This window comes from Brassica napus, chromosome A9 (genome assembly GCF_020379485.1).
Source record: "Brassica napus cultivar Da-Ae chromosome A9, Da-Ae, whole genome shotgun sequence".
Taxonomy (NCBI): Eukaryota; Viridiplantae; Streptophyta; class Magnoliopsida; order Brassicales; family Brassicaceae; genus Brassica; species Brassica napus.
Window position 1 is genome coordinate 2589760 of NC_063442.1, and position 53172 is coordinate 2642931.

Here is a 53172-nt window from a genome sequence, read left to right on the forward strand (position 1 = left end):
TTTTTTTCCAAAAACTCTGAATGTTTTATTTAAATTTGAATATTATCTACTATGTTTTATTTTATGTTTTATTCAATTTTAATTTTAAATTTTAAAAATTTTAATTTTTTTCCAAAAAAAAATAATTTTTAAAAAAAATAAATTTTTTTCAAAATTCCGAGGGAATGGAGGTCCTCGGATAATTCCGAGGAACTTTTATCCCTCGGTAAATTCCGACGAACATTAAGTTCCTCGGAATTGTCTGAGGGAAAGGATTCCTCGGAATTTTCCGAGAAACTCAATTCCCTCGGAAAATTCCGAGGGAAGAAAGTTCCTCGGAAATTTCCGAGGAACAAATGTTCCTCGGAATTTTCCGAGGAACAAATGTTCCTCGGAATTTTCCGAGGAACTTTCTTCCCTCGGAATTTTCCGATAAATATTCCGAGAAATATTTCGTCGAAACTTCCGAGGATTGGACCATCGGAATTCCTTCGGTATTTTCCGAGGAACCTTCCGACGAACATTGTGTCCTCGGAGTTTCCTCGGAATTTTGTTTCCTCGGAATTCCGTCGGAAAATTCCGACGGAATTCCGAGGAATTATGAATTTCCGAGGAGTTATTTCCGAGGACTTTTTTCGTCGGTATGTCCTCGGAATAACGTTATTCCGACGACATACCGACGATTTTTTCCCTCAGTATCCCGATGTTTTCTTGTAGTGAAATCATTTAGTCTTGAATAACAGTGTACGGTATATGGGAAAAGGAGCCCTACCACTCTCATCAACATGAAGTTCTGAACGAGCACATATATCGACTAAATCCAGTCTTGACTTCAAATTATCCTTTGTTTTACCTTGAACATTAAGGATCGTGTTCATCAGGTTGTCAAAAAAGTTCTTCTCGATATGCATGACATCTAAATTATGCCTTAGTAGATGATCCTCCCAGTATGGCAGATCCCAAAAAATACTTTTTTTGTGCCAGTTATGTAGGTTTCCAACACCATCTACCGGAAAATGCTCATGTCCACCGACGTCTGGCGTTCTTTCTGCACCAAAATCTCTAAGTTGTGTCTTCAAATCTTTCCCACGAATTTCCGGAGGTGGACTGTCAAACACCCTCTTGTTCTTCGTAAACAAATTCCTACTTCTACGATATGGATGATCTGGTGGTAGAAATCTCCTGTGACAGTCAAACCAACACGTTTTCCTTCCGTGTTTTAGTTGGAAAGCATCAGTGTTATCTTGACAATATGGACATGATAGCCTTCCATGCGTTGTCCATCCAGATAACATACCATATGCTGGAAAATCACTTATTGTCCACATTAGTACTGCCCGCATTTGAAAGTTTTCTTTATACGAAACATCGTATGTTTCAGCACCTTGAGTCCATAGTTGTTGCAACTCATATATTAGTGGCTGAAGAAACACATCAAGTGATCTCTTAGGATGCTCTGGTCCGGGAACGAGAATCGAGAGGAACAAAAACTCTCGTCGCAAGCACAAGTTTGGGGGTAGGTTGTATGGTGTAAGAATGACTGGCCATAGAGAATACTGTCTTCCACTCTTGCCAAACGGGCTGAAACCATCAGTACATAATCCAAGGTAGACATTTCTTCTCTCATACGCAAAGTCGGGATACTTTGATTGGAAATGCTTCCACGCTTTTGCATCTGAAGGATGTCTGATCTCACCATCTGTTGAGTGCTCCGCATGCCATCTCATTGGTTGCGCTGTGCGTTCAGACAGATACAGCCTCTGCAACCTTTCCGTCAAAGGCAAATACCACATCCTTTTATATGGTACTGGAATTCTTCCACTCGTATCTTTATAACGAGGCTTCCCACAAAATTTGCATGAAACCCGCTGTTCATCCGCCCTCCAATAAATCATGCAGTTGTCTCTGCATACATCTATTACCTGATACGATAAACCAAGACCAGCTACGAGTTTCTGAACCTCGTAGTATGAGCCAGGAGCTACATTATCTTCAGGTAGAATACCTTTTACATAATCAGCAATCGCATCCACACAGTCTTCAGCCAAATTATAATCCGTCTTAATGCCCATCAATCTTGTAGCAGATGATAAAGCTGAATGACCATCTCTGCAACCTTCGTACAATGGTTGCTTTCCAGCATCCAACATATCATAAAATCTCCTAGCTTCGGCATTGGGTAAATCTTCCCCTCTAAAATGATCATTTACCATCTGCTCAGTACCTACACCGTAATCTACATCCGTTCTAATTGGATCTTCTAATCTAACCGGTGGCTGAGGTTCGCTAGTACTACCAAGTTCATAATCAGTTTCTCCATGATGATACCAAATTTTGTAACTTCGTGTAAACCCACTCAAATATAAATGAGTCCAAACATCCCATTCTTTAATAACTTTTTATTTTTACAATTAGAGCAAGGACATCTTAACATACCTGTTTTTGCTTCCGGTTGTCGGTGAACTAACCCCATGAATTCGGTTATACCTTGTTGGTATTCTTCCGTAAGCAATCTCGTGTTCGGATCCAAATGAGGTCGATCGATCCAAGAACGAAAATAATTGGAAGAAGACATGTTTTTTATGAATCAAATTCGTGTGTAAAGAAAGTGAGAGGGAGGATGAAGATATGGTGTTAATGAAGAGGAAGAGGGGTGCTTGTATTTATAGGTGAAATCCTGCCGACGGTCCGAGGAAATTCCGACGGAATTCCGATGCAAACGGCTAGTTCGTCGGAATTTCCTCGGAATTTTTAAAATCCCCCAACGGCTCTCCAACGGCTCTCTAACGTCTATAATATTTCCTCGGAATTCATCGGTTTTTTCCGAGGAATACTAGTTTCCTCGGTATTCCGTCGGAATATTCCGACGAAATGTGTTTTCCTCGGAATTCCGTCGGAATATTCCGACGGAATTCCGAGGAAGCAAAATTTTGTATTTCCTCGGAATTGCCTCGGAAATGCCTCGGTATATTCCGAGGAATTCATTTTCCGTCGGATCGTCCGTCAGAATACCGCTGTTTTCTTGTAGTGTGTATTTTCTGAAATCTTATTGGCTAACAAAATTGTTTAGATATGATTTATAACTTAAAAAATCCAATAACATTAAAGTATGATTTAAAATCATTAATTGGATAATATTGGATCAAACTTAAATTCTATTATTCTATAATTGAAATAATCCTACATTATCATTTACCAGCCAATAACAGGTTGTTTACTTGTAAGTTCTCAAAAAAAAAAAAACAGGTTGTTTACTTGTTTACTTCAAACGAAGGGAGGCAAAACCTAAAGCTCAAGTGACATAAAGAAGTAAGAATGATTCATTTTGGTATGTAAATAATACATGGACAACCCCACTAATAAAGAGTTTGGCACATGCAATAAAGCAAAACCATTCTGATCTAATTTCTCCACACAACTTTTTTTTGTCAGAAAACTCATTCTCTCCTCTACACTGAAAGAAAGAGAAAGACATTGGAGAAGGGTTAAAACGGGAAAGAGTGAAAGTAAAGTCACGTCGGTCCGTTTTGGTCTTGAGAGAGACAGTAAGTGAAGGAGTGAAGCCTAAGGGAAGATAAAGAGAATAAGGTTGTTGTCGTTGCAGTTAAGCTCTCTCCTCTCGCCAAATCTTTTCTATATTCCATTTCTACCCCTCGTCTCTTTCTCTCCAAAACACACATCATCTAACCAACACTTGTCTGCTGCAAACTCTCAAACCTTTCTGCTTCTTCACTCTCTCTTCTTTCTTGATTTCAAGATCACTCCCTTCTTCCTTTCTTTCATCAATGGAGTCTGATGATTGCTCTGTTAAGGTTGCTGTTCACATCAGACCGCTCATCGGCGATGAACGGCTTCAAGGTTGTAAAGATTGTGTCACTGTCGTTTCTGGTAAACCACAGGTACTGTTCCTTTTTCTTTGGCTTCAGACAATGTCACACAGTTCCCTGTTTGTGTTCTTGATCTTGACTTAAAAAGATTCTTTCCTTTATAGAATTATTTCGAAACTGATTAGCTTCTTTATCTGAATCATCTACGCCTCCCTGAGATCTAGATCTTGCGACGTTTAGGACCAGTGGTGTTTCTTTATTTATCTTATGCATGGTTGACTTAGTCAGTTCTGTTTTTTTTCTTTTTAGGACAGAACTATAATTATTGCATCTTAACTTAATTCCTTAGTTAAGTTTGGTTCAGAAAGATCAATCTTCTTGTTACTAATTCTCAAGATTAAATCTTTTAAGTTGGGTTTTTGAAATATTGTCAGAAAGTACATGACTTGAATGTAATTGATAATTTTTTTATTTTTGTGAATTATGATTGTTGCAGGTACAAATTGGATCACATTCTTTTACTTTTGATCATGTATATGGAAGCACTGGTACTCCATCTACTGAAATGTATCAAGAATGTGCTGCACCGCTAGTTGATGGTTTATTCCAAGGCTACAACGCTACGGTTCTTGCCTATGGACAGACTGGTTCAGGTAAAACATACACAATGGGTACTGGCTGTGGAGACACCAGCCAAACAGGAATCGTACCTCAAGTTATGAACGCTCTCTTCACCAAGATTGAGACTCTCAAGGATCAGATCGAGTTTCAAATCCATGTTTCTTTCATCGAGGTTGGTTTTAGACAAGCGTGGCCGTTTCTTTGTTTGAGTGTTTTGTAATGATTGTTTTATGTTTGGTAGATTCATAAAGAAGAGGTGCAAGATTTGTTGGATCCTTCTACTGTTAACAAATCGGATACTAATGGTAATGGCAAGGTAGCACATGTCCCTGGGAAGCCACCAATACAGATCAGAGAATCATCAAATGGTGTCATCACATTAGCAGGATCCACGGAAGTAAGTGTCAGTACTCTCAAAGAGATGGCTGCTTGCCTTGACCAAGGCTCAGTCAGCAGAGCAACCGGTAGTACCAACATGAACAATCAGTCCAGGTGACCTTATAATCTTGCATCGTTATTATTTACTCCCTCCGTTTCATATTAGTGTCCGTATAGAGTAAAATTTTCGTTACAAAAAAATAAGTGTCGTTTTTCAATTTCAATACAATTTATGTAACCAATTAATCTCTTTTACCCCTACATAGATTAAGAAATAAATAAATGCAATAGAATTTTAGTTAAATAAGAGCAAAACTGAACATTTAACCGTTGGCTTGAAAAAATCTAGAACATCATATAATTTGAAACTGAGGGAGTATATGTCTACTAATTAAAATCCAAAATGGACATTACAATCAAGTCTGTTTTTTTCTTGTAGTCGTTCACATGCCATTTTCACTATCACTGTGGAGCAAATGCGCAAGATTACCACAGATTCTCCAGAAAATGGCACTTGCAATGGGAGCTTGAAAGAAGAGTATCTATGTGCCAAGCTGCACTTAGTAGACCTTGCTGGTTCAGAACGAGCCAAAAGAACTGGCTCTGACGGTATGAGATTTAAAGAAGGTACGTGTTCTTCTCTTTCATTTTTAAAGACCAGAAACAAAGCCTTATTGATCACTGTTCTGTAATGGAAGTTTGATTCTTTTTCTTTTTTTTACCAGGAGTTCACATAAACAAAGGCCTCCTTGCGCTAGGCAATGTAATCAGTGCGCTTGGAGATGAGAAAAAGCGTAAAGACGGTGCTCATGTTCCTTACAGAGACAGTAAACTTACACGGCTTTTGCAGGTATTATTTGTTTTCAAATCTCTTGAAATATCATATTGCTCAGTGTTTGCTCCTTTCTCATTAGTTTTGCATTTTAAATTTTAGGATTCTCTTGGTGGCAACAGCAGAACTGTGATGATAGGTAACAAGTGTTCTGCTTCTAATCCCTTTACAGTTCTTGTTTCAAATCTCTAATGCTTGCTGTTTGGGTTCCAGCTTGCATCAGTCCTGCAGATATAAATGCTGAGGAAACACTTAACACACTCAAATATGCAAACCGTGCTCGGAACATCCGGAACAAACCTATTGTAAGCTATACATATATGTCATGCCAATAGAAGAGACTACTTATTGAGTGACACTAGATTAATTTTCTTTTTTCTATTAATTTGATAAAACAGGTTAATAGAGATCCTGTGTCAAGTGAGATGATAAAGATGCGCCAACAGCTAGAATACTTACAGGCAGAGCTCTCCTTACGAAATGGAGGGACCTCATGTGCAGAACTCCAGGTATGTTCTTACTCAAGAATTCAAGAAAACATTGGAGTATAAAGGTTAAGAGTGTGAGTGTGATGATGCAGGCTCTCAAGGAAAGGATTGCTAGTCTTGAAACTACTAATGAAGACCTTTGCCGTGAACTCCATCAGTACAGAAGCAGATATGCTGGTGTAGAGCATTCTGAAAAAGACTTTAAAGACATACAAGCTGTAATGATCAAACTGATACCTTCTTTTTATAATATGTGTATATATTCGTTATTGAATTGTTTGGTGGCAGGATGAAATCGTCGGTTCTGTAAGACCTGATGGGCTGAAAAGGAGCTTGCACAGTATAGAGTCATCTAACTATCCCATGGTTGAAGCCACAATAGGTAAAAAGAAAAGCTATCAAAAAGAGTTTTGAAACTAGAAGAAAGCAATGTTATTCAAGAAGAGAACTCTTCATTATATGCAGGTGATTCAAGGGAAATAGATGAAGAGGCAAAGGAGTGGGAGCACAAACTCTTGCAGAACAGTATGGACAAAGAGTTGCATGAACTGAACCGTCGTCTGGAGGAAAAAGAGGTCTTTTTTCACTTGTTTTTTTATTTATGAAACTAAAGCTTACTCTTGTGACCTTGTCTATAACTACATGATTCATGTATGGAAACAGTCTGAGATGAAGCTGTTTGACGGCTATGATCCGGCTGCGCTAAAGCAACATTTTGGGAAGAAAATTGCAGAGGTGGAGGATGAAAAGAGAGCTGTTCAGGTTGCATTTTAGTTCTTGGAAGTTTCATTAAAAAAAAAAACATGTTATAAGTTGTTGAATGAACTGATTGGTTGTTTCTTTCTTACAGGAAGAGAGAAACCGTTTGTTGGCTGAGATTGAGAACCTTGCTTCTGATGGTCAAGCGCAGAAGCTGCAAGATGTGCATGCTCAGAATCTGAAATCACTAGAAGCACAGATTCAAGACCTTAAAAAAAAGCAAGAGAGCCAAGTTCAGCTGCTGAAGCAGAAACAAAAGAGTGATGATGCAGCTAGGAGATTACAGGAAGAGATTCAATCCATCAAGGCACAAAAGGTATAAACCTGATTCATGTTTCAGTCATGCATATGTTCTCTTTGAAAATGCATATGTTTGATTCTCTTCCTTGAATTTATAGGTGCAGCTGCAGCACAGAATGAAACAAGAAGCAGAACAGTTTAGACAGTGGAAAGCCTCCAGGGAGAAGGAACTTTTGCAGGTACTACCTTTGCCTTTTTTCTCTCAAATAATCTTAGATATTAACTGTACCTTTATATTTAATACTTTCACTGGCCAACACAGTTGCGGAAAGAAGGCAGAAAGAGCGAGTATGAAAGGCATAAGCTACAAGCTTTGAATCAGCGCCAGAAAATGGTAAGCACAAGATCATTACCATGTAGTTTTGAAAGTTTGAAGACTAATGTTCAATGGTCTCTGAAAGATAAAAAAAAAAACAAGATTCAATTGTAGAAATTAAGGAACATTTGCACTCTCAGGTTCTTCAGAGGAAGACAGAAGAGGCTGCAATGGCTACCAAGAGGTTAAAAGAGTTGTTAGAAGCTCGAAAATGTTCTCCTCGTGAACACTCAGGTATTATAGATGGTGACCTCTGGGACGAGACTAATATTACATGCTGTAGTTCAGACCTGGGAGATTACGGGCTTCGGCTCTGAACCTCCTGGTATTCAAAAAAAGAAAGTAAAAAATATAAAAAAAATTGATGGTGTTCTTTGTGCAGGTGGTACTAATGGCTTTGGAACAAATGGTCAGGTGAGAATTGACACCATAGTCCTTTTTTTTTGTTTATATCATTGTGATTCTTTAGAAAATCTAATTCAGTTCATACTCTTTTACACCAATGAGAAGGCGTTGCAGCGATGGCTAGACCATGAGCTAGAAGTCATGGTGAATGTCCATGAAGTGCGTCATGAGTACGAGAAACAAAGCCATGTGTATGCGCCCCCCCCCCCCCCCCCCCCCCAATCTTTTTAATAATAAGTTCATCATCACAAAGACTGTGTTCACTTATTGTTTATGTGATGGATATATAATTTCAGACGAGCTGCTCTGGCGGAAGAGTTGTCTGTGTTAAGACAAGTAGATGAGTTTGCAGCGAAAGGCTTAAGTCCTCCGAGAGGAAAGAATGGCGGCTTCGCTAGGGCATCATCGTTGTCACCTACTGCAAGGATGGCTCGTATATCTTCACTAGAGAACATGCTGGGGATATCTTCTAACTCTCTAGTGGCGATGGCCTCGCAGCTTTCTGAGGCAGAAGAAAGGGAGCGTGCTTTCACAAGCCGTGGCCGGTGGAACCAGCTGAGATCAATGGGAGAGGCGAAGAACTTGCTTCAGTACATGTTCAACTCTCTTGCGGAAACAAGGTGATGCCAGTTTCCAAAGTGACACACCCTCCAACATCTTCAATTAGTATTCTCATGACTTTTGTTTATGCTCCATGCAGGTGCCAAGTGTGGGAGAAGGATGTTGAAATAAAAGAAATGAAAGATCAGTTCAAAGAGATTGTTGGTCTTCTGAGGCAGAGTGAGCTGAGAAGGAAAGAAGCAGAAAAGGAGCTTAAGTTAAGAGAGCAAGAACTTGCAACTTCTTTAGCTTCATCTCCACTTGTAAGATTATGCCACCTTTCATATTTTATCCACCATTTGAAGTTTGTTTTGCCAAGAAATCGCTAGGCAGTGGTTAGGTGCCTTATAGAGGACTAATGTTTAGGTGGGCATCTAGACCATTCTTTTGAACGCCTAGACCGATTTAAAAAAAAAAAAAAATCGTTTCGCTCAGACCCAATTTGCCAACTAGGCGGCGCCTAGACCGATTTTTAGAACAATGGTTTTGCGTAGGGAAATAACGCATGAAACATAAAACTTGGTGTAGGGAACCCCACCGAGTTCAGTGAAACATTTAGCTGAAGGGATGAACAACACACCTTCTCCAATGACTGTACCAGCACAGAAGCAGCTCAAGTTTACACCAGGGATTGCTAACGGGAAAGTGAGAGACTCGGCTGCATTTATCAATGCAAACAAGAAGGTTAGATTCATTTTATTTTAGTTCCTTACCATTGGTAGCTAAGAGTTCCTTTGTACTTTTGTTTGATGCAGATGGTACCAATAGGACAAGTATCAATGAGGAAACTATCAGCAGTTGGACAACAGAGTGGGAAGCTTTGGAGGTGGAAGAGAAGTCATCACCAGTGGATCGTTCAGTTCAAATGGAAGTGGCAAAAGCCATGGAGGCTCTCTGAGTGGATTAGGCACAGCGACGAAACACTTCTCAAAGCAAAACCAAGACACAAGGCTCTCCCTAATAAGATCACTAATAAGATCATGTGATCAAGTAACAACTCTATCTACTACCTATGAGTATTGAGACTTTTTATGGAAAGGTTCATACGACTGGGTGCAGGTAAATCAAATCCTTCCTAACGTTATATACGCAACTTAGAGAGGTTGTCTTTTTCTAATGAAAATCAAATTCATGCAAGAGCAGAGACTGGACTTGGCGTGTGTGTGAAGAAAACTCTTTAACGTTGTGTGTGATATTGCGTGTGTGTACCGTATTAAGGAAAAGCACCAGGACAAGAGGGTGGGTGTGTTAGGTAACAGATAGAAGACGGCTTTTTTTAGGAGTTTTTATTTCATGTTCATAGAATTGACATCTTATACATCATTAAAAAAAAGCTCATTGAGGAAATAAAACCTCATATCTTCAAGTTTGCAGATATTATTTGTATGAAGAAGACTTTTGCCAGTTTATTTGTTCTTTTGGTTTTGTTGTAAATGATAAAAATATATTGTTCACTTCAGTGTTTGTTCTTGTTCACCATATATATATTAAGATTGAGACCTAAAACGAGACCACCAAGCAAAACAAAAAAATTGAGAGAGACATGATGCTTGGGTTTTCATTGCCATCACTACATGTTCAGAACAAGATAGACACCAACTCAAGAAAGGGTAGATATTAAAAGCATGATTAACAGGGGAGACTCATTCGAAATTCTTAGAACATGATTTTGACATTTTTCTGTTAAGAAACGTCTTTTAACAGAAAAGTATTTAGGAGACGTTTTTAGTGTTTCTTAGTGTTTCTTAGTTAAAAGTTAAGAAACTTATCTTATATTACTAAGAATCTCACTTTAAAAATCTGCATTGTTCGTTGTCTAACAAAGAAATGTCAACGAAGACCATTTACTTAAAGTAAACTGTGTTGCCATTGCACGTTTTTCTCATCTTCTAAAACAAAGTAGCTTCCAACAACAAAACCATAAAACACATGGAACGCCTAAACCGCAACTCATAAATCAAATCTAATTTTGGCTCGGTTTTATAAGAACTTACAACTGCCGATCGGTTTCAGCTCCGGTTCAGATTAATTCCCTTGTTAAATATCTTGGTTTGTAATCGTTTTTCTGGTTCGGTTTAGATTGAGATTTGGTTTTTAGTTCCGGTTTGATTATTATTTCTCGGTTCGATTTAGATTTGATTTGATTTTGTTTGTGTGCGTGTGTGGTGATTCCTCTTGAAAGTTGAACCACCACCACCACAAGCCTCGTTCGTTGAGCGAGGGAGAGAGCGAGAGAGAGATGGCGTGCTGTGTGAACTATATCTCTCCGCCACGTGCCTCTCTATCTCCACCACCTTCACGCTCCTCCTTCTCCGGCGATGCCTTGCACTCTCTCCTCCGTGAACCAACCTTACTCGTCCGACGTCATTCGAGATCTCCGTCGATCGTCGCTCCCAGATTCCAGGTACACTTGTTTTGAGCTCCAATCTTGAATGCGAGCTGTTGATTTCGGATCTCTTCTTCAGGTTGTGGCGGCCGAGAAAGCAGAGCCGCCTCTGAAGATTATGATATCAGGAGCTCCCGCTTCGGGTAAAGGTACTCAATGCGAGCTCATCACTCAGAAAGTAAGCTTCTTTCCCTCTTGTAATCACATTTCACGATGAGTTGTTTGAGTATAGTCTGATCGATTTAGTGAAATGAAATTAGTCTTTGACTGGCTGTAACATTGGCAAAAAAGGGGTTTGTAATGCGTTACGTTTTAGTTGAGACTTTGGAAGCTATTGCCTAATGTATGGTCTCGATTCTATTTAGGATCGGTTTTGTATAATCAGAATCTTTGAGTTTCTTGTATACATTCTTACTCAACGAGAATAAATGAATTTCACATTTTTTAATTCTTTTAGAAGCTTAGACCATGATTAACCCGGGCTCTTAGGATGCTTAGTTTTTAACTAAGAAAAGCTAAGAACCTTCTTTTAAATAAGACATATAAAAGCCAGTTCTTAGCCGAAAAATGTAAAAAAACAAAAAAATGTCAAATCATGAGTTAAAACCCCAAATTAAGAACCATGGTTAATCATGCTCTTAGGTTGTTGAATAGGTAAGGAAAAAAACACTTTCTTGATGTGTTTCTTGTTTTTTCTTCATCAATAAGAATAGTAGAGTTTAACAATCTTATCTTCGGTTTTAGTTATGTTAGAAGCTTAGGTTGTTGAATAGGTTAAAGAAAGTCCTCCTCTTTTTTGGTGGAAGACGTCATGCTTAAATACTATATGGTCTAGATTCAATTTAGGATTAGTTTTGTATAATCAGAACCGTTGAGTTTCTTGTATACTTTCTCCTTCCTCAATGAGAATGAAATGAATTTCATTATTTTGTTTCTTTTAAGAAGCTTAGGTTGTTGAATAGAGTAAGGAAAATCACTCTCTCTTAATAGAGTTTCACAATCATATCTTCTATTTTAGTTCTGTTAGAAGCTTAGGTAAAGAAAGTCCTCCTCTTTGTTAGGTTCTGTTTCAGTGGGAAGACTTCATGCTTGTTTCGTAATTAACTTCTTTGCAGTATGGTTTGGTGCATATCTCTGCTGGAGACTTGCTGAGAGCTGAGATCGCTTCCGGTAGTGAAAACGGAAAGCTGGCGAAAGAGTACATGGAGAAAGGACAGCTGGTCCCTGATGAAATAGTTGTAATGATGGTCAAAGACCGTTTATCACAAACTGATTCACAGCAGAAAGGTTGGCTTTTAGATGGTTATCCGAGAAGCTCATCGCAGGCAACAGCTCTTAAAGGGTTTGGATTCCAGCCTGATCTGTTCATTGTCCTCGAAGTAAGCACTTTTGCTTATCATTAATGTTCCCTTCTCTTCCATCAAATGGTATTTGATTTACGCCTGCTCTGCTTTTTGGGACAGGTTCCTGAAGATATTCTAATCGAAAGAGTTGTGGGGCGTAGATTAGATCCTGTTACGGGAAAGATCTACCACTTGAAGTATTCTCCTCCAGAGACAGAAGAGATCTCTGCTAGGCTCACCCAACGTTTTGATGATACCGAAGAGAAGGCAAGTCCATATGAAACTCTCTCTTACTCCATTTATGTCTCTTTAATCTTTTTTTTGTTTCATTTGCTGTAGGCAAAGCTGCGGCTGAAGACACATAACCAAAACGTGAGCGATGTGCTTTCCATGTACGACGATATCACTATTAAGGTATGATTATGAGATCTCTCATTCCACACCTCTCTTCATTAACTAGAGTCTCATGAAGCAAAATGGTCGTTTGATTATTGTATTATCCAGATAAAGGGAAACCGTTCAAAGGAGGAAGTGTTTACTCAAATTGATACTGCTCTATCCCAAATGCTTCAACAGAGGAACAACACCTCTCCAAGTTCACTTTCAAGTTGAATCATTCTTGGTACTGACCTGAGGAGGAGTGTTTGACCATTTCCGAAATGCTTCAACAGAGGGAACACTGCTCGAACTTCACTATTGAGTTGAATCATTCTTGTCATGGACCTAACCAGCGGTAAATATCCCCTTTCTCGCATTTATCAAATTCTATTGATACCACTTGTATCTCACAATAAGGATCTATTTGTTTCCCAGTAAGATTGATGTGTGTGTCTGTGACCTTTATGCTCTTGTAGATTTACTGAAAAATTAACTCATTGTATTTCTCTTGTTGCAATCATGAAGAATGACATTTTTTTTTTTACTTGATTCTATTAGTTATTAATTCATTTAAAGACCTTTGAAAAGTTCTTCGTATCAATGAGTCAACTTTTTGAAGGTTAGCGTCTAAATTCAACTTGACAATGGTAATATGATATCCACTTATATTCACATGATTGATTGTTCAGCTACTTTTTCTCTAGCAACTTATATTAGAATTGGAGGATTTTGACTTTTGACTTCTCCCATGGAGTTTAAAACAAGTTGATAAGCTGTTTATACTCTTTTTTTTCTTTGTCTCCCACACGACTGACTTGGAATCTCATGTAATGCTTGAAAAATGTAGCAGCGTATCTTATTGGCTTTCGCTTTTGAAGCTTTCACATCAAACTGCTTGTGCTAAGGTTTCTTCTTTTGAAAAGTATTATCAACATTTCTTTACCAACTAAGGAAAGACCAATAGAATTGAAAATAATATAAACAAAAAAAATAAAGTGACACGTGGCTAATCACTAGCGGAACTTGATAGTGGTTCGGTCTGTGGAGCTGCTAAGCAAGCATCCAAAGCCTTCTCTAGGTTACTCACTACCTCCGCCATGGACGGCCGTTCTCGGCCACACGGTACGACGCACTCCACCGCTAAGCACCCGACATGCGCCACGGACTCTATCTCGTACGGCGTGGGCGGCGGTATCCTCCGGTCAAGTGCTCTATGAACCTCGTCTTGCAAAATATAAGGCACGACAAAGTCCACCACGTTCCTTGGGTTCTCTTCCTCGTTCATGTGTATCGCCTTGTGTCCCGACAGCAACTCGAGCAGCACGACGCCGAAGCTGTAAACGTCACTCTTGGTCGTGAGCTGCTGGAGCCTGTAGTACTCCGGGTCTATATACCCCAGCGTACCAGCTGCTCTCAACGAGAGATGCGACACCTCCTCTTCCTCGGTGGGACCCATCTGAGAGAGACCGAAGTCAGACACTTTCGCCGTCCACGTGGCGTCAAGCAGTATGTTTGACGACTTTATGTCGCGGTGGATCACCGGAGGCACGGCGAAGTCGTGGAGGTACTGTATCCCACGCGCTGCGTCGAGAGCGATCGCCAAGCGTCTCTCCCACGTCAGAGGCTCGAGTCTAGGGTTGTGAAGGTGGTCCGCGAGAGACCCGTTTGCCATGTACTCGTATACCAAGACCCTCTCCTCCGCGTCGTCGTAGAAACCAAGAAGTCTAACGAGGTTCTTGTGGTTGAGCCGCGACATAGACTCTAGCTCGTTGACGAACGCTGAGTCATTGTCCTCTCGTCTGTTTCGGATTCTCGTTATCCCGGAGGAAGCAGGGTTCGTTAGTTCGGCTCGTTTTATAGCGACAAGTCGTCCATCAGACAGAACAGCTTTGTAAACAATCCCGAAGCTTCCTATCCCTAGCTGGAACCGGGGAGAGAAACCATCCGTGGCTAGAGCCAGCTCCTCGATAGTGAACTCCACGAGCTGCCCGTGGTTGCATAAACTAGCTAAACTACTCAGCCTCTTCTCGAGCTTAGGCTCTTCGTCCACAATAATCCTATTATCGTCAAGACGTCCAGAGTCATGAACACGGCATCGACAGTGACTTTTATAAACCAAGAATCCGACAACAAGGAGTAAAGAACACGTTCCAACGCATCCGACCACAAGAAACGCAATGTTTTTTCTACTCCAAGTCTTGTCATTAGAGTCTTGTTCCCCACGTGGCGTATCCGGGACGAGAACTATGTTCATAGAATCACAAATCTTCAATCCATTACCGCATAACGGACCTGATCCTGACAACTGACCGTAAGGACATTCTTCTCGGCACGGTCCTGGAAGTACAGTTTGGTCTTGGAACGGAGCGAAAACACTCTCATCATCTCCCCAGCAATAGAGAGTGTAGTTTTCTCTAACTACACCGCAAAAGATTAGCCCGTTCGCGTATATAGATGTGAACTCAACGTTCTCAAGTCTCCGAGGTAAACTGTAGTTACTTCCCCAGCACGTTACTGTTCCGTTAACCCATCTAACACCGCAGCTACGGTTTTCCCCGACCGCAAGCGCTGAGAATTTTTCACTTGGCGGAGAGGTATATGTTTGTTGTCCCCAACACTCCACACCGCTGTCTACTGTGATGGCGCACGCTTGGCTTGACCCAGCCGCGATGGCTATGAAGCGGTCCCCACTAGGGGGCTTGGTTATATTCCCTTTACCTTCACAGCTGATTCTCCCAGGTGGCTTGGATAAGCCACATAGAAAGTCCTCCCCGAGGGCGAGGGAGTCGTGGTTATCCGACCGTGGACGAGGAGAGACAGGCTGCCAGCAACGTGTGCGGTTCGTGACGTTCTCAACTCCGCATATACGGGAAGTGCTAGCTTCTAACTCTTTGAGCGCAGGACCTTTGTAGATTCTTTTGTACGTCATGTTAGCTCCGTTGGTGGAGAATCTCCAGCAAAGGATTGTAGAAGCGTTGGAACCTAGGGGAGATCTCAAACCGCATACAAACCCGTTTCCCGAGACTAAACCGGAGAATCTACGGTTTTGGAGCGTACCGGTTAAAGAGAACGGGATAGGATTGAGTGGGAAAGTGGTGCACTGGAGATGAGAGGTGTTGGTGAGAGAACATACGAGGGTTTGATCAGAGGTGTGGGAGATGGAGACAGTGGGCAAGGAGAAGCAGAGGAAGGAGGAGGAGGAGGAGACAACGAGAAGGAGAGACAGAGAGTAATAGTTAAATGCCATTGAAGAGGGAGAAGAAGACTTCTCATGGCGGTGAGTGTTTGGTTGTGTTTTGTGGAATGGTTTTTTTTGTAAGAGGGGGAGATTAACGCGGTTAGTGTGAGGACCTAATTGAGAAAAAACCAAGTCTTGTTTACTTATCTGAATGATTTTTCTATTCTCACATATTAGATTTTCTTATGGTCAACTCTTTGAAAAGTTCTTCACTTTAGTTTCAGTGTATCTTAACTCAGCTTGTTTTAGGTGGAAAAGGTGATGTATAAGCTAAACTACTGTGATTTTTTTGACAAAGTATTATTGGTATGTTAATATTATAACAATTAGCTAGAAGAAAAACTATGATGTTTGGTAAAAAGAAGCATTGCCCTAAGATAATTTTTGAAAACTTTTGAAATAAATTTTTATATTTTTTATAAAGCTATTCTGAAGATCTCAACTCTCAAAGGATCCGTTGTGAATCAGGTACTGCTCAACTTATCAAATCTTTAAACTCTGGTTTTTCTGTTGCAGAATTGTAATGATATAATTGCTGATATCAGCTATTTTGCCTTTTTTTCTTAAGTTCATCTCATTCACCTGAATCTCACGTGAAGTAAACAAGATAGCAGATGGGTTAGCAAAACAGATTTTTGTCTGCGAAACTTGCCATTATGGCCTCGTCTAACTCTGGTTAGAATTTTGAAATAAGTCGTGTTTTTAAAAATAAAATTGTTAAGCCCATTTAAATCAGATACTTGCCAAGTAACCACAATCTCAAAGTAGTTTCGGTGTGGATCCATTGATTGGTCAGAAGTCGAGGTGTGTGTGTTTTTGTGTTGTTTTGAGGTTGATGATTCATGTTGATTAGTAGCTGGATGATAATAGAAGGCAGTGGAATTGTGAACTGTTGTAGGGAGCATGGGTCCTCATGCCCAGAAAGTAGAAACTCGAAACCAAAGATGATTGATCAGTTCATTGGTGGATATTAGTTTGGTGGCAGCACCTCAGCTTTACCTAGCTCAGGTGCTTGGCGTGGAACATGACCGATCCTGGACCAAGCCAGATGAAATATTCGCTTTAAACTCCTAAAAATTTTGAAAAAATTTATATATAAATAGACAATTTAGGTAAAATAATTTTTTTTTAACTCTCAAATTATTGAAATCCTTGTTAAACCGTCTATAATCCCCTGGCGTGGAATAATCCATAAGCTCAAACCATACATGTAATCCGGGGATCACGGTCTTCCTTTACAACAGGTACTGAGTTCAGATATATGGGTCCAAAGCTTCTGAGATCATGATGCTATTACACACACATGTACACAAAAACATACAAAATAATCTAATAACACAGGGAAAAATGTATAAATCCAAAATGCTTATATTATATTATTTATATTTTTTTGTGAACACCATTACAGATTCACATAAACGCATCAACCAAAAAGAAGGTAAGCACACTTGAAGTATACATGCCCTACGACTCATGATACATATACAAGCCTAGACCAAACCGAGCACATGCTCTGCAGAATGCCATTTCCTCAGCTGCAGCCACTGGATCCTCGATGATGAGATCATCAGTCATGGTTACTGTCCCAGTAGATTCACGATGTGCCTGCATTACATGGAAACTTCAGGTTCTGAATAGTGTGTGACACGCAGAGAAAAAGAAAGACAACAACAAACTTTGAAGTCATGTAGCGTTACCTCACTATCGGAGCCACGAATGGTGAGACGATAAACAACGGTAACAGAACCGTTCTCAGAGTAAATAACATCTCGAACTTCCCCACACCAACCTGGTGCGTAGAAGCTTAGCATCCGGTTTGCATGGTACCTAAACGAAGACAAAAGGTCCAAGAACTCAAATCAAGAAAGCAACAACAACAACAAGGTTAAGGGAGAGTACCATGGGATGAAGCCAGAAGAAGCGGCATTGGATCCAGGACCATGGCTCTTGACGATGTTATCAGGGATCTTCTTGTTGAGATCGCGAAGAATCTCAATCAGAGGCCGAGTGATGGAGGAGGAGGAGAACTTGTCGTCCATAGGGACCACATAGTTGGAGTTAGGAACCGCTCTTTGCTTCCAGGCGTCTCCACCGACACCAACGCCGCTGCATCTGACTCCTCTCCACGCCGTTGACGTTTCTTGGCGAACGGCGACGGTTCTTAGAGGGAAGAGTCTTTGGGAGGCGGTAGATGGGGGGGAGCTTCTGAAGACGGTCGTGGAGGTTTGCATTTGCGAAGACATTGTTGTGGAGGAAGAGATGGAAGAAGACAAAGGAGTTGAGGAAAACAGGAAAAGAGTGAGACGAGATTTGTCTGCTTCTTCTTCTTCTTCTCTCTCTCTTTCTCAAGCAGTAGAGGTAGGTGGGATAGGTGGGGAAACCCAAACCAACCCTCCCTTTTAAAGTTTTTTTTTTTTTTAAATTGGTAACATATCTCATTAATGCATTTTAGATTTTGCTTCCATATGTAAACATTTGTAATATTATCTGACTTTGGTTTACATATTTAAAACTATACTCCCTCCAATGAGAATATAGTTTTGAGGTTTTTATTTATTTCACAAAGTCATAATTTTACGTTTTCAATATAATTTTATAATTTGTTATTCATTTTGTCCATATTAGTTAAAACAACTAGTATATATGATAAATTTTGTTTGTAAAATATTTATTAAAGTATGATTATTTTCGAAATTGTAATTTATTCTTAAACTATGTGAAACACCAAAACTACATTATTCTTGAAACGGAAGAAGTTCTTAATATATTGATTTTACTTCAATTTATTAACATTTATTTTATTGAATTCAGCCGTTTATTTCATTGAATTCAACCGTTACAAATTATTTTTTCCATTTTATCGGCACAAAGGCAGTCCATTTTTCGGAAGTGGTTTGATTCTTGAAGACATCGAAGGGAGAATAACTATTAGTTTAAAGATTTTTACATCTTAAAATGTGATTTATGTTTTGTTCCATTATTTTTATTCTTCGTTTACAAAACGTCCGAGGCGGTCTTCTTGCAAAAGAAACTAAGTCTCTGAGTAGTATATTTTCCCATGTTCAACCTTAGGTTCAAAACTGGATGGTTCTCGAGACCAACTTTTTTGAATCAGTTTAATAAAATATGAAGTTTTTGATCTAAGAGAAAAAATTTCTGTTTAGTTTTCGGTTATCTTCTGCGTAATCCCGATAGTCCACGCAGGCTGGTTCAAGCTCTGTGGTGGACCATCTTCCTGAACCAGCAATGGTGACAATTCGATTGATTGCTAATCAGATTCATCATCATAAACATCCAAATCCTCATCAAAAGCATTCATATCAAGCTGGTAACGAAGTATCCCTCCTATTCCTCCAAACCCCCGTGCAAAACTGAGCGATTTGTTAGTGAAGTCACAAACTCTAACGCACAACCAAAACGCATGTACTCGTTAGCCAGCCACTCCAGCATTGACATCTTATCCTCTACATCCAAATCATTATTATCCACTTAAAAATTCTCAGTGTTGCCTTCTAATTCATCATTGTTCAGATGCTTTATCACAGTTTCACCAATAGCACTGCTTTTTAAAACATATCTGTTGATGTCAAGGTTTTTTTTTTTGAAACTTATGTTGATGTCAAAGGTTTTCCCATACGATTAGCGTCTCAACAGCATCTGAATCTTAGCTAATTTCATTTGGTCAAGCTAATTTCATTTGGTCTCTAACTCTCTATTTATTTGGTCGCTATTTCATTTGTAAAAAAACAAATCTAGCTACTTTCATTTGGTCTCTATTTATTTTATTTTTAATTTTATCAACTAGTACAAATTGTATTCGTGGTTGAACAACCTACACTTGACAAAAAAAAAACCTACAGTTTAGATCCACTGTTTCGCATTCTATTGGAAACGCTCTCATTTGAACCAATCGTGTGGAGAACCTGTTTCAAAAGAGCCTCTCTCATCCCACCGTACACGTGTCCATCAACACCACGTCTAACTAACTCCTCCCCCAACTTAACGGCGCCTTCAACGGTCTCCGCCGCACTACCATAACTAGAATCCACGATTCCCATCTCCAAACCCCGCTCCGCCGTAACCTTCTCCGCCGTCAGCATCACATCTCTCCTCGCCGCCGGAGAACCGATCTTCATCCGTATCATCGCCGCAAACCACGGAGGAATCACAAGCTCGATGTCCAACTCGCTCATATACAGAAACCCTCTATCCCCACGCATCAATACATAGTCGTGGCTCATCGCGAGAACGAACCCCGCGGCGGAGGCGTGGCCGGTCACGGCGGCGATCGTCGGCATAGGGAGGGAGATGAGGTCGGCGACCAGGGATCGGAGTTTGGAGTCCATGACAGGGCGGAGAGAAGGATTGGACTCGGCCAAGGCGAGATCGTAGCCGTTGGAGAAGAATTTGCCGTCGGAGGTTGTGATGAGGACCGATTGGGAGGAGGATGGGTCGGAACGGATCTGTGTGATGGCGGAGGTGATGCTGTCGAGTAAGGTGGGGTTGAGACGGTGTTCGCCGTCGCCGGTGAGTTTCAGCAAGAAGAGTTGACCACGCTTCTCCAACGTACACATCTCTCTCTCTCTCTCTCTGAGATTAGCAATTATGCGTATTAGATAGTGTATTAGTCACGTTTTGACTCAGCTTAATGGGCTTGAGCCCAATATCTTTTTCTACTAAGTTGGATCATTTAATGGGCCTAACTAATCATTTTCATTTAATGGGCCTAACAAGGCTGTTTCTTTTTTTTTTTGTTTATCTAGATGATCTCGAATAAGCTAATAACTGCAAACACTCAATTTTACATTTCCTGTCATTCTATTGACTTTGTAACTTTCTGGTGTCACATCGCCTTTCGATTTGAATTGTTTCTTATTATTGGAAAATAACAAATTGGAAAACACATATAAGAAAGCTAATCCTTCTTTCAATCCAACTTGATAATTGAAAACACATTAAAGAGATCATAATGTTTGATCCTATAGAAAAATAAGAAGATCAAATGATTTATGATCGACAACACAAAATATAAACGTTAGCAAATATCGTAATATGAGACTATATGAATATGAGTTTTATGTGCCTCGGGCTAGCATCTCTTGATACCTCTTGAAGGACAAGAGTTTTTGGAGCTTCATCTGCTTATGGAACCTTGAAATGAAGAGATCTGCGACATGGTCGATCTCGTCTTCTAGCTTGAAACTCTCTCCTTCTTCTTCCTTCGAGTTCTTCACCATATCTATCACGGAACCTTCCTCCAACTCCCCAAAATCCTCCTCTCCTTCGAACAGTGTGTGCCTCAGATCAGGATACTTGTCGTTTTCTTCCTCTAGTACGTCGTAACTATCATGATGAGCCACTGTGGATGCACCACTGTTGTAGAGTATTATAGCCTTGCTCTCGTCTCGGTCTTGGTCTTTATCAGAATGGCCTAGGAGGTTGTGGATCTTGTTGGAAATGGAACCGAACCCGAGCTTCTTGTGTTTCAAGAGAGACAAAACCACGAGTCTTGTTTTGAATGCACTTGTTTTATTCTTTACGGAGCTCAACAACGCAACGATACGTTTCATCAATGCCGCAGCTTTCTTCATTTTTTTTTGTAATCTTTGTAAGAGCTATAAGCTTTAACCAATAGATTTGTTTATGGTGTTTGTATAATAATGTATAAGAAGATGTTGCTTAATTAGCATGGAAAGGAACATTGGTTGTCAGAGACTTGAAGGGTTTATATAGGAGTCATGAGTCTTGTCGTATTGTTTGATTAACGGCTATATGGTTTACTTAATGGCGGAGCAATCTTCCCACAATTCAACACGTGGGTTTAGACCATTTGATATAGTGTCTCTCTTACTTTTTCTGTATAACCTTTATGGCCTTTATCATATGTCACGTTCCTTTTCATCCAATTGTATCGTGCCTACATTTCACGAATGTATTATGTATGCATATGAGATGTCTTTTGTATTTTGTTAAATGAGCCTTGATTACGTTTAGTTTTGGTTTGTAAATGTGATCTGACGGGTTGCTTTGGCGATGAGTTGGGTAGGTTCTTTCTTATGAAGTATAAAGCATCATACTATTAGATTTAAAACGAATATAGATGTTTGTTATGTTTCGATATTAGAATTCATGTTCTTTACCTCATGATATGGATACGTTCGGTCGTTTCTCTATCACTCATTCTCAATTTAAAGATTTGATTAAGCCTAGATTTGATAAAGAAAAGACTTTTGTTATTTTATAAATGTGATTAACTTTGCCTACAAAAGCAACTTGACGATAACTATCGAAACAAAAGAGTTATTTGTAACCAAAAAAGAAGTTTCATCCAACTTCTGAAAAAATATATCAGAATTGGAAAGTTGCTTCGGTACAGACAGCTTTAGAGATCCAGCGGCAACGTAAATTCACTGTACTTCACTACTTCTCTTACAACCACTTTACGTCAATTACTTTCTGTTTCTTTTATTTCTTCATAAAGTTATTCTTTCTTTACTCTTTTAAAAATTGGAGAAGAAAGAAAAAGAGGAAGAGATGGAGGAAACTGATTGCGTGTGATGGGGTATTGTATGATTGGAAAGTGTTTTACGCACTTGGTCTCACATTTCAAGGCGCCGCGAATTTTCTTGCTCCATGATTTATAATAAACTTTATAAGATTCTCTTTCACTTATTGCCACACTTTGATCCTCACTCTACATTGTTTTCTAGATATTTTAGATTTTACAGATTATACTTAGTCTTGTGGTTTATCCACATTAGTTTAAAGTGTGAATCCAATTCATCAATTAAGATAATACTAATCTGGTAGCTTAGCATTTTCAAGACATTGAGTTTCTTCTAATCATACAAGTATTACAATGCTTTTCAACAAGCCATTCATAAGTGTGTTTTATATAAGCAATAAACTTCAAATTTAACAACGGCTGTTTAAACTGAAGACAAAGAACAACGCAGAGGATGAATAACTCAACTAGTAGTTTGATGATACCTTAACAATCTACTCATAAGCAAAACATAAGTTCATGAAAAACTACTAAGCAAGAAAAAACCAAACTGAATAAAAGATCTGATCTCTCATCTCTCACATCAACATTTGTGAAAAAGACTACAACTTTTGGGTGAAATCTCATCCTCTCACTTTTTTCTGAAAGAGCAACCCTCAGTGAGCCTAGCTTTACCACCGGTGGGCTGGCACAGAACCGTCTGACAGTTTCCACACACTACAACTGTTTGAGAGTGACTGAACACAGTGGTTCTGCAAAGTAACACCACCACCACCAAACAAAGAGGTTACTAAAGCGTTTATTACAAAACCTCTAGACAATACCAATCTCTAGTAAATAAAACAAGACATTTAATAAAACTACTCTATATTAAATTTATCTAAATCAATTCTCCAGACAACTTACATGTTGAAGCATCCCTGGCACTTGACGTCCTGCAACACAACACACAAACATCAGACTTAAATTTGCATCGAATCTAATTTTAACTTATGGAAGGGATTAAAAAAAAAGTACCATGAAGAAGGAGTTGGGAGATTGAACGAGACGCTTGAGCTTGTGCTTTCTCTTCTCGAGCTCAGCGGGAGGGTTCAGCAGATCGATGTCGTTTTGGAGAACCTGAGAGACACACATCCACAAAAAAAAGATTCAAACAAAGCCATCAAGAGAAGAAAAAAAAAGAAAAAGGAGAAACAAAGGCATGAAAACTCCACCATGATGATTGTTTTGTTTGAGGGAATGCAGCAACGAAAACGAATTGGTGAAAACCTAGAGGGAGGATGCAACTGCCTACTTCACTCTCCAAATGCGGCTGCTCAAGGATTTTTGTACGGGCTTTATATATGGATGACAAAACTTTGGGCCCAAATGACCCAGCCCATTTAGTGGATCATCATAATAATATTCTTTTCTTTTTTCTTATGATTTAATTTCCTCCAATCTTTTGATTGCCAACGATGGTCATTTGATCGGTCATTTCCTCCAACCTTACAGTTACAGCAAACAAAACTAAAAATAAGTAATCAGTTCATGATTGCAATAAACTCTCACGACAAACTAAAAATAAGTAATCAGTCTTATTCACCACGTCCAGATTTGGTTTATAGTAGTAAACAATATTCTAAAATATACAAAACGATTTAACAAGTATTGTAAGACATGTTCTGTCCTGATTTAAATGAGCGACTGAAATTGTATACAAGTAGAAACACTTCAACTGAGACTACATTTTAGAATGTTCTCCGCCTCATCTCCAGATCTCGAATCACATAAACACTTACCGGAATGTTGAAGAAGATTGAATAGAACAAAATGGAAACTGGCTAAACAAAGCCTCCCTTGCACGACGGAGCAACCATTACCAACGACGATGCCAATTGTCTCCATTTGCCAGGAAATATACAAGCTTTATCAAAAACTCCATGCAGTGAAATCACACAAAACCAATTAACGGATTGATGGAGACAAACCCCAGGACCGAATAAATAACCTTTTATTTTTATTTAGTTTTTATATTTTTGTAAATCATATGATAACATTATCAATCAGTAAGTCAAATATGCACAAAGTAAATTACATGTTATCATTATGCTAATATATATCACTTTAGGTAAAATGTCATTTTGAAAAGTTTTAGAAAAGTCTGAAATTTGTAATATTAAAAGTTATGTTATGTTAATATGTAGCTTATAAGTATTAAAATTTAATATGTTGATATGTGATTTAATATATTAAAATATTAATGAAACATCCCTTAAATCTCTTCAATAATAGAGAAGCAATCTAAACATAGTTTTACAATTATGTTATAGTATTTAAAAATATTAATATGATAGTACTATATATCGAGAAAGTTCCATCAATAAGATGATTCCCTATATGTCATCGAGAAAACCCTAATAGTAAAAGTGCAACTCAGAAGAGAAGAGAGGAAGATGGAATCCTTGACAGATGATCTATGGACGATGGTACTTGCGAGATTACCGATTAAGAGCTTCACATGTTTCAAACTTGTTTGCAAGCAGTGGAAATCAATAGTAGAATCTCCGTTTTTTCGTAACCTTTTTAGATTCTTCCACCAAATCTCGCCCTCTTCTTCATGGTCGCTCATGTGCAGCTATGGTATTGCCTCAGAGATGGTGGGTCTCTACCAATGCGATACATGGGGACTTAAGCGATCTTTGGGCTCTTTCATCGAGTCTTTCCTGACCGACAAGTACCACAAGTCCATATACGGACGAGTCAGAGTCAAGGCTTACTCCGATGTTGGGTTGATTTTGATCCATATAAAGTCAACCCTCATGGAGAAGGGATCCCTCTACGTGGCTAACCCGGTTTCACGGGAATGCGTAGAAATCATTCTTGATGTGCTTCCTATAGGGTTTGAAACGGACGAATATCTCTGGGAATGGGGACTTGTCACACGAACTGAGAACGGCCACCTTTTGGGTTACAAGATTGTCCTCTTTGATAAAAAGTTGGGAGATAGGAAGTTAAGCTGTCTTATATATTCATCTGAGACAGGCTTGTGGAGTCTCGAAACTTTACATCTTCCTTACTCTTTATACTTCAATTGTTTAGAGTATCCGATTAGCTTGAACGGTAACCTTCACTGGGTTGGCCAGAACATGGATCATCAAGAACTTGTATTATCCATGGATACCTATGCTACTAGCACAGGTTCTGTTCGATGCCGTGTTACGCCTTTCCCTGACTTGGAGAAAACTACCAAATTCACAAGAGCTTGCACAACTTGTCAAGGGTTTCTCATGTACATGAACATAGTGGATGGAAGCAAGTTATGTTCGTGGAGGCTACAGAGCGAGGGATGGCAACTAATATCTGAAATCTCCCCAGGTTCTATCTTGACCCGTTTCGACTATGTTCCGATGACGATAAATCCCGTTGATGCGAAAACAGCCTATTTTTGGAGCACGGAACGAGAAAGCTTGCTATCTATTAACTTACATAACGGTAAGTTTGTGATCCACCGTCAGTGTGAAGGTAGAGACGAGTCAAGCGACGGTCCCATTATGATTCCCGTTAACGACTCGAAAGCTATGATATCCCTCAAGAGCAGGATAGAAAGTACATACATCATCATCAAACGAAAACGGTTTGTCCCGTTCGTTCTCCCACAATGGCTTCATCGGATCCCAAACACGGTAAGTATTACAGAGCCAACAACAACTGCAACACTACATGGATGAGTAGTGACTGCATTCCGTACGGATGGAGCACTAGAACTTACGTCCTTTTTTATATATGTAAAAGATAAGAATATAACGTTAACAAACACATATCGTCTTCTTCATTCAGAAGAGTTTGTATTTGCAAGACTTCTTTGTTTTCTTATTCGGGTAGTTATTATTTTGGGTGATTATTGTTAGTCGTTTGTGCAAGATGAATAAGTTTTGAAAAACTTTCATATGTGGTGAGAATATTTGATTAAAGATTTTTTTTTATGCGGATGGCATCAGTGTTAAATTGCTAATATGTAGATAGTTTATATGGCCTCCAAGCCATACCAAAATATATGCATGTTTCCAAATGATAATTCTTTCAAGTCAAATAAATTTTAGAGCCGGTCCTCATTGTTGTTCATCTCCACTGGTCTCTAATACTAGACTCTATTGTTTTGAAGATTCAAATGAGTGACTAAATTTGCCTACATGTAGAAACCACTTTAACTGAAATTACAATATATGTACGTGTTCGTATCATTTCCATGCACACGAGGCAACCAAATCTCGTTTCATCCAACCAAGATACAAGGCTCCATCTCTTTCTTCAAGCCTATACTTGTCCGAATAGTTGCTGAGCAGCCTTTTAATAGTGGAATTCACCAGGGGACTCAACGGGTAAGAAGTGAAACCAGCCATCCCAAACCGTGACCTCCATTTCCCTAGGAGCTCGTGCCGCTCCACCCGATCAGCTCCTTCGCATGCAATGATGTTCACAACATCTCTTGCAAGACAATGCTGCTCCACATTAATCCTTTGTTTGTGATTCCTTGGAAGTGTTACATCAATCGACTCGAACATAGCGTCATAGTAATCCATTGTCTCCATGAACCTTGGGAAGAAAGCAGCCGTGTTTGTGTTTGATTCTTGCTCCACTAGAGTCACCACTTTGGGAGATAAGCCCTTAACCATTCTCAGTAACCGGTCCCTGTAAAAATATACATACTCAGTCAGGCAGGGACAAACGTTGCAACCGGCCGGATCCAATCTTGTGTTCCTCCCTATCTTAATAGTCAAGGATTTGAAAATTTTTAAATATATGTACACTTTTAGACAAAAAAAAAAATTAATAAAAAGGTCTAAAATATATAAATAATTTTGTTTTCAAAATAAATTTTATTAAAAATTATTTATGATATTCTTTTGATAACATTTAATAAAAACTTAAAATAAATATTATTTTTATGGTTCTAAATTATTTTTTGCTCTAGGACTCATGAAACTTTTGAGCTGGCCCTGAGTCAAGGCAAAGTAAACACCCAAGCATATACGTATTATGTTTTAACAAGTTTCAAAACAAAAAAAAACAAAAATATGTACCGGTGATTCTCTGTGCTAACGCTCTCGTCAGGCATATGATGAAGCACAAAGGCAAAGTTAACGGCTAGTGCTTCCCCTGTTCGGACTCCAAGGTTGTTATGTTTAACTTCAGCCACTGACACCGACACCGACACCGAGTTGAACTCAAATGGAACGTTAAACTTCTTAGCAAGCCTAGCAAGTCTATTTCCCACAATACTCAACCCACCTCCACGCGCATACGCTGAAGCCATATCGTCAATACCCGTTATACGTATCCAAGGAGGCCCACCGGGCCTCTCCGCAAAAGCCTGGATAAGAGTAACCCATTGACTCCCTTGACCGATTTGAAAATCGATAATATGAACTCTGTTTTCATTCTTCATGGCTTCAGCGATAGCACCATTCGCAGACATGTATCCGAACTTGAAGTAAGGACAAACCTCGTAGAGGATGTGCATGTAGGAGAGAAGCTCGTTGCTTGCCGGTTCAGGGCACCTATTAAGTGATTTGTATATGGAACTGCCTGATGAAGCTAGCTGAGCCACTAGGCCTTCGAGTAAGTAAGCTCCTAACCGTTGGATAGGCTCGCCAGAAACAGAAACCATTAGACGCAGCTTCTCCATCATTGAATTTGCCATCATAAGATCGTTTTCAGACATGGCTTTTGCACATGAAACAAGATCAGCTCTTAGGTCACGTCTAGAGACGGCCTCTAGAGTTGATCTCCAGCTATTAGTCACTTGACATGGCGTTGATACAAATGAGTCATTGTAATAGAGAGCTGAGTCTAAGGAGTCTGGTCCCATCATCGCTGTTTCAAGTTCCTTTATCTTGTCATTAAAATCGTCGGTCACACAAGAGGCGGACGTATCCTCCTCATGTGTCGAGTTGTTGTTGTTGTTTGATACCAAAACCGTAGAGTCAGGTGATGATGATGATGATGGCTCGAGCATGCAATACCGTTTACGGGAGTTGTTAACCGGTACGTACCTAAGCTTCCCAACAGGAGGTAAAGAGTAAGCTTCAATCTCTTGTCTTGGATGCTTGTACATTTCTTGCCACTTGTGTGATTCACACCTTGTAATAATCTGCAATACTACAAGTAGAAATAATCAAAAATCGTTATTCAAGAGAAGCTCTAGCTCATGTCAAGACTTGAATTGTCTTAAGTCTTAACATATAGTTGTGTAACACATAACCACAAGATCCCTCTATTTGCTAAGAAACCCAACAAGGAAAAAAAATATAATTCAATCAATTGAAGAATATATAATAAACAAATCAAATCTACTTAGCAGTTCTAGCCACTCATAAAAACAAAGATCAAGAACTCAACAGAGCAGCAAAAATTCATACCTTTTTGGTCGGTGGCTAGATTACTTGAGCAGACAGTATCAAGACAGAGAGAGAGAGAGAGGGTTTATAATCTTATGTGTAACCGGAGGAGTTCAAGATCAAACAGAATTGCTCGTGTGAAGAAAAAGAAAATAATCTTAGAAGTACCCACCTGACTCTTCTGAGATGAAACACCTTAAAGTTAGTGAATCTTATGAAGTACCATGTGAAACAGAGCCAAGGAGCAAGAAGAGAGATAAAACTGTCGGAGACAAGGCACATGTGACTTTACAACAGAAGTCACTCTTCTTACCAGAGAGAGAAAAGAATCTCAATCAGGCGTGTTATTAACGATTAAACCACTCAAACATGTCTCGACCACCACCACATCAATTATATTTAAGATACATGTCCCCAGTCCAATATTTGTCTCAATCCGTTTTTTCAACTTTCAGTATTCGAATCTATATTATAAGGAAAATGTATGAAAAACATAATTATTTTTAATTCAAGAATATAGAAAAGAGGAAAAAACAAAACAAGAGGAGAATACCATAGTCCAAAGAAAATCAAAGCCATAGCATGTTGACCGCGTAGAGAAAGACTACAATAATGTTAGAATTCAAATTATGTGCCACACACGACTGTTGAAAACACAGCTATGTTAATTTGATCACTTCCAAACGTTTGAAATAAGTTTAAAGTTTTCTAATTAGTTTTGTTCAAATTTTAGGATACCATTTTGATGATCCAACCGAAGCGTTCAGTTAGAACTGATATATCCATGTTCGGAAGCATGTTGGATCATAAGGAAAAATACAAAAAAAAAAATACTAGTAGTGTAAAGTGGTCAAATATGAACAGCCATCATTGTATATTTAACTTAAAGCATTATTTACTTCTGAGAATTTTTATAAACTAAATGAAAATAATTGATAGATAGTCTTTTATAGAATCAACAAATGACGTGATGACATTTTTTGCTAACTAACGTGATGACATTTTCATAAATAAATTGTAGGTTATGTTTTTTTTTTAATGTTAAATTGTAGGTTATGAATAAACTAACATATTAAACCGAAATACAGGTTGAAGACTTTGCAACTAAATGCTAAATTACTCCAATCTTTTTCTTTTACTTTGTTTTTGAATAGCAAGTCAGAATGTCAGATAGGGGTAGATTCACTTTCGCAAAGCAACAAGATATAATTGAATCAGAATCCCAAGCAGTAAGAAATTATAGAAGATTAGCTTTCTTTTTTACCTTTACTCTCTTTTTGTTAAGTGAAGTGAATGTTGTGTCATTTGGACCCCACAACGAAACCCCCTTGCTGTTCTTTAATCTTTTCTTTTTAACAACCCTCCCATTCTAACATGTAGGTATCACTTTTTACAAAAAAAAATAATGATATGGAATTTTTTCTAAACTTATATACATCAAATCTGTCCTTTTGTATCTTCATACAAAGAAGGATACATGGACAATTTATGTGATGTGAATCTGTATGTACATGACTTGTGAACTAAAATAAAATCTAATGCTAACTCTTTTTTGCATTCCTTGTTCTTTCCATGGCTTAATTCTATCAACCGTGTCTTCAACTACTTTCACACCATCTCCAACCAAAACTTTTTTTGGTGATGAAATGCAGAAATTCTGCAGTCTTCCTCGATGATTAAAAAATCGCTAGGTAATAATTATGGGTTTTATAAAGGATTATTGTTTAGATAGGTGACTTTACCGATTTTTAAATGTCTAAACTGATTTTTAGAACAACGTTCTTCCTAATGCCCACTTAATAGAAATAATAAATTTAGTTCTCAGATTATAAATAAACTAAAATATATGCACCAATTTTATCATCTATGTTGCCGTAAAAGTGTAAATAATCAACTTTTTTATCAACAAAATATTCAAATATTTAATCTCTAGATAAAGGATAAAAAAGTATGATTCGATGAGTGAGCCATTTTATGTAGATTAAACTGAAAGGTGTTCCCCTAGTTCAAAACCCAAGAGAGAGTATGCAAACTTTTGGTTTCTCTCTTCGAATACAAACAGGAATGATGGTTCCTGCCACCCGAGCATATGTGAACAAGCTTACCACACATGTGAACAAAAATCACTAATAGACATTTTTTTTCAAACTTAAGATTAGAAAAAACAAATACTGTCGTGTAGAAGAAAAAAACGAGTTTGGTGAGCCATGAATTATTTGTTGCTAGCAATTTTTTCTTCTGCAGGTGTAATCAGAGAATCATCCAATATAAAGAGTTAGATAGGTCAAAGCCAATGTAAGAGTTAAAGAACATATATAAAATAAAATTCACTTCACACTTTGTTGCTTCTGCAATCAAAGTCCTTTGCGTTTCATAAATCACCTAATCAACCAATAAAGAAACCACACAATAGAATAACAAGTTGATATCAACAAAGTGAGAACACATGTCATAAACTAGAAAATAGCAGTAGATAGAGTTATTAAGGCTACAAACATTCGGTTTAGAATGAGTTTTAGGATATGAAAACTATATATAAAAGGGAAGAAGCATCAAGGGTTGGATCTAAAAGGATGACGCTCGTTTGACTGAGGATCTACCTTAGGCGAGAGATTGTATCCTTGAAGCAGATCACGTATCTTCGTGTACATCAACACCTGCGACGAGTCTCCTCCACCACCACTGCTCTGTGACGCTGCTACCCTCGAGCTTTCCTGCAGCTTAATCTTCTCAAACAGATACTGCTTCTCCGCCTCCGCCTCGCTCATCCTCTGCTTCAGATAGTTACTCGCGTACTCCTCCTCAGACTTATCAGTTTTCGCTAGCATAATCCTCTGCAGCCTCTCGCCTTCCCGCTTAGCTTCGTTGGCTTTAAGCTGGAACATGTCTGCCTCCGCTTGCTTCAGCCTCACGATCCTCTCCAGCTCGTCTATCTGAAGCTTCTTCTTCTGCCTCTCCGCTTTGAGCTCCGCTACTTCTTTGGCCTTGTCTTCTAGCTCTCTGTCGCACGTCTCGAGCGCCATGCGTGCCTTCTTGAACATCCTCATCTTCTCCTCGGACACTACTTCCATCTTCCTCAGAGTCTCTTGTACTACTTCGGCGATTCGGGTGCACGCATCTTGCGGTGCTATCAGACTTCCGTTTTCAAAGCTCTTAGCAGAGTCTAACTCAATCTCTTCAGTGCCATTGTAATAACAAAAATGCGTTAGACTAAACACACACAGTAATGTTTATTCATAAATGTATTTTAATAAATTTGAAAATTCAGCTAAATCTAGTGTTATTAGTTTTATAATTTTAAAATCCAGATGAGTTATTGGTTTAATGATTTATAAATTCTAAATTCAAATAACTTGTTATTCAATCATACAGATTTACTAATAAATTTGATTTCATAAAAGATTTGTATAGATTTATTAGTTAAAAATACATAGAGACGGATTGTAGTAAATATTAATTAATATTCATATGTTAGATTTAAAAAGGACAATTCTCCCAATAGATTTTTTTTAAGTTTTATCACAAAAATAGACCTCAAAAAACAAAATGACAAAAATAGATTTTTATTTTGAAAATTTTAATATTTTTTTAGTTTTTAAAAATTGGCATCCTATCCCAAAACTCCACACTTTAAATCAAAACACTAAATTCTAAACACTAAACCCTAAACCCAAAAATACACCGCTTAATAAAACATTTTAGTCATTTTGATCCTTAAAGGTTATATCTGTGACAAAAACTTTTTTAGTGATATACTAAGGAATTTCTCATTTAAAAATATGTATATTTTTAAATATTATATGAATTTCTAAATCAGTTAAAATATATAAACCAATAATAAAACACATACACTTACCTTGGAAGAACACTAATATCAGTTTAGCAGCCGTTGTCTCTGCCAAGCCACCTTTAATCTTATCCATAACCTCCTCACACTTCCAGAACAGCTTCCTACCTCTCTGATCCTCACTTCCTCGAAAGATCCTACTAACAAAATCCAGCTCCTTCACCAAACACTCCCTATCCCAGTTCGACGCACAGTGCTGAAACACATCTCTAACAAACCCAATCAGCTCGGAAGCGTGGTTACACGCCCTGCACTTGAACATCATCTCTCCAGAACGACCTGACGCGTTCTTTGCAGTGATCTGTCCATCTCTTATAGCGCAATCCGTATGAGTCCAGTGAGAACACGAGTCGCACCCTATCCAGCGGCAGGTGTTGACTGAAAAATCAAACTTGTTGCAGATCACACACATGCAGAGGCTGCAGAAGCCTTTCCTGGCGGCGCAAACGTCGCAGCGGCAGCCGTCGGCTGGTAGCTGGTTTTGGCAGGGTATGTTTCTGCACCTCTTGTGTAAGAATATCTCCACGAGAGATGACTGAGAGAGAGTCACGTTCGGGTGCAGGAACGCTTGGATTCCAGTGTTTATCGCTACGAGGATCTCAAGCTGGGAACGGTGGGCTCTGAGTAACGTTGCGGAGTTCTTGAAATCGGATCTGCTCTGAACAAGCTTCTGCAAGAACACGAACTCCTCGACGTTTCCTTCGAGAACGGCTTTAAGACCATTCTTCAACTCCTCGAGAAACTCGTCGGGTAACCTGTGCATTCTCTCTGCGACTATCTCCACTCTTTCTCTAGCGATGTCTCGGACCGATACTTTATCTGCGCTGGAGACGTGGTGCATCACGGTTTGTTGTTGTTGTTCAGGCTCTGTCTTTTGTTTAACAGCCGTCGTCTTCTTTGCTGTTACGGGATCAGCGAGCGGCCATGTTTCTTGAGAGCTGGCGCTCTCGGCTGGAGACTCGCGGATGGCGTCAGAGTTGTTGTTGGAACGTGGCTCATGGCCGTCGTGTGAGACGAGTGAGAGAGTTGTTTCGAGGGCTCCGGTTCGGAGCTGATGACGTGGAGGTAGCATCTGGTGAGGGTGGTTGGAGCCTGATGATGTGCCCATCCAACAAGTTAAAAAGGGCTGCATCAAAAGTTAGTTATGAATTTGACTTTAACCCAAATTATTAGTCAAAATCCCTAGAAAAATCCCTTTTTTTTTTCTAAAAGACAAAGGCACGTTCTTGTGTCGTTAAGACAAGCAAGATCAAGAGTAAATGGCTTCTCTATAGCTTCATTACAAGACACGAACCTATTCGCCTCATGTGATTAAACAAATCCGAAACGAAAAAGACGGAGAATATTACAGATTCGTTACAAATATCAACTAAATCAAAGGTTAGGGACTGTATAGCTAACTTAATCGTCACTGATCTAAACCGATTTTCAAAACAAGCATCGAGATTAAACCAACTCGTATAAGAAAGTTTCCATCTTTTTTTAACTCAAGGGAACAAGAGACAGAGAGAAAACAGATCCGGGCGTGAACTAAAATGGAGGAGGACTCACCGGAACGGGAGAGACGGCGGGAGATGTAGCCGAGGAAGGAGGATGGGGGGAGAGAGTGAGCAAAGACAACCTGTAAGAAGAAGAATAATTTACTTTTTATTTTATTTTTTTAAGGAGAAAAAAGGAAAGAAAGAGAGAAGAATGTTGGGGGGGTTTGACTGAAATAGTTGAAAGTTCTAACCGCTCCACACAGCTGCCGGTTTCTTTACTATGTAAAGGTCACCGAACCAGCCGGTGATCTCTGTGTCTTGTTGACTTTTGAGTCTTCATTTTTTCCTGATTTTCTTACACTCCATTGACTCCAACAAAGATTTCGTTTTGAAGGTAATATAATGCTCCATTATAATATTACTTAATACTCTCTCCGTTTTTCGATATAAATCGTTTTAGATAAACTTTTTTGTTCTGAATTATATGTTATTTTCGGTTTTTTATGTAATATTTATTAATAATTAATATTGTTTGACTAATGATAATATATTTTTTATTTTTCTATTAGTTGAATTGTGGTTAGATAAATTATTAATGATGGTTTTATTTCGAAAATATAAAAAATTAATGATTTTCTTAATCTATGTGCATAGCTTTAAAACGATTTTATATTTAAAAAAAAAGAAAGGAGTAAAAGATATATTAAAAATGTAAAAATATATATTTTTGGAAACTGTGGGAGCTACATTCAAACTCACTCGTACCAATAAAAATGGGCAATTGTCAATAATAGCACCTTTTGAAGTTTATGTCACAAAAAGAGCACTAGAAGGAGAAAGTCACAAAAATGACATTCATTAAAGGGTAAAATGTCCCTAATATCCTTGGTTTAAATTAAATAAACAAACAAAAATAAATAAAAAAATAAATAAAAAATAAAAAAAATAAAAAAATAAAAAAAAATAAATTTTTTTTTATAGTTTCAGATTATATGTTTTCAGATTCGAAATTTTTATAATTTTTTTTTAAAAAAAATTTTTGAATTTTTTTTTATTTTTTTTTCAAATTTTCTTTTTATATAGTTTAAAAATAATTTTTGAAACTGTTTTATAAATTTTTATTTTTTATTTTAGTATTTATTTTTTATAAAATTTTAAACCCTAATTCCAAAACCCCACCCCCTTAACTTTAAACCCTAAGGTTTGGATTAATTAACCCAAGGAGTATAAGTGTATATTTACCTCTTTAATGAAACCTATTTTTGTGACTTTGAGCCTTAAGTGCTACTTTGGGAACAAAAACTTGGTTTGGTGCTATCCTAGTCTTTTTCTCAATAAAAATCGTATATATTTTTATTTAATTTCGCTTTGATTTTTTTTTCCTGTATGTTCGTAAAATTAGCACAAAAACGAATTATATGGGCCAGTGTAGATACGGGAATGTCAAAATCAAGGCAGGCTGTTATTGTTGTTGAATGGGCCTTTACTAGATTTTGATAGGGATTAGCAAAGAAAGTTGTATGCCTTTGTCTTTGTGGTCCATCAGCTAGCTTGACCGCTTTTAACGAATCTATACTCCAACAACAAAAGTACATATACAAAGATATCCAATTCATCATCCCATTTCTAGCTCGTCTTATTCACTATATACTTTTAATTTGAGACTATGATTTCTTGCTTTTAAGATGTCAAGCGTTGGACTCTAGTATGCGTATGTTTGTAGATATCATCTAGTATTACTCTAGATTGTTGGCTAACCAGTATACTCCTCACTTTGGTTTCCATGTTTAATCTTATCATTTAGACAAATCATACTGTATTCATATAAAACAACAGAGTGGATAGTTTAAAAAGCAGTAAATTTCCAGCGAAACAATATAATTTCTCTATATATTTTTCACATTAAAACAAAAAGTTGAATTAATGAATTTGGAGCTCTAGACTTTTTGTTTATAAAAGGAAAAAAAAAAGCAGAAGAGACAAAACACTAAAACAGCTACACGTTGGCATTTGGCAGTACGTAGAGAGTGAAGAAAAAAAGATCTCACGTTTATTAATATAAATCTTATAATGAAAGATGAAACTTAGTGTTGACAAGAAAAAATGGAACACCCGTAACAAATCGTAGCAAATAAAAAAAAAATCGTAGCAAATAATAATATACGATAAAGAATAATACACACTTAGGAACTAATAGTTTATTATAGGCCGTTCCTGTGAAAGGCTAATCAGACGACGTTGACGGGCATTCGAAGGAACATGAGTGAAGAAGGTGGCGCGGCGCCGACGTAAATGCGCTCGTAATAGTGGACACAGTAAAGAGAGAGTGAGAGCTGAAGCTGGTCTTGGCTCCAGAGAATCTTAGGGAGTCGTGCGAGGAAGGGACGGATGCAGAGGAAGTAGAGACGTCGGTAGCCACCGAGAGCCGACACAACGGAGCGTATGGAAAGTGAAGGTCGTGGTGACACTTGTCGGAAACAGAGCTCTTCCCATATTGAGTCGTTGCGAGCCACGGCCAACCAAACACGGCACACGCAAGCGGCTGAGCATAGAGAAGGGCCGTCTAGTCGCCGGAGGATCTCTACCAGCACGTCATGGTGGTCGTTGATGGAGAACTCGGGAACAAGGTTCACTCGTTGTCTCTTGTTGTTACTTTTCTCGACCATTCCAATTCGTTTCTTCGACATGATACTAGAAAGAGAGAGAGAGGTTTCGTGTTTACAAAGAGAGAAGATTGATAATTTGATACAGCTATTGAAATCACACAGGGGCATATAAATATCAATACTATACTAAAAGGCAAATATAAGCCATGGAGAGGGTGTCCACGTAGGATAGAAAAATCAACCAATCAGAGAACCCGAAATTGCCACGTCATCTTATTTATTTTTTCGTAAAAAATGAAAAACAATGCAAAGGAAAGGATCGAACCCGGGTTATTATGACATTAATATAGGACAGTTACCACTAAGCCATTGAAACTTTCTTGAACACATATACAAGAACCACTAAGTATGTAATCACAAACTCTTATGTACAATTACAATAATATGAATTCAACTTTCAAGACTCCGATACTTTGTTTTGTAAAAAAAATAAGTAAATGACTAAGCTAATATATTCTTTGAAAGTGTGAGAACATTGAAAAATATGAAAAAGCATAGATTTTTGTTTTCGTGACAAAGTTAAGAATTTTGTAAAAGTAAGTTTAACATATAAATTTGTTGTATTCTAAGATGAAAAAATATAGATTTTTGTACAATTTTGACAAAATAACTCAAAACATAGTTCTCTAATGTCTTAATAAAATATTATTTAAGGGTGCAATAATTAAATATATCAATTCAATAAATTTTGTAATTTATAGACAAAACAATAACACAACAAATTTTGAAACATTTGTTTAACCTATCGATTTCTTTTCATGAGAATCCAACTGAATAAGATAAAAAAACAATTAGATTTACAAATATTTAATTACCATTTTATTCAATTTTGATTAATTTCAAATTGTAATAATGTATCTTTTTGAAGTTACAAAAAATAATGTTCTTTCTTTATTACACTAGCATTATATATAGTTTCTATATACACAAATAAATATAATATGACAACATAAGATTGCTTTCCCCGATTTATATGAAAACTTTTTAAGTTATCCACCTAAATCAATCAAATTGTTAGAATACAACAAATTAATATATAATTTTATTTTAAATTAAATTATTTAAAGGTGTATTTTCATTAAAAACAAAATAATAAATAAGTAAAAATGATTTGATGGTAATTTTTATGACATATATATATATATATATCAATTCAGTGAAAGAAATAGAAGCTTAATATGGAAAAAATCTTAAATACAAAAAAACTCTAAAAATTAACAAAAAAACTAACAAAAATTAAACTATGATATCACTTGAAAGTTTTTTAGACAATATTAATAAAATATTTTAGCGATAATTAGACAAATTTGATTTTTTTGCCAGCCAAAATTTTATTATTAATTAGCATCAATTATTTCAAGATGTTTAAGAAATGATGGACAAAAAAAATAGGATGGACATAAATGATATATGAACTATGAATAGTACTTTGTAAAGCTGATTTAGATAACACATCTGCACATCCATTTCCAGTCTTTTTGATGCCTAAATTCAATTACTTTAGAGTAGTTATTCCACAAAGAGATCGTATGAGATATTGTTTTGATATTCAAATTTGTTTTTTGACTTTTAAGAAGATTGATAACTGTAAAATGTCTTCTTCGAATATGATATGTCTATAACCGAATCCCCAACATGAGACAAGGTTGTTTAAAAAGTAAATAATTTTATTTTTCTTATATTATATAATAAATATATATTATTTACTGATAATAAAAATATAGTTATTCATCTATTACATATATCTATGCAAATATGTGAATCAAGTACAACAATCAAACAACATAATGATTTTCACAAAGAAAATTAAAAAAATATATTTATGTTATGTAGTCTTATTTTATATTCTTTAAATAATGTAATACAATATTATACATTATTTTCTTAGAATTGAGAAATACATATAATATCTTATCCGCGCGTAGCGCGGTTAAAAACTCTAGTATATGTAAAAACTAAAAATATTGTGTGTGAGTGAGAAGCAGAGAGGGAGTGATGTTTATATTCAATCTGTAAAAGAATAAAATTAATGTTGGTTGGGTGGTTCTTGTTGCTTTTATAACCTTAGTATATATCATTACTACTTGTCTTTTTGTTTTAAAAGCTACCGGTGGAACTTATAACTATTTGTTTATTGCTTTTTATATCCAACGTATCTTCTATCCTGATATAACCAATGGAGTTACCTACCTAACACTGATACAAAGCTGCATATGTATTGATAAAAAAAAAACTACATATGTATATCCAATGATTGATTGAACATAACTGGTTAGTATATATGTATAGTAATTCACATATATGGTATAAGAGCGAATCAAAGTATCGGATTGATTACAAAAATAATAGTTTAAAATGATTTTGAGGTTTTTCTCGTACATGGAGACGAGATTATTTTCGCTAATAGTGACTCTAATGCCTTTTGAAAATGAGCTAGCAAGAGACCTGAAACTTCAAACCTAATCAAGATGAATTGGTAACGTAGAAAGTTATAAGGAATTGGAACGACAAGTATGTTCTTTGTTTCCTTCACGCTTAAAATGTATATTGTCCGTGTGGATTCCTTGGGTTTCTGAACAGTACTATTAGACAAACCTCTCACTCACTATTTTAAATCAAAATTAATTAACCTACAAAACTTTAGAAGAAAAAACAATTCTCCGCAAAAAATACTGTTTTTAATTTTCTTGAATAACAAAGAGCTACAACCACAAAAATATACGCATTTTAAGTGGTCATTTGATGTATTATATACAAATGCTATATAATATTTTAATTGTTTGAAAACATAAGTATAGATTTATTTTATTGATAAAATTAGTTATTCTTTTTAACAAAATTTTAAAAGAATACAAAACATGAATTAGCTAAAACCCATCTTACTAATCAATTTTTTAGACAATAGTTAAAATAAGGATCTAGTTACCCATCTTACTGATCAAATTCCCATTCAACTTTGGTTTCAAAAAGCTAAAATCTAGTTTGAAAAGAAAAGAAAAGTAAAGAAATGAACTAGCTACAACAAAACCTAAAAAAAAATTCAAATAAAAAACAAGACCTTAATTAACAATTGAAAACAAAAACTAAAATCCAAAATAAATAAAATAAATCACGAAAAAACTATTCCATCACGCCAGAGTTTTTTCTTTTGAATTCATCTAATAACTTATATACTTTTTTTCCTTCTAACATGAAAATTACATTCAACTACGTGATCACTCCCACCTGAAATATTTTACACCTAAAACAATAACGTATACGTCTACGAACATCAAACCATGGAGATTATATCCCACAGCAAACTAAGGCTTCTAACACCATTTATACTACATTCGACTCAAGACCAATCGATGCATTGATATTGATGTTTAGTTGGATTGAGGAAATTATCAAATTTTATGTAAAATTAGTTGGAGTATATGTGCATGTGAAGATCTATAATCGACGGATAGTTGTAAGTAAAGATATATCTAATGTATGCATGTGATCTATATATGAAGAGAGAAGATTTGTGACTTTTGAAGGGAATCGAGGTGAAGGAAGGGTCCAAGGGAAAGAATCCACGAGAGAGAACTGCAAATCCAATGCTCTTCCAATTTCGTTTTTAGGGGGTCAGATTTCGTTTTTCTTTTAAAACATGTTCTTTCTTCCCTTTTATACCTACATACATAAAATTACAAATATACAGTAAAAACTCTATAAATTAATATTTGATAAATTAATAAACAAATTAAATTAATAATTTTTTTGGTCTAAATTGGATTGATTCAAAATATAACACAAATCGATAAGATAATAAGAGAATAGTTACCATATTTTCTTAGAGGTAAAAATACAATGTTATTCGTTTTTTACATTTTCTGTTTCATTTTAAATGATGTCTTAAGGTTTTGTTTTTGTTTCAGTCTAAGTGATGATGTTTTATTTTTTAGATATTATTTAGTGTTTCAATCATATATATTTTATTGTATCATTTTATTGGTCAAAATAGCTTTAGTTAATACAAAAAGAAGCAAAATTAATAAAATTAATAATGTCTTAACTGATATGTAAAAACTTTAACACCAAATAATTTGAAATAGAGGGGATATATTTTTTTAGTCCTTCCAATCTTTCATGTATTTTTCACGTTCTCGTCTTTCTTGTATCGGACGTTGTACAATTATCTAAAGAGATCTCTTATCTAAACAGGGTATATTCATGCATGTAGACGTAGATATATCAGTATATAGATGTATTAACATATTTTCGAGTAATTTCTTTTTTTTTGGTCATAATATAAAAGGCGCATGCAATTGGAAATTTTAACATTTTTCAAATTTTAGAAAATAATTGTCATTTCATTATGTCACTCGGAGCGGTATTCCACTAGGTATTCTCTTTTCTTTTTGTTTTGGGAGGGAGTTAAAATCGAGTCTTTAGTTTTTGCCCATCATTATAACACATTAAGAACATCTCTAACCAATCTATATATATTTGTTTCTATAGTACCATTTAGAGACAATTTTACTTCATTCAGTTTTATTTCTTCTTTAAAATAGGTATTGCTAATCTCTTCTTCTATAAATAGAGTAAGAAATAGCAATTTTCTATTTTCTGTACTATATAATAAAATGATATTTTAAAGGAGTACATTAAAATAAATTATACCACTATTATAAAGTTTATCTATTTTAAAGAGAAAATATATCAATATATATTAGAGATACCCACGCGGTGGTGAACTAGTGATCTTAAAGGAGCAACAATCCCAACATGGACCCGGCTTCGAAATCCCATGTAAATACTCGGACTAGCGTTAAATCGCAAAAATATGTGGGGTGCCGTGGGTTTCGTGGGACTAGTCGGTTGACTTCGGTCGCTGGATCTCCACGGTTATAAAAAAATAATATATATATATATATGTATTAGAGATATTATTCTTATCCATTTTATCTCAACTCGTCATTTCCGCAAGTTTCTAAAGTTTTATTGATGAACTACCATATTTTGTAGAAGAAAGAAAAGTATATAAGTTTATCTATTTTAAAGAGAAATAGATTTGTTTCAAAAAAGAAAACGAAATATATACCCAACAAATTTTACAAAGCATAAATTTGTATCATTTTAACGAACAATAGCCGTATACTAGCATCCAAATGCAAAGACAAAAAAAAGACTGCCACACAGACAGAAAAAATAGAATGACATGAAAAATGAGATCATTATCTGAGAGCCAAAAAAATCAACAAGCATCTATCAAGCATTTAGTTACTTTCAAAAAAAAAAAATCTATCAAGCATTTAGTCAACAAGTAACTATTTAGTTGTCTTTTTGCGTTGGAATTTCGCCAAAAATAGCAAAACCCGAAATTCGTTTTAATACTCAGCTGTCCTAGCCTCTATATATGTTACATTGTATACGTATAATATACGTATAGCCAGATGTATTCACTGTAGAAAATTATTGAAATGCATGTTGACAAGGAAATGAAATGAAATGAAATAGATAGGGTTTGTTTGTCCTGTGGTGGTAACCGTGTATATAAGGGGGCTTGTCTGTTAAGCATATGTGGTATGTCGATTATATATTATATTGGTTTTCTTAATCACAAACTCGTGTATCCTAATTATGGAAACATTGTATCCAGTCAATAACAAAAACATAATTACGAAAGATCAATATATCATATAGTTGAACGTTTCATGCTCTTTCATTTAGTTTCTTTCAAATATTTACTTACTCTTTCGACGACTAGTGTTTGTACTTTGTAAAAACTGTGACATGTGCAGCATCCAATTGGTCAACCTTATATTTTTTTTTGGATCAAACAAAGCATTGCATTACTTAAAGGGGGTTCTACATTCCAATAGTGGAGTGAGTTACAGACATAGCAAGTACTGATTTTGTCACAGAATCAGCTTCAGAGTTGAAGTTTCGGGAAATAAAATCAAAGGTGATAATATCAAAGAAAGACATAAAGTGATAGATATCAAACATGATACCGAACAGTTCAGGTTGATACCATCCCTTCTTCAAGAGCTTGATCAGAGATAAGGAATCGGATAGAACCGCCAGGGATCGGACGTTTGAATAAACGGCTAGAGAAACCCCTCGATGGACAGCAATGGCTTCTGCCATTGGTCAACCTTATATATTTTATCGTATTGACTAGGATTTATTTATTTAACTCCCCGGGAAAAGGGGATACACATTTTATTTTATTTTGTGAAAATAACACTAACATCTTTTTCCTTGTTTTGCAAGATTGGTTCTTTTGAAATAGAAATCGGGATTCAACAGCAATGTTAGTTCTGCTAAACTTTGTTGACAAAATCGACCAATCGATCGATTATAAGCACGCGGAAATTTGCGAGAGTATAAGCACGCGGAAAACAACGGAGATTACGGATAAACTATAGAAGATAGTATAGGTATTTATAAATATATATTACAAGATTTCCATATACAATCATGTAAGAAACTTAATGTCATTAACAAAAAAAATTGTAAAGATAAGAAACTTATATTGTTTTTGTTTAACATAAACATGCATTTATTTATCTCTATATAAAATACGTATATGTTTGGTAAATTGATTAATTACTAGACATATTTACAATAGTTCCATGATATTTCTTGTGTTTTACTTTTGTCATTATTGTGGCAATAAAAATAGAAATAAAGATACATAAAATGGTATGATGAGAAACATAGTATTTTCTCATGTAAATCAGACACGGTATTGTTATTTGGAATGACATTCTATCAACGAAAACTTCGTTTAAACATATGAACAGTTGACAAAAAAAATTGCTGCCACTTAGAACTTAACAAAACTCATATAAAACATCTGATTGATGACTATTGTATAATATTATCAACATATATTGGATCGTAAAAAAAAAAGAAGTTATAGATATATAAAAACAAATTACGATCCAATATAAACAAATGTTAGAATTAGATAGAAAAAGTAATAGTTGACAAAAAGAGTAGTAGGTGGCAGAAAAGAGCAGTAAAGAAATCATGTCAAGCTAAGGAATTGGTATCCAATGTTTAATTTCTTTCAAATCAACTAGCTAGACTTTCTGATATATGCATTGTTATATAATAAGTTACTGAGTTCGAGAGACAAGCGCAGAACACCATGCAAACATTAGGTCAACCCTAACGCCAAAACAAGTAAAGAAAAAACGCCAAGAAAAGACGAATGGTAATAAGATACGCAGCTCATGTACATATTAGTTAGTGAATACGTTTGAATTAAATAATTAAGAAGGATTTGGTAAAGAAGGTTAAGGAGGGGATAAAGAGAAAAGCTCAAGTACAATGATAAAGAAAACAAAGAAGAAAAAGGGTTCACACAAACATCCCCTCCCATAAACAAACAAACAATCACACTCACTCCCATCTGTCCAAATCCAATTTCATCTTCACATATACTTTACTTGCACAATACACATACGTAGATATATATAACCATTCTTTTATGCATATATATTTTTTCTTTTCCAAAGACCATTCTTATATTTGAACCATAATTTTTATGCTCCTAAGTTGGAAATTCGTCCTAGTCCTCTAAACTTCAATATAATTGTTTTTCTTTAAATAAACAATTATGTGAATATATAAAATCCGTATAGCTAACATTTATTAGTATGAAAAACTGACATCAGTTGTTAAATTAATGTGGCCAAAATTACCCTGTAGGCTGTAGTTGAAAACCAACACTTAAGTCTAGTGTTGGTTACTCACAATATAAAAGCCCATGAATCAAATTTGGATAACGCTGTCATCTTTTCATTCACTTAAGGGCTTGTACAGTTAACCAAACGCATATCCACAAGATAATAATCACTACGTTTGTTTTACTACGTGCAGTGACTAGTGAGTGATTAAGTGACATATCTTGAACTAGCCCTGCGACTTTTGTCCTAACCGAACGGGCCGAACCAAAATTTTTGGTTTTCGGTTCAGTTTCGGTTTAGTTCAGTACGATTTGAAAAGTAATTCGGTTTTCGGTTCGGTTTGGTTTTCGAATTTCAAAAAAAAAAGTTTAAAAACCGAAAACCCCCGAAAATAACCAAAAAAACCGAAAATATCTGAAATAACTGAATTTAACCGAAAACATCTGTTTTTTTTTTGGAAAATTAGACTAGAATTAACCAAAAACAAAAAAAATCCGTTATTTTCGGAAATAATTTTGAAAACCGAAATTAACCGATAACCAAACCGAACCGAAATTTAATTCGGTTAATTTCGGAATAGGTTTTAAAAATTCCGGTTAACCAAAAACCGATGGTTCGGTTCGGTTTTGGAAAACCAAAGTCGCAGGGCTATCTTGAACTATGGCATGAACAACCTTTTCAAATATGTGTACATTTGAGGTGACTAGATATCATAAAGAAAAAAACAATAACATGATTTGCATGAAGATGAAAGTATTCATTACAAAGAAGAGGAAGACACCGACTAGCAAAAGGGTTTGACAAATGGTGAAACTATCATTAGAAGTCTAAAATGAATAGGTTCATAACTGAGAACTGAGGTCACCAAGTACGGAAACAGAAACAGTAACAGAGTTCATATAACTAAATAGATTTAACAACATCAAAGATCACTCGTTTATTGAGGGACCAACCAATATCAAACTTGAATTGCAATCACTGACTCTTGGAAGTTGGAAGAAACATAGATACGTGACATACGTCTATATAGTTCACCAACCTGAAAACAAACACACACACATGGGAGGAGATCATGAGTTTCACATGTTCCTTTTTATTTTCCGGCTTCTTGGATTGATGAACAATACTCAGCATGCAAGTTACCTGGATTCATAAATGCATCAAACAAGTTCAAGAACAAGAGCAGAAGCACCTCCTCCTCCGTTGCACACTCCTCCCACACCGTACTTTCCGTTTCTCTTCTTCAGTATCCCAAGTAATGTGATTAGAATACGGGCTCCACTACAGCCTAGAGGATGTCCTAAGGAGACAGCTCCTCCATTTACATTCACCTTCTCCTGTTGAATGCCAAAAGAAAACACTTGAGTAAGCTGATTGAGAAGATGAGGTTTAGTAGACTCAGATGATGTAAGAAGACTGACCGGACCAATCCCTAGTAGCTTTTGATTTGCAAGTGCTACAACCTGCAAAAAAAGGCAGTTCAATAAAAATTAGCCGTCACAGAGTTTTCTGTATTCTTTAGGGGGAAGAAGACAGTTATTTCTTACTGCAAATGCTTCATTGATCTCATAGTAATCAACTTGAGAAGATTCCAAACCAGCATGTGCAATAGCTTTTGGTATCGCAAGAGCAGGAGCAGTAGTGAAAAACTCTGGTTCCTGTAGGGTTTGGGTCTCACTCAATGAATGGAACAAATTGCATTTTAAGAAAGGGAGGCAGTATCATAAGCGATGTACCTGAGCTGCATCACCATAACCTTTAATTTTTGCGAGTACTTGAAGTCCTAGCTGAAGCGCTTTCTCTCCACTCACTAAGACAAGGGCAGCTGCACCATCACTGTTCAGAGGGAAACAAAAAACTTTACTTAAGAAAAACAGAAGTTAAAACTCTAGATGAGAATATAACCTTATGCTAGAGGCATTTCCAGCGGTAACAGTGCCTCCATTCTCCTTGAAACTCGGACGGAGTTTTCTCAGTTTTGCAGCATCAAACTGAGATAGTAAGAGATCATACATGTAGCAAAGCATACTAATTTAGTTCTCAATTGTTGTTTACATGTAAAAATAGTATGCAACAGGTGAGTAACAAGAAGAAAGACAGGTTCATGTTCACTGGAGAACATAGGCCTGCGGTTATTAACCGAACCAAACCTGTCGAAAAAATTTCAGTTTGTTTCGGTTAGAGAGTCCGGTTCAATTCAGCAACTAAAACAAAATTTCAGTTTTTGTTTCGGTAATCAGTTAGTTTGGTTTTCTAAAAAGAAAAAATTTTACCAAACAATACCAATGTTAACCAAATTTCTTTCCGGTTCATTTCGGCGAGATTTCAACCGACACGAACTAACCGACCGGAGCTAACCGAAGAAACTGACCCGCAGGACTAGGAGAACATATATCAGGGCATTAATGTATGTATAATCTATATAACCAAAAGGACACAAAACTCACCTTCCCAAGACCTTCATCCTTGTCAACAATGGTTGATGGCCTACCCCTTCCTCCAGAAACTTCAACCTGTATGACCAATCAATTATTGTATTCACCAAGTATATATATATGGGCATTAACAAAAGATGATACAAAAATATACTAACCGGGACGATCTCCCATGTGAAGGCGCCAGCTTCTTGAGCAGCAATACCACGCTCAAAACTCTGAACAGCGTAGTCATCCTGCATATTCATCAATTCGACACCAATCAACTAGTTAATGTTTTGCGTTTCAATGAAACCTACTAAACATACAACAAGCATCACGGTTTTAAGGAACAACATACTTGCTGCTCCCTAGTTATCTGAAACTTCTCAGCGCATAACTCTGCACAGCTTCCCATCCCACAGTCGTTATAGACATCCCACAGTCCATCCTTAAGCATCCCATCTACTAGAGAATCATGACCAAACCGAGATCCTTTCCTGCATTAAAATTTTTTTTGAATAAGAAACTACTGAAATAGATATATGCACATACTTCATCATTTTACCTAGCTTCTGCCAGGTATTTTGGTGTATTAGACATGCTTTCCATGCCACCCGCAACGACTACATCATTGATCCCCAACTGGATACTCTGAGCAGCAATCACCACCGCTGAAACCACATAAAACATTATCTCCCTCATCTTATTTTCCTGAACGATACCAAAAAAAAAACAGAGTTCTCACCTTTCATGCCTGAAGCACACACCTTGTTGACTGTAGTACAGATAACAGAGTTAGGGATCCCTGCACCTAAAGCAGCTTGACGAGCAGGAGCTTGGCCCAAATTAGCACTAAGAACATTGCCAAACACAACTTCTTGGACCAGAGACGGGTCAACATTTGCCCTCTTCAGAGCAGCTGGAAGCAGTACAAAAGCAAAAGCAGAGTCAACTACATAACCGTACAACAGAGAACTCCTCTGTTTTTAAGGAAAAACAGACCTGTGATAGCAACGGATCCAAGCTTTGTAGCGGGTAAGGACGAGAGAGATCCGAGAAAGCCACCCATTGGAGTGCGTGCAACACCCACAATGCAAACATCTGTAACAACACCGTTTATTAAAAACAGAATTGTAACATAATACCGAGTTGTGATATGTGAGGTTCAGTAAACAATGATTTCGAGCTTTCGGAAATTAACCGACCGACGTCGGATGGGATGGGGTCCACGGGTCGAGAGAGCGGGCGTGGGTGGCCCATTAGCCGTGGACGGTCGGGGCGTTATAAGAAGAATCAGGAAGAGAAGAGAGTGTGGTAAAGAGAGATACCTCTGGGATTGACGGAGTCTGCTGAATGGGCCATCGGAAATCTACACAATGGAGTCGAATGGTTGGAAAGTCAACAATGGACAAGTCTCATCAAAGAGGTAGATCCATTTAATAAAGAGGTTCACGAGAAATGCGGAGATCTAGTGGGATCGCTTACCTTATACTTCAGTTCAGAGAGCGCGCGAAGGACGGAGGAAGCTGATGGAAGTGACGTGTTTCCGTATATGATAACGACAATCAGTTCTGCAATATAGCTGGAACAGAGAGAGAGAGAGTGTGTGTTGTATAAAAAACAGAGTGTCTTGGTTGGTGAATGAGCGACGATAACTACGATGAAGCGCAACACGACGGATATGTGATCTCTACTTAAAAATCTTTGTTTTCTTTTTAAATTAATTTATTGTATATTTATCCTATCAACCCCATATTTTACATGAATTCTAACATATGGCAATATTTTTTTTTTAAATTAGGTAATTAACTTGAAACTTTAACTATTTACAAAAAGTTATGATTGATGTTCTCAACTTTTTGTAAAAAAAAAGAAAGGTAATTGACATGAAACTTTAGCTATTTACAAATACTAATCTATTTCAACAAAAATTAGATAATTTTTTTAACTGATATATTTTTTAATCTAGTTTGAAACTTGAAACTTTAGCTATTTACAAAAGTTATGATTGATGTTCAACTTCTTGTAATTTTTTTGGCACTTAACATGAAACTTTAGCTATATACAAATATCAATCTACTTCAAAAAACAAGGTAAACTTGAAACTTTAGCTATTTACAAAAAAATCACATCTTGAACATAAACTTGAAGTTAGACATTGATGTTAAACATTTAAGGGAAGCTTTCATATGCCAAATATTATTTTCATTTGTAGTTATTTTTGGTTTAATTAATGAAACTGATCAAATCGATCATTGATTTAATCCATAAGATTTAAAATCAATTTTTTTTAATAATCTATTAAATTTAAAATTTTTAATTTGATGAATTTTAAAATATAATTTGGATATTGAATTCAGTCATTTGTTCATGAGAATCCGTAAGAGATGAATTGAAATCAATTTAAGATACAATTTTTTTTTAAATTCTTAAAAGTTGAATAACACTAGATTTTATAAGTTAGATTTACATTATTAATTGAATAACACTAGATTTTAAAGGGACATTTGCTAAAACCAACCCAAATATTCAAGTCAAATGTAAAAGTGTACCCCACTTTCAGTCAAATGCAAAACCAACCTAAAGGAGTAGTGAAAGTACTATTTCACCCTTATGACCAAACAAAAAACATAAATGTATTTTACGTTTCTATCCTTTGGAAGTCTACACGTAATAAAAGAAGTCTACATATATATAGACTTCCTACGAAGTCTACTTTATAGACTTGTTTTGTAGTCTACACTCTAATTTGGTCTACTAATTTAATTTTGAAAATGTATAAAAATAATTATTGTGATATTTTTAATTAATCATCAATATAATGGATAATATGAAGTAAATAAATTAAAATTTCATATAATCGAACAATTTTGAAGAATATATACTAATTTGGTTATCATGTGCTAGACTATGTTCATAGTTTAGAAACAAAAGGTTCTAACATGTTATGTCTTTTAGTAGTTGATTTCATAGGGTTAGATTTTAGATTTTGTTTTTTTTTTGTTTTATTAACTTAAATCTGCATATTAATGTTTAGTAGTTTATATTTTGTATAAATGAGACTTTTTGATTATCAAGCAAAACATTTAGGGTTTGATATTTGTGGTTTAGGGTTTCGTAGACCTACAATAAAGTCTATTTATCTGAAGACGTCTTTTTCAGTCTATATTTTTCAATTTGTTTTACAAAAAATCATTATATTTAAACTAAGTTAAGTTCCTTAAGAATAAAAAAGTGAAATCATATACTATAACTATTAAAAAATAAAGAAATAAATTTAATAAATCATATATTAAAATTATTAAAATAATAAAGAATAAACAACAATAATTAAATTATTATAGTAGACTTCCAAAAAGGTCTACTATGTTATAGTAAGATCTACTCCAAAATTTTAATTTTAGTAGACTTCAAACGAAGTCTACAGTATCGTAAATTTTAACCTAGTTACATTTTTGTCTCCCTATATAAACAAAATTTATTCAATCTCTCTCTAAAGTGGCTGCACAAGTTCTTAAAACTCTCTCCCTTCTCTCTAAAACTTTCTCTCTTCTCTCTAAAATTCTCTCAATTGTTTCTAAATCTCTCTCATTATCTTCTTTCTCTCTAAAATTTTCTCAAGTCTTTCTCACAATATTTTCTTGTCATTTTAGATATTATGATTCATGGTTTTCATCTTCTCCTTTAAAAAATGTAAGTTTTAGATCTATAGATTTTAAATGTGTATTTTATGTTTATTTCTCACAATATTATCTTTTTTTGGTAGGTATTATCACTCATGGATTTCATCATCTCCTCTAAAAATGTAAGTTTTAGATTAATAGATTTTAAATATGTATTTACATGTTTATATTCAAATAAATTTATAGATCAAGCTCTCTACATTAATTTGCTACTAGTTTACCTTATAAATTATATTATGTAAAGTATTTTCAGATTTAAAATTATTTTCACATTTCAAAATATATAGATTTTTTCAGATCTGAAAATTATCAGACAGTGTAGACTTCTAAAGAAGTTTACTAAAGCTTGCAGACTTCATATGAAGTTTACTAAACCATAAAGTTTAAGCAGACTTCATTGGAAGTCTACAAAAATATGACTTTAATTTTTTTTCTATGTTTTTTAATAATTTTATCTTATTTTGCAGGTATTTTCTTCCATAGTTGTTCTCTTCTCCTCCTAGAAATGTAAGGTTTACATCTATAGATTTAAAATATGTGTTCTAGTATTTATATTCAAATAAAGTTACATATTAAAATTCATATTAATATGTCTTTAATTTATAACTATTTTGTCTATTAAATCATATTTTTAAAAGTTTTTTAGATTTAAACTTATTTCATATTTTTAATGTATTATTTTTCAGATCTATTTTTTTTGATAGAGTAGACTTCATTTGAAATCTACTTAAAACTTACGGCTGGTAGACTTCAAATGAAGTCTACTAGCCTTGAATTTTAAGCAAATTTCATTAGAAGTTTACTCAAATATGATTTTAATTTTTATCTTATTTTTTAAAATTTTATTTTATTTTGCAGGTATTCTCTTCCAATATTTTCAAATCATCTTCCCAAAAATGTAAGCTTTCCATATATTCATTATAAGATATTTTGTGTTTATAATGAACTAAATTTATAGATTCATACATTATCTTTTTGCTTTGTTACAAGGATGACAAAAAACCATTTTTGAAATATTTTCCAGAACAAAGTATTTTCAAATTTTCTAAATGCACACTTTTAAATATGAAAATTTTCCATTAGTGTAGACTTCAACTAAAGTCTACTAAACAATAACTTTACGTAGACTTAATAAAAAGTCTACTAAAATATGATTTTATTTTTTATCTTATGTTTTTCTCATAACTCTATCTTATTTGGCAGGTACTTTTTCCAAGACTTTATTTGAAGCATCAAGATTATGAAAAATCAAACATACTCAAGAATAATTTTTAATATATTGCTCTGTAATAACTTTCATAATAAAATATTAATTTTTAAATAATTTTTTAATGCATAATCTATAAACATTGTATTCATTTTTAGTTGTTTTCACTTGTATGATATTATTAATTTTTTGTTAGATATCAATTTTTTCACAAGATCTAACCAACCAAACAAGTAAAACCACCATAAGCTAAAATAATAACTAACACACATGTGAGAAGAAGAAAATCTATACAAAATTTTCCCAAAAATTTTCAAGAATAATACTAATCAAAACAATTTGCAATAAGTATCAAGTGTATAATTATAACACATTAAATTGTGAAATTCATCCAAGACCATTAAAATTTTACTAACATACACTGTAAAATAATTAAATCATGAAAAAATATGATGAATAATACACAAATACACTTTTAATAGAATTTACGACGTAGACTTCAACTGCAGTCTACATTTGTAGATTTACAAAAACGTCTACACTTATTATTTAACATATAGTCAATCCAAATTTTTTTAGTGTATTGGCGCAGGCTTGATACACAAAGGCGTACAAAGTGTGTCTTAGATAACTCGATCAAGTTCCGTACTTGTCGATTATTCGTGACAGGCATAAGAGGAGTATATTCCTATTCGGAGTCATTTGTTTTAAATGATGTTTGGTAAGGAATAGGTTAGCACCATCTTCTCAATTTTGTTGTCCAGATCATAATCTTCTTGTGTCATTTCAAGAAGTTTACCATGTGTACAGCCATCATGCACAAGGAACATTCTTCAACCTTTCCGATTCTTCATCTTTTTCGAATATTTTGTCACCCAAAATGTCTTTGGCCCATACTTCACACTCGCTCTAAGTTTCCAACCACATCCTTGAACACGACACTTAGCCACATACAGAGTTTTTGTTGTCTTATATGCTGAAAATGTAAAATTATATTCCACAGTCACCGACTTCAGCTTTGAAACAAGCTCAGCCTTACTAGCAAAACTATAAACGAAGACTTAGAAATACGTCTACAATTATTAGCTAACAACATTGTCAAATCAAATGAATTATACCTTCATAATTATAAAAAAAAAATTATTTTCAAAATCACTCAAACCCATTAGGATTAACTAACACACACTGTCAAACAAAAAAACTAGAAAAAATTTAATGAATAATACACAAATTCACATTTTTATAGATTTTTCTATGAAGACTTAATATTTAGTCTCTGAAGATGTTGACGTTCTTTTCAGTTTACAGACGTAGACTGTCAAATAGGTCTACTCTTTGGGTTGGTTTTTGCAATTGACCATTTTACGGGTTGCTTTCTATAGTTGAATAAAAGTTGTAATTTTGTACATGTAGACTTTCATTTCAGTCTACAATTTAAAAAGTTACTTTTTGCAATTGACCAGAAT

At 35.9% G+C, this 53172-nt stretch overlaps 12 protein-coding genes across 19 annotated transcripts; 3 read left to right on the top strand and 9 right to left on the bottom strand.

Annotated features, from left to right (window-relative positions):
* Positions 1–3381: 3381 nt before the first annotated feature.
* LOC106365830 (kinesin-like protein KIN-4A) lies at positions 3382–9964 on the top strand. 2 transcript variants are annotated; one of them, XM_013805334.3, is made up of 23 exons: positions 3383–3878; positions 4303–4599; positions 4669–4919; positions 5245–5432; positions 5531–5655; positions 5740–5776; positions 5851–5942; positions 6036–6146; positions 6218–6343; positions 6414–6507; positions 6591–6700; positions 6789–6887; positions 6976–7200; positions 7283–7363; positions 7447–7518; positions 7641–7734; positions 7883–7914; positions 8011–8096; positions 8202–8525; positions 8606–8768; positions 9034–9189; positions 9261–9564; positions 9649–9964. In XM_013805334.3, exons 1-22 carry the CDS (start codon positions 3765–3767, stop codon positions 9489–9491), a joined length of 3108 nt encoding a protein of 1035 aa, XP_013660788.1. In that variant the 5' UTR covers positions 3383–3764; the 3' UTR covers positions 9492–9564; positions 9649–9964. The 2 variants fall into 2 exon arrangements, with proteins under 2 accessions (XP_048595287.1, XP_013660788.1); XM_048739330.1 differs by having other exon boundaries at positions 3382–3878; positions 7883–8096.
* A 677-nt stretch (positions 9965–10641) lies between these two features.
* Positions 10642–13156, top strand: LOC106365829 (adenylate kinase 2, chloroplastic). Its single transcript, XM_013805333.3, has 6 exons — positions 10642–10909; positions 10971–11069; positions 12007–12270; positions 12355–12501; positions 12574–12648; positions 12739–13156. The coding sequence occupies exons 1-6, from the start codon at positions 10745–10747 to the stop codon at positions 12844–12846; spliced, it is 858 nt and encodes a 285-aa protein (XP_013660787.2). The 5' UTR covers positions 10642–10744; the 3' UTR covers positions 12847–13156.
* A 403-nt stretch (positions 13157–13559) lies between these two features.
* Positions 13560–15950, bottom strand: LOC106365828 (serine/threonine-protein kinase-like protein CCR4). Its single transcript, XM_013805332.3, has one exon. The coding sequence runs from the start codon at positions 15857–15859 to the stop codon at positions 13619–13621; it is 2241 nt and encodes a 746-aa protein (XP_013660786.2). The 5' UTR covers positions 15860–15950; the 3' UTR covers positions 13560–13618.
* A 1248-nt stretch (positions 15951–17198) lies between these two features.
* On the bottom strand, positions 17199–18233 carry LOC106363988 (DNA repair RAD52-like protein 2, chloroplastic). The gene is made up of 3 exons (XM_022691667.2): positions 17750–18233; positions 17548–17677; positions 17199–17455 (listed from the first exon to the last, which is right to left on the bottom strand). Exons 1-3 carry the CDS (start codon positions 18091–18093, stop codon positions 17315–17317), a joined length of 615 nt encoding a protein of 204 aa, XP_022547388.2. The 5' UTR covers positions 18094–18233; the 3' UTR covers positions 17199–17314.
* Positions 18234–19607: 1374 nt separating this feature from the next.
* Positions 19608–20453, bottom strand: LOC106365826 (enoyl-CoA delta isomerase 1, peroxisomal). The gene has a single exon (XM_013805330.3). It carries the CDS (start codon positions 20422–20424, stop codon positions 19705–19707), a length of 720 nt encoding a protein of 239 aa, XP_013660784.1. The 5' UTR covers positions 20425–20453; the 3' UTR covers positions 19608–19704.
* Positions 20454–20604: 151 nt separating this feature from the next.
* Positions 20605–21570, bottom strand: BNAA09G02830D. The gene has a single exon (XM_013805331.3). The coding sequence runs from the start codon at positions 21439–21441 to the stop codon at positions 20926–20928; it is 516 nt and encodes a 171-aa protein (XP_013660785.2). The 5' UTR covers positions 21442–21570; the 3' UTR covers positions 20605–20925.
* Positions 21571–22727: 1157 nt separating this feature from the next.
* On the bottom strand, positions 22728–23694 carry LOC106363987 (40S ribosomal protein S27-2). Of its 2 annotated transcripts, none has more exons than XM_013803637.3 (4): positions 23570–23694; positions 23373–23474; positions 23262–23290; positions 22728–23107 (listed from the first exon to the last, which is right to left on the bottom strand). In XM_013803637.3, the coding sequence occupies exons 1-4, from the start codon at positions 23570–23572 to the stop codon at positions 22987–22989; spliced, it is 255 nt and encodes an 84-aa protein (XP_013659091.1). In that variant the 5' UTR covers positions 23573–23694; the 3' UTR covers positions 22728–22986. The 2 variants fall into 2 exon arrangements, with proteins under 2 accessions (XP_013659091.1, XP_048595289.1); XM_048739332.1 differs by having other exon boundaries at positions 23373–23475; positions 23574–23670.
* Positions 23695–23893: 199 nt separating this feature from the next.
* LOC106362602 (F-box protein At3g28330-like) lies at positions 23894–26171 on the top strand. Its single transcript, XM_013802474.3, has one exon. It carries the CDS (start codon positions 24791–24793, stop codon positions 26063–26065), a length of 1275 nt encoding a protein of 424 aa, XP_013657928.1. The 5' UTR covers positions 23894–24790; the 3' UTR covers positions 26066–26171.
* A 225-nt stretch (positions 26172–26396) lies between these two features.
* Positions 26397–29154, bottom strand: LOC106365825 (scarecrow-like transcription factor PAT1). Of its 5 annotated transcripts, none has more exons than XM_013805325.3 (4): positions 28908–29154; positions 28757–28779; positions 27419–28496; positions 26397–27026 (listed from the first exon to the last, which is right to left on the bottom strand). In XM_013805325.3, exons 1-4 carry the CDS (start codon positions 29015–29017, stop codon positions 26576–26578), a joined length of 1662 nt encoding a protein of 553 aa, XP_013660779.2. In that variant the 5' UTR covers positions 29018–29154; the 3' UTR covers positions 26397–26575. The 5 variants fall into 5 exon arrangements, with proteins under 5 accessions (XP_013660779.2, XP_013660780.2, XP_013660777.2 ...); XM_013805326.3 differs by having other exon boundaries at positions 27419–28488; positions 28908–29077; XM_013805323.3 differs by having other exon boundaries at positions 27419–28488; positions 28757–29106.
* Positions 29155–31163: 2009 nt separating this feature from the next.
* On the bottom strand, positions 31164–34321 carry LOC106365823 (protein OBERON 2-like). Of its 2 annotated transcripts, XM_013805321.3 has the most exons (3): positions 34134–34321; positions 32592–33708; positions 31164–31910 (listed from the first exon to the last, which is right to left on the bottom strand). In XM_013805321.3, the coding sequence occupies exons 2-3, from the start codon at positions 33688–33690 to the stop codon at positions 31288–31290; spliced, it is 1722 nt and encodes a 573-aa protein (XP_013660775.2). In that variant the 5' UTR covers positions 33691–33708; positions 34134–34321; the 3' UTR covers positions 31164–31287. The 2 variants fall into 2 exon arrangements, with proteins under 2 accessions (XP_013660775.2, XP_048595288.1); XM_048739331.1 differs by lacking the exon at positions 34134–34321 and having other exon boundaries at positions 32592–33714.
* Positions 34322–36096: 1775 nt separating this feature from the next.
* Positions 36097–36839, bottom strand: LOC106428140 (F-box protein SNE-like). The gene has a single exon (XM_013868885.3). It carries the CDS (start codon positions 36835–36837, stop codon positions 36292–36294), a length of 546 nt encoding a protein of 181 aa, XP_013724339.2. The 5' UTR covers positions 36838–36839; the 3' UTR covers positions 36097–36291.
* An 8275-nt stretch (positions 36840–45114) lies between these two features.
* On the bottom strand, positions 45115–48531 carry LOC106365822 (acetyl-CoA acetyltransferase, cytosolic 1). The gene is made up of 14 exons (XM_013805320.3): positions 48302–48531; positions 48145–48185; positions 47819–47917; positions 47562–47735; positions 47382–47487; positions 47175–47313; positions 46993–47070; positions 46847–46912; positions 46305–46390; positions 46136–46235; positions 45947–46057; positions 45821–45862; positions 45543–45736; positions 45115–45438 (listed from the first exon to the last, which is right to left on the bottom strand). The coding sequence occupies exons 2-13, from the start codon at positions 48176–48178 to the stop codon at positions 45560–45562; spliced, it is 1212 nt and encodes a 403-aa protein (XP_013660774.2). The 5' UTR covers positions 48179–48185; positions 48302–48531; the 3' UTR covers positions 45115–45438; positions 45543–45559.
* Between the last annotated feature and the right edge of the window lie 4641 nt (positions 48532–53172).

Coding starts and splice junctions, on each gene's coding strand:
- LOC106365828 (XM_013805332.3), bottom strand. CDS start 15,859: ATGGCATTTAACTATTACTCTCTGTCTCTCCTTCTCGTTGTCTCCTCC.
- LOC106365830 (XM_048739330.1), top strand. CDS start 3,765: ATGGAGTCTGATGATTGCTCTGTTAAGGTTGCTGTTCACATCAGACCG. Junction 6,888..6,975: donor ATGAAAAGAGAGCTGTTCAG/GTTGCATTTTAG, acceptor TCTTTCTTACAG/GAAGAGAGAAACCGTTTGTT. Junction 8,526..8,605: donor AACTCTCTTGCGGAAACAAG/GTGATGCCAGTT, acceptor TGCTCCATGCAG/GTGCCAAGTGTGGGAGAAGG.
- LOC106365829 (XM_013805333.3), top strand. CDS start 10,745: ATGGCGTGCTGTGTGAACTATATCTCTCCGCCACGTGCCTCTCTATCT. Junction 10,910..10,970: donor TCGTCGCTCCCAGATTCCAG/GTACACTTGTTT, acceptor TCTCTTCTTCAG/GTTGTGGCGGCCGAGAAAGC. Junction 12,271..12,354: donor ATCTGTTCATTGTCCTCGAA/GTAAGCACTTTT, acceptor TTTTTGGGACAG/GTTCCTGAAGATATTCTAAT.
- BNAA09G02830D (XM_013805331.3), bottom strand. CDS start 21,441: ATGAAGAAAGCTGCGGCATTGATGAAACGTATCGTTGCGTTGTTGAGC.
- LOC106365826 (XM_013805330.3), bottom strand. CDS start 20,424: ATGTGTACGTTGGAGAAGCGTGGTCAACTCTTCTTGCTGAAACTCACC.
- LOC106362602 (XM_013802474.3), top strand. CDS start 24,791: ATGGAATCCTTGACAGATGATCTATGGACGATGGTACTTGCGAGATTA.
- LOC106363987 (XM_013803637.3), bottom strand. Junction 23,291..23,372: donor CTCCCAACTCCTTCTTCATG/GTACTTTTTTTT, acceptor GTTGTGTTGCAG/GACGTCAAGTGCCAGGGATG. Junction 23,108..23,261: donor TGCCAGGGATGCTTCAACAT/GTAAGTTGTCTG, acceptor GTTACTTTGCAG/AACCACTGTGTTCAGTCACT.
- LOC106365822 (XM_013805320.3), bottom strand. CDS start 48,178: ATGGCCCATTCAGCAGACTCCGTCAATCCCAGAG. Junction 47,488..47,561: donor GTGTGCTTCAGGCATGAAAG/GTGAGAACTCTG, acceptor ATGTGGTTTCAG/CGGTGGTGATTGCTGCTCAG. Junction 46,913..46,992: donor TCACATGGGAGATCGTCCCG/GTTAGTATATTT, acceptor TTGGTCATACAG/GTTGAAGTTTCTGGAGGAAG.
- LOC106365823 (XM_048739331.1), bottom strand. CDS start 33,714: ATGCAGCCCTTTTTAACTTGTTGGATGGGCACATCATCAGGCTCCAAC. Junction 31,911..32,591: donor GATATTAGTGTTCTTCCAAG/GTAAGTGTATGT, acceptor ATGGCACTGAAG/AGATTGAGTTAGACTCTGCT.
- LOC106363988 (XM_022691667.2), bottom strand. CDS start 18,093: ATGTCTTCGCAAATGCAAACCTCCACGACCGTCTTCAGAAGCTCCCCC. Junction 17,678..17,749: donor TCTTCTGGCTTCATCCCATG/GTACTCTCCCTT, acceptor GTCTTCGTTTAG/GTACCATGCAAACCGGATGC. Junction 17,456..17,547: donor TTCGTGGCTCCGATAGTGAG/GTAACGCTACAT, acceptor CATGTAATGCAG/GCACATCGTGAATCTACTGG.
- LOC106365825 (XM_013805325.3), bottom strand. CDS start 29,017: ATGTGCCTTGTCTCCGACAGTTTTATCTCTCTTCTTGCTCCTTGGCTC. Junction 28,780..28,907: donor TTTCATCTCAGAAGAGTCAG/GTGGGTACTTCT, acceptor TGTCTGCTCAAG/TAATCTAGCCACCGACCAAA. Junction 27,027..27,418: donor GTTAGCACAGAGAATCACCG/GTACATATTTTT, acceptor ATATTTTTACAG/GGACCGGTTACTGAGAATGG.
- LOC106428140 (XM_013868885.3), bottom strand. CDS start 36,837: ATGCCCCTGTGTGATTTCAATAGCTGTATCAAATTATCAATCTTCTCT.